The sequence below is a fragment of the Pleurodeles waltl genome, chromosome 1_1 (genome assembly GCF_031143425.1).
Source record: "Pleurodeles waltl isolate 20211129_DDA chromosome 1_1, aPleWal1.hap1.20221129, whole genome shotgun sequence".
NCBI lineage: Eukaryota > Metazoa > Chordata > Amphibia > Caudata > Salamandridae > Pleurodeles > Pleurodeles waltl.
Genome location: NC_090436.1, coordinates 536,052,220 through 536,124,308, shown reverse-complemented (window position 1 = coordinate 536,124,308; position 72,089 = coordinate 536,052,220).

The following is a 72,089-nucleotide window of genomic DNA, read 5'->3' as shown; positions in this document are numbered from 1 at the left end:
GACCAAGCAGTGGACAAACCACCCACTTGAGAGACTTGTGAGACTGCGGCTTTGCACTCCCCAGGACCAAACAGTGGGCTAACCACCCACTTGAGAGACTTGTGAGACTGCAGCTTTGCACTCCCCAGGACCAAACAGTGGGCAAACCACCCACTTGAGAGACTTGTGAGACTGTGGCTTTGCACTCCCCAGGACCAATCAGTGGGCATGGAGCCCCCTCGTGGAGCAGTAGCGTCGTCCCATCATCTGGCTGAGGTGTCCCCCCTCCCCTTTCCCCTGAGGTGCCTGTTTTTTTTCGACCTGATGCCCCAGTAGTGTTCTCTCCATTTAGAGGCAGGTATCAGGTGTGGGCTTCGCACATGTATATTGGAACCACTGGTCAATGGACAAAGAATGGAACACTATCCGCACTTGTGTAGTTGCTGTACATATTTGTATATACTGATCTGTTACAGACCTGTTTCCATATCTGAATTTTAGATGATTACACTTATTACAATCATTTCCTTTTGTCCTTGCGTTCTTCCAGAGGGTTACGGGGTGTATATGTAATGTTGCTGCATGTATTTGTGTGAATGGTGTTGTGGGTGAGGGTGGGGGTGGGGGTGTTGCATGTATGTGTCACTCTCTTTTTCCTCCCCCCGTGTGCTAGGTGCAGTACTCACTGTGGTCTTCACCGCTGTCTTTGCTGCTCCTGGTAGAAGAAGAGGTAAACCAACATTGGTTGCACCTTTAACTCGGGCTCCATGGCGTCCTGGTTCCTCGTTGGGTGTCGAGAGGTGAGTGGTTTCTGTTCCAAGTACTGTTTCCGCCGTGCTTTTGATGGCGTTGGTACCACCCCGGAAAAGCTGGAGGATTGGTGCCTTGTAATACAGTGGGCGGTACATTGTCTTCCGTCTGTCTGTTGGCGGTTACCGCCACGTGTTTGTTTCTACCGCTGTGGTGGTCGTAGAGTTGAAGTGGCTGTCTGTGTTGGCGGTTTCCGCCATGGTCGTGATTCAATTTTTTGTCTGTTGACGGTATTACCGCCGCTTTAGCACTGACAGCCAGGGTTGCAATGAGGGCCTAAGTCTCCATGAATCAATAAGTGCTCTATGTGTAATAGCTGAAGTAAACAATTTGTGCATAGATGTGGGAATAAAATTCGTTTTAGAAGAACGATCTAAAAAAGGATCCAAAGCAAGGGTACAATCACCTCCAAAAATTAAGTAATCATCTGTAATAGACATCAATTTATTTGGCAATATTAGGTCAAAACGTGTTTTCTAGATGAGTAGGTGCATATACATTCAACATTGTTATTGGTGTTTTTATTGATAATACATTTTAAAAATAGCTAACGGCGTTCTGTGTCATTTTTTGTGATACTAATTTAACATGTATATTTTTGCCAGGAGATGTAAAAACATAGTCTACCCAATTAAGTTTAAGTTTACTAACTTTTGTATCAATAACATGTGTTTCTTGCAACAATGCTATATCTGTGTTCAATCTGGCTAGATGTGTGAAAACTCTTTGGCCCTCATTACGACCCTGGCGGTTTGTAACCGCCAGGGCCGCGGGACGCGGTGGCACCGCCGACAGGCCGGCGGTGCCCCGCGGGGCATTCTGACCGCGGCGGCTTAGCCGCGGTCAGAGAAGGGAAACCGGCGGTCTCCCGCCGGTTTCCCGCTGCCCCCAAGGAATCCTCCAAGCCGGCGCAGCTTGCTGCGCCGGCTTGGGGATTCCGACTCCCCCTCCCGCCATCCAGTTCCTGGCGGTTCTCCCGCCGGGAACCGGATGGCGGGAGGGGGAGTCGCGGGGCCCCTGGGGGCCCCTGCAGTGCCCATGCCAATGGCACGGGCACTGCAGGGGCCCCCGTAGGAGGGCCCCGCTTGTATTTCACTGTCTGCATAGCAGACAGTGAAATACGCGACGGGTGCAGTAGCACCCGTCGCACCTTCCCACTTCGCCGGCTCGATTACGAGCCGGCTTCATGGTGGGAAGGTCGTTTTCCCCTGGGCTGGCGGGCGGCCTTTCGGCGGCCGCCCGCCAGCCCAGGGGAAAACTTGGAATGCCGGCCGCGGTCTTCAGACCGCGGTGCGGTATTCCTGCGGCGCAACTTTGGCGGGCGGCCTCCGCCGCCCGTCAAAGTTGTAATGAGGGCCTTTGTCTCTTAATAGGTAGACCTACCCCCTTAACTTTGCATGTAGTAATTCGAAGAGACATAAGAAATAAATTATATCAAACTTAAGAAATTCTACAAAAGTAACAGTACATCTATGATTGATAGACACATAAGCAACTATTATAATATCTAGAAAAGAACCCTTAGAATAAAAAGAAAGAACCTGTAAACATAGAGGCATATAAATTGACCTTTGAAATAAGGTAGCAACAAGGTAACAGATAAACATAATATGAAAAGAATTAGTAATATATAACAGTTGAAAAAATATTGAAAGATTAAGGAAAGCGATATCAGTAAAAACAAAGAGAAAAAGATTACAAAATATATAGATATAGCTATGAAGAAGGAATTTAAATAGGGGAATGGAGAAAAGAAAGAAGGAAAAAATGTACAAGAAAAGTTGAAATGTCAAATAGATAAAAAACATAAGGTATAAACGAACAAAAAGAACATACCTACACAACACATAAGGAATTGAGGGTGATGACTCCACAGAAGGACGATGGCATGACTGGAACTTCGTCCAGGCCAACAGGAGAGGAATCGGACCAAGTAGAGAGACAATGATGTAATGGTAATATTATCTACAACCAATACCTGATAAAAGAGACAAAAAAGAAATAAGATACAGAAGGAAAAGAACATAAAATATGACATATTAATAATAACGAATAACAAAACATGAAAATGAAGAACAATATCTAGAAGTGAAAAGGGATTGAATGAAATTCAAGTTGCAGATTGGTTTGGAATGTCCATGTCTTCTCCTCAACATGAGTCAATGAAGCGTTGCAAAATCTTGGGGTCTACATATACTGTTGTTTTATTTTGATATGTTACTTTAAAAGAGTATGGATGAAAAATTCCAAATCTTGCGTTTAAATTACAAAGAGCTGGTCTCATATCCAAAATTTGTTCTCTTCCGTCAGCCATAGGTTTAGCATAGTCCTGTGAAAAGAACAAATATGAACGCGACCACAAAATGTTTCCTTTAGATTTAGCAGCTCTAAGTATTTGAAGCAGTTCAACATATTTGAGAGAGTATATAATAACACCTCTCGGCTTTCGTGACGAAGATGCTTGGTGAAACGAATGACCTAATCTGTGGGCTTGTTGTATATTCAGTAAAGATGTAGAAGGAAGGTCTAAAAGCTTGGGAAGAAAAGATTGGAAAAATTTAACAGGATCTGAACCTTCCTTTCCTTTTGGCAAGCCATAAGTACGTAGATTATTTCTTCTACTTTGATTTCCTAAGTCTTCAGCATGCTTGCTGAGGTGAAGTACTTCAGATTTAAGCAATTGCAAACAGTGAACTGTATCTTCAAAATTCTTTGCACAAAATATGTTCAGGTATAATTAAAATTATTCATTGGGAAGGTTGAGAAAATATTATTTCCACATATAGAAGATATTGTGAGAAATTCAGACTGAATCCAATCAGCGCAAAAAATATATGCGTTAAAATATAAAGGTCATGGAGCCAGAAATACTGGAATAGATAATAAAGACAGTCTTGTTGAAAACACGAAGGATATTAAAGCAAAGCGTTAGTATTTATGAAGAGAATGAAGAGTTGTGTGAATACAAAATGTCGGCCGCAGTACTCTCCTGAGAGTATTCACTCCATTAAATAAATATAGAGAAGGGCATAATCGTAGAAGAAAAACGACCTGCAGGTAGCAGAAACATTATTAGTGGTTTCCCTTACATTCCAGTGAAGTTTTGCCTCGTCTGACAAAAAAAACAGCTGATTTTCACTCGTGACCAAGCCAGAGCTCACTGCAATGCAGCCATCTTGAACCAGCACCAAGCCACGCCCTCCCACGTTTTTATTTTGACAGTTTAATTGATATTTAAAATACAACACACTGCCTCTAATGAATCACCTGTATCTCAAACATGAAGGAAAATATAAGCGGGTTTGGAAGGAACGTGCGTGTTGTTATAAGAAAAATTTCTTGATTTTAAAATTGTCCTGCAATCAGAAAATGATAATTGCAAGTGAATTGATTTCCCTCTAAATCTGTATTTGCAGGCTGATGCCTATTATTTGGTAATATTTCAGAGCTAAACCATTCTGCTCCAAGAGATCCATGAAGAAAGGCGCGCTCTGCTCGTCGGTGCAGGCATCGGGGAAGGACCTGTTCCCATAAATCATTTGCCAGCTTAACATTTAAGTTAAAGATGCCGCACAACTAACACCAACGCGTTTCGACCTTCTCGGTCTTGATCACGGTAACTTGTTACTCCAATCCATGTTCTATTTATACTTTTCCACTAAGCTATGGTGTTAGTAGGTGGGGTTGCTTTTTCGTTAAATAAAATAGGATCAATCACAATTCTGTGAGTGCGGCATCTTTAACTTAAATGTTAAGCTGGCAAATTATATATATATAGAGAGAGAGAGAGAGAGAGAGCGAGAGAGAAAGCTACAAATTTGCGGTGCCGCCAAACTTGTGACAAATTCGAACAATATTGGGTGTGATCCAGTTATAACCCATGGAAAAGGAATCAATTTAAAGCACACATAACAATGACTCCACACTGGCCATAAGTTAGACAGTAATTTGTTGAATAGAACTCGTGGTTTATATGATTTATGCCTTAATATTTTGTTTATTATGTGTATGTTATTTCTTATAGTAGCACAATAACATTCAAACACTTACATTACCTAGACTACAACCCCGACATACACAAATATATGATGCATTTTTAACATAGTTATGCACAAAAATAATTCAACACTGTGAAAGAGTCCTGGTCTTAGATAATTACATTCAAACACCATTTAAAATAGATTATTGTAAACACAGTTTATAAGGTCCCATTATGAGTGCTTGAATCTTTTGGGAAAAACAAAGGTTCCTAAGTCTTTCAAAATAATGAAGGTTCTAGAAATGGATGCACACTCCTCAGTATTCTAAGACGTGGCATGCCTATATTAGTGTTTTAATCGAGTGACATACGTGAAGCCTCTCATAGATCCTGATTATTGGCCTACAGTTAGCTCATGTAATTTTCTGCTTTTCCTATATTTACGTCTTTGCCTGCTTTTTTTTCTTGTAACCTATGAATATTTCATCGCAAGTGTTAGATGAAACTCAAAACGGATTTACCATTTTCTTCCAGGAAAATTTTAAACAGATGTTCAATTACCTATATGGGCGATCTCCCTTTTCTCAGAACAATTTGAAGGGGGGGGCCTCTCTCCCCCATATTACAACCAAAATGTAAATCATTGGAAGTATTCTTAAGAATCATAGGAAGTCTGTGGAGAAAAACTTTTCAATTCCACACAACCATAAAAACAAATTTGATCTTGACCCTAAACTTAGTTTCACAATTCTATAATTGACTCACTAAACATATGTAGACACAGGTCACCAGAAACATAAAAACAAACTCCACTTGCTAAAAAAAACTATATCATTAGCTATTTTGGAAATAGACGGATAGATGATTGTTCAGCCCCTGGTACTCAGAGTGGGCTAAAGACTCTACTGAACCCACTGTTAAAAACCTTCACAAAACTGTATAAATAAAAAAAAGGTTATTTGCCCTTAGAACTGGGGGCACACTATATAACTGCTTCAAATTAAAAATATGTGTATCCCTAGTTAACTCTTTCCCATGTTTGCTTGACATGGAAAAGGTATGTGTACTGCACCCTGCTGCATTCTAGATGAAGCCACACTTGATACATCCCATACATCCCATACTCAGGGTTCATACTATCAATATGACTAATTAGCAAAGGCTATTGTGCCCTGAGTTGAATGAAGGTTCACAAAAATAGCAATTTATTAACTTAATTTTACTTTTGCAGGTACACCTATGAATGCAGACTTTCCACCAGTATTACTGAATTGCTCCATTCATACGTTTTGGGTTAGGGCAGTGAACACTCACAAAGGTGTACATTTGTGTATTCATTTACCACTTGTACTTTGTTTTCTACCCTGGAACCAAACACAAAGGAGTTCCTTCTGAAGAAAAAACAGGCGCCTTTTCATGTTAGGACATTTAAAGAACATCCCCAAATTTCATGCGGTGGAAGGATTTCGCCAATGAGAATCGTAATATCCTCGCAGAGAACAAAAGTATACATGCTCCAATATATCTCAATGTATAATTTATGCATGCAGAATTTCAAACCGCATGGCAAATCTGCACACATCAATTATTTTGAGCAGTTATTCTGCAGAACTCATGGATTTCTTTCTGAATTCCTAAAACTATATCAGCTCAAACACACAAGTAATGTTGCTGGACTAGGTTTGATGTGGGACCAGATTTCAAGACTTTCTACTGCAGGATTTGTAAAACATGTGAAATGTATTAATTTTCAGAGATCCCTGGAAAAGAGCCACCAGACAGGATATTTTTTCAATTTTCAATCTGTCAAAATGATTAAAGATTGAGAGCTGTACTGTGGTTTTACAGTTGGTATCTTTATGTGATCCATGCATGCTCGTTTATATGGTCTGAATGTTCAGTTGCATGCAGTGCCACACAATTTTGAAAGCACCAGTACAAACAGTAATACATAGTCCAAAAGGCACAAGTGCGCCCTGTGGCTTACAGGCCACTGGGGATCATGAGCATGGATGCCCTTTGACCCATTTGTATTATTTTAGTTCTACTATCTAAAATAATGGTTTTTACAATAACACTAATAACATCGTAAATTATATGATGTCTGAGAACACAGTGCATTTCAGAGTGGCGAGTGATGGGTAATGTAGTGTTGCTACCAAGTTAAATACACTGTGTATGGAGGAGCGCAAGTTATAATAATTTGAAGGTGTTGCATAAATTATCAATTCAAGATATAAGTATAAGTTTAGAAATGTGTGTGTAGTTTAATTTATGGTTTGTAGTTAAAGAATAAATGAAGTTATGCTTTTTAAAAGATGGTGAGTAATTTATATATTTAAGTTATAACTATAACTTTAGAATTTGTAATGTTTGTGTGTTTTGAAATTTGATTTGTATGCAAAGAATAGCTAAGGTTCTCCTAGCTATAACAAACGTTTAACCTTTAGTTTTTTAATTAAATTGAAATGTTTTATTTTTATTTTTAAGCAACAGATATTTCAAATTGTTGAGTTTACTGTTGTTTAGTGGAGTGCCATTAAGTGGAGTGTGGTACAGTAGAGTGAAGGAGAGGGCCTTACTGTGTACTGTCATGGAGTGTAGTGCCATAGAATGGAGTGGAGTACAGTGAAGTGTAGTCCAGTGGAGTGGTATACAGTGGACTAGCGTACAGAGTAGTGGTGTAGAGTAGGGTGGGGTACAGTGGAGTACGGTAGAATGGAGTGATGTAAAGTGGAGTGGAGTAGAGTGGAATGTTGTAGAGTAGAGTAGGGTAGAGTAGAGTGGAGTGGCATATGTACAGTGGTGTCAATTGTTATATAGTGCAGTTGCATGTTGTATAGTACAGTGGCGTGGAGCGCACTAGAGTGGACAGGCATAGTGCAGAGTCAAGTAAAGCGTTATAAATTGGAATGGCGTCTTGTACAGTACAGTTGCGTGGTGTGTCGCAGAGTGTTCAAAAGTGTCACAGAGTAGATAAGAGTATTGTACACTGTGGTGTAGGAGCATAGAGTGAGGGGTTGTAATGAGTACAGTGTTGTACAGTGGCACAGAGGGTAAAAGGGTCTTGCAGCGTAGGTTCCATAGAGGGGGTAGAGAGTGATAGAGTGAAGTGGTGTAGAGTGGAATGTTTTACAGTGCCATAAAGTGGGATAAAGTATTGTGCAGTGGAATAAAGTGGAACGGAGTCCAGTAGAGTGGTGTAGCACAGAGTGGAGTCGAATAGATTGGAGTGGCATAATATACAGTGGAGTAAAGTGATGTAGAGTGGAGTGGTATGTGGTATAGTACAATGGAATAGTGTGTCGTGGAGTGCTGGAAAGCATCGTAGAATGTAGTAGAGTAGTAAAGTAGACACACTCCATGCCAGCATCCCCAAGAAACTTCAATCAAGACTACTGCAGCAGCCAGACTCATCCTGGACATCTCCCAACACAGCCACATCTCCTCCCACCTCAGAGACTTACACTGGCTCCCAGTCAACAAATGCATCACATACAAACTCCTGATCCACAACTACAAAGCACTGCACCACAATGGACCAGCATACCTCAACAACCGCCTTATCTTCTACGTAACCAACAGACACCTCCGTTCTTTCCAGCTCGTCCTTGCAGCCATCCCCAAGATCCAGAAAAACACAGAAGGAGGACAATCCTTCTCCTTCCTAGCAGCCCGGACATGGAACACGCTACTTCTCAAGCTCAGGTAGACCACAACACTGAAGCCGTTCAAGAAGGGCCTCAAGACCTGGATCTTTGACTGGGCAGCACACCCACAAACAGCGCCTTGAGACCCTATGGGTGATTAGCTGCGCTCTACAAATCTCCAATTGATTGACTGAGAGTGTCACAAAGTGCAGTAGAGCGTTGTACAGCGGAGTTTTGTGGAATAGAGTAAAGTGCAATACAGTGAGTTACAGTGATGTGTGATAGACTGTTGTACAGTTCAGTCTTATAGAGTAGCATACAGTGGAGTGGCATAATGTACAGTAGAAGAGTACAGTGGCATAGTGTTTCATAGTGTAGACTATACTAACTTGAGGCAGGAGCGCACAGAGGGAATTGTGTAGAGTGTCATAGAAAGGAGAAGAGTGTTGTAAAGTGTTCCAGAGTGAAGTATAGTGTTGTACACTGGTACTGACAGGATTAAATTGTTGTACAGTGCAGTACTATGCAATGGAGTATAATTTGGTACAGTGGAGGTGCGTAGAGTGTTGAGTGGAGTTTGGTGTTGTTGAGTGGAGTGGCGCAGAGTGGAGCTGGGTAGAATGGAGTGGTATGGAATGGCATAGAGTGGACTGATGTATCCTGGAGTGTCATAGAGTGGAGTGATATGGAGAGGAATACCATGGAGTTCTAGAGTGGATAGAGTGTAGTGGGGTAGACTGTTGTGGTGAACAGTGTAATAGCATACCATGGAGGTAGAGTGGAGTGACGTACAGTGGAACATCAGAGTGTAGTGGCATAGAGTGGTAAGGAGTAGAGTGGAGTAGCACACTGTGGAGTAGCATACAATGGAGTAATGCAGATTGGACTAATGTTGAGTGTAGTGGCATTCAGTGCAGTGACATAGAGTGGAGTGTCATATAGTGGTATAACAGAGAGTTCAGTGATATAGAGGGGAGTGTTGTACAGTGGAATAGTGTGGAGTGGAATAGCATAGAGAGGAGTGGAGTAGAGTGGAGTGGCATAGACTGGAGTGGCATAGACTGGAGTGTTGTACAGTGTAATATTGTACAGTGGATTGTCATTGAGTGGAGTGGCATATAGGGGAGTGGCATACAGTGCAATGGCATACAGTGACTAGCAGTGGTGTACACTGAAGTAGCATACAGTGGAGTTGCAAAGAGTAGAATTGTGCATTGTGTAGTGTTATATAGTGGAGTTGCATACACTAGAATAGTGAACAGTGGAGTAGCATAGAGGGAAGTGTTGTATAGTGGAATGGCATAGCCTGGTGTGTCATAGAATAGGGTAGCATAGAGTGTAATAGCATGCAAGGTAATGGTATAGAGTGGAGTGGCATAGAGTTGGGTGGGGTAGATTGAATTGGCATACAGTGCATTAGCGTAGAGCGGAGTGGGGTATTGTGAAGTGATGGACAGTCAAGTTGCATAGAGTGTAATAGTGTAGAGTGGAGTTGAATAGAGTGAAGTGGTGTAAAGTGTATTGTGGTAATTGAAACAGACTTAGGGCCTGATTCTAACTTTGGAGGACGGTGTTAAACCGCCCCAAAAGTGGCGGATATACCACCTACCGTATTACGAGTTCCATAGGATATAATGGACTCGTAATACGGTAGGTGGTATATCCGCCACTTTTGGGACGGTTTAACACCGTCCTCCAAAGTTAGAATCAGGCCCTTAGTATTAAAAAGAGTGAAAGCATGTAGATGTAATGTGTCAGGGAAATATATAATGATGTGAAAATGATACTTTTTGGGAGTATGTGTAAATAGTGTAAGTAGTGTTAAAGATATAAGTTTGAAAATATTTAGTTATATATTGTGCTGCAGTATACTATGGAAAGTTTGCAGTATACTGCAGTACATGTGGAGAAGAAGGCAGTATCTGCTTGGTTAATGGCCATGCTTACCAAACATAAAAGGCAGCCATGTCGTTTTAAGCACATTTTTTGTGTGTTCTGCTTTTCGCCGTATTCTGGGTTAGGGCCTTAGATATAGGTAAGTGGTAGGTTTTCACTTTTTTAAGTGGTAATAGGTAAATAAATATATTTATATTTTTCTATATATTTTCACAGTAGCTTACAGAGAATCACACTTTTTTCTTTAGTTTTTGTAAGTAGAGTGGTCATTTTTAGGTATTACTGTGGTACTCCATAGAAGTGTTGGTAAAGATTGAATATATACAAAAATGAAAATACACTTTAGTGTACTATATTTGTAAAGTATACAGGGAGTGCAGAATTATTAGGGAAATGAGTATTTTGACCACATCATCCTCTTTATGCATGTTGTCTTACTCCAAGCTGTATAGGCTCGAAAGCCTACTACCAATTAAGCATATTAGGTGATGTGCATCTCTGTAATGAGAAGGGGTGTGGTCTAATGACATCAACACCCTATATCAGGTGTGCATAATTATTAGGCAACTTCCTTTCCTTTGGCAAAATGGGTCAAAAGAAGGACTTGACAGGCTCAGAAAAGTCAAAAATAGTGAGATATCTTGCAGAGGGATGCAGCACTCTTAAAATTGCAAAGCTTCTGAAGCGTGATCGAACAATCAAGTGTTTCATTCAAAATAGTCAACAGGGTCGCAAGAAGCGTGTGGAAAAACCAAGGCGCAAAAAACCTGCCCATGAACTGAGAAAAGTCAAGCGTGCAGCTGCCACGATGCCACTTGCCACCAGTTTGGCCATATTTCAGAGCTGCAACATCACTGGAGTGCCCAAAAGCACAAGGTGTGCAATACTCAGAGACATGGCCAAGGTAAGAAAGGCTGAAAGACGACCACCACTGAACAAGACACACAAGCTGAAACGTCAAGACTGGGCCAAGAAATATCTCAAGACTGATTTTTCTAAGGTTTTATGGACTGATGAAATGAGAGTGAGTCTTGATGGGCCAGATGGATGGGCCCGTGGCTGGATTGGTAAAGGGCAGAGAGCTCCAGTCCGACTCAGACGCCAGCAAGGTGGAGGTGGAGTACTGGTTTGGGCTGGTATCATCAAAGATGAGCTTGTGGGGCCTTTTCGGGTTGAGGATGGAGTCAAGCTCAACTCCCAGTCCTACTGCCAGTTCCTGGAAGACACCTTCTTCAAGCAGTGGTACAGGAAGAAGTCTGCATCCTTCAAGAAAAACATGATTTTCATGCAGGACAATGCTCCATCACACGCGTCCAAGTACTCCACAGCATGGCTGGCAAGAAAGGGTATAAAAGAAGGAAATCTAATGACATGGCCTCCTTGTTCACCTGATCTGAACCCCATTGAGAACCTGTGGTCCATCATCAAATGTGAGATTTACAAGGAGGGAAAACAGTACACCTCTCTGAACAGTGTCTGGGATGCTGTGGTTGCTGCTGCACGCAATGTTGATGGTGAACAGATCAAAACACTGACAGAATCCATGGATGGCAGGCTTTTGAGTGTCTTTGCAAAGAAAGGTGGCTATATTGGTCACTGATTTGTTTTTGTTTTGTTTTTGAATGTCAGAAATTTATATTTGTGAATGTTGAGATGTTATATTGGTTTCACTGGTAATAATAAATAATTGAAATGGGTATATATTTGTTTTTGTTAAGTTGCCTAATAATTATGCACAGTAATAGTCACCTGCACACACAGATATCCCCCTAACATAGCTAAAACTAAAAACAAACTAAAAACTACTTCCAAAAATATTCAGCTTTGATATTGATGAGTTTTTTGGGTTCATTGAGAACATGGTTGTTGTTCAATAATAAAATTAATCCTCAAAAATACAACTTGCCTAATAATTCTGCACTCCCTGTAGTACAATACAGTGTATTTTTTAATCTTTAATATATTTATTTATTTAATTGATTTTATGTCCTGCAGTACTTCCATGGAAGATCATGGGTACTCATTACATATTTGTTAAAATATATAGAAACGTATAAATAATTGTCCCTACTTATTACCACTTAAATAAAGTAGCAATAGGTAGGGCAAAAATAGCAAAGCTAATACCTATCTATACCAAAGGGATTAACACAGGACAGAGCCAAAGTGTACTTTAAAACAACATGGCTGCTTCTAACATTTGCAGTCATTAGCCAATCACATAATGCATTGTCATCACTATGTACCGTGGTGTTTCCACAATATAGCACGCAATTTCACAAAAGTACATCAATAACAGATATCACTAACTTAAAATGCCTTATAGCTTAATAAATACTTAACCTACTTACATGTACCCAAAGAGATCATCTGCACACCATAATCTCTAATCATGCCAAATTTCCTGTAAATGTGATCATTCTTTTGCGTGCTACATGTGATACAAAAGTCTATGGAACATGTATTGGTGAAAACATACTTTTTGGGCCCCCGCCCTTTTATCTCTGCACTCCCTTGATCAATCACAATGAAACTTTCCATCCTCTCCCAATGTAGAAAAAACTATGAGTCTGGCAAGTTGTCTGGAGAATTGTCAAACTGGGGCAGAGTAGATGGCGAACCAAATTCTGAGGAATTCCTATACCTGGAAATCCTAACTATAATTACAGAGTGGCTACCACTAAGCTGTAATATAACAGCTCCTGTGGCAACACAATAGTCTTAAGGAGTGCCTCACTTTTGTCTTCAATACAAAATGTTTACACTCTAGTTCTTTTGAACTCTGTGATGATGCAGATGTTGATTTAACTGGCAAACTGGCAAACTGCTGCTGGTGTTGGAAGAACATGTTTGACTCATCATTTCAGAATGTTTTAACAAAATGGATTACGGAATTATTCGGGACCTCTCAGAATATGTGCCTTCATTTAACTTTCTAGAGCGCTATCTAAAATTTCAATGACAAAAAAGAAACTTCTCATTTCTTAATTTGCTGCAGTATCCTCTCTAGGAAACATTTTCAGTTTTACAACTTTGATTCCATCAAGATGATGTTCAGGTGTGCCACATGTTTGTCATACATTCACTCAAAGTGCTCATAAGAACTTTGTGGTAAAGCTGCAGATCACTAGGAAGTTAACAGTCAAACTGCTGCCAGCATTGAGGTACATGTTTCAATTTGCATGTCAGAATGTTTTTCTGAAATGGATGAGAAAGATATAGGGAATTCATACGAATGGCACTCATTTTAGTTTGCTAGAGCAATAGCCTATAATATCTCTGACAAATAGAGCCTCCTCATTTTGTTTATTTTAAAACAAAATGCTTTAGGTTTTATAGGTTTGATTCCATCAAAATAGCTTCAGGTATGCCACAGATTTATCACCAGATTAAGAATAATAGTTCTCTAGTTGTTCATTAGAATACTATGGAAAACTTCAGTTGTAGACGAGAAATCAACTAACAGTTTGCTGCTGCTGTTGAAAGTACATGTTTTACTCAAAATATCAAACTTCATTCTCACATGTCTAAGGAAGATAGTGTGAACTTATAGCAATTGTGCCCTCATTTGAGCTTCTGACGCATCTTCCATACCTTTTATGATAGAACAATGGCCGAAAACAGTTTATTTAAAGCATGGTTCATGGTTCATGAAATCACAGCAGAGGATCAGCTTTTTTTCACAGGGTTAAAGCACCTTGGAACATATCACAGTTCCTCAACGTAGTATGTCACCACCAACAACGGATTTATATTGTGTCTGAAATCTGTTATTGACCTTTAAATGTGTTCCTGTTTTGATATGCATTTTAATGAAGACCATGGTGGTCATTCTGACCCTGGCGGTCTTTGACCGCCAGGGCGGAGGACCGCGGGAGCACCGCCGACAGGCCGGCGGTGCTCCAATGGGGATTCCGACCGCGGCGGTAAAGCCGCGGTCGGACCGGCACCACTGGCGGGGTCCCGCCAGTGTACCGCCGCCCCATTGAATCCTCCGCGGCGGCGCAGCTTGCTTCACCGCCGCGGGGATTCCGACCCCCCCTACCGCCATCCAGATCCCGGCGGTCGGACCGCCGGGATCCGGATGGCGGTAGGGGGGGTCGCGGGCCCCTGGGGGCCCCTGCAGTGCCCATGCCACTGGCATGGGCATTGCAGGGGCCCCCGTAAGAGGGCCCCTACAAGTATTTCACTGTCTGCTGCGCAGACAGTGAAATACGCGACGGGTGCAACTGCACCCGTCGCACAGCTTCCACTCCGCCGGCTCGATTCCGAGCCGGCTTCATCGTGGAAGCCTCTTTCCCGCTGGGCTGGCGGGCGGTCTGAAGGCGACCGCCCGCCAGCCCAGCGGGAAAGTCAGAATTACCGCCGCGGTCTTTCGACCGCGGAACGGTAATCTGACGGCGGGACTTTGGCGGGCGGCCTCCGCCGCCCGCCAAGGTCAGAATGAGGGCCTATGTCTTTAAGTTCTGTAATGGCTGCCATAACTTGTTTTCCATGTTGTGGCCAGTGGCCAGCCAGTCAAGGGGGTCCTTTTGGTCCACACCACATGCCCCTTGGGACTAGGGTGTGCTCACCCTGCCCACTTATATTTTTTGATTAGTTTTCAGGATACAGAGATCATGTACCTGAGTCCTGTAATTGCTGCCACAACCTTGTTCAAGAGATGGCCAGCCAATCAGCATTGATGAGTCCCCCTTACAATGGCCAATGGGAATGTATCTTGACAACAAGAGTACAAATGGACCTATTTTCTAACCCATTCATGACCACACTAAGCACATCTTTCAATGCAAATGTTGTGTAAACCTCAGAAGAGAATTATACCAAATCACAAAATGCATTAGTTGTGAGTAAAGTAACTTTTTGTCAAATTTGGTTTAATTCTGTTCAGTTGTTTTTTTCTGTGGTTGTGACAAACATTTCCCTTGGGAATTATAGGGGAAATCAGGGTTTTGGTACCCACCCTTTTTCCTGGGCCATGTTTGGTCTATCATCCTGAAACTTTCTAGCAAGCAGCCAAGGTGGAGGAACTTTCTTTCTGAAAGGTTTGTGAATTTTAATCAAACACTGCCAAAGTTATTAGCAAAGCAATAAATGTTCTTTATGGAAACTCTGACCCAACTCCAATGATTAGTGGTGGCCGACAGTAGTAAATATTGATATATATGAAAATATCATTAATATATTTGAAAACATGGAAAACTTAATATTGATATTGCAAAACTGTCTCTGATTTTTTTTAAATAGTTTTTATCACAAAAATGCAACTATAAAAACAATCAAAAGCGCACCATGTGCTCCCGCTGAAGAGCATAGAACTCCATGCAGGAGTCCTTTAAAAATATGTTAGGTAGTCCTCAGGTTATGGATTTAATGACCCAGAGATTTACTATTTATTTTATGGTGCCGGGGGTCTGTTGGACTCCCTGCATCCCCTAATAATATTAGGAAAATGGCTTGGTGGTGCTCCCTCCTACTCTAAAAGCATCACCAAGCTCAAAAAAATATGAAAAAAATAAAACTCTTGCAGGGCATTACTGGGCACTCCTTCCTAGGAGTAGTGAATAATAAATGAGCGGTTCCTTATGCTCATTCATTATTCACTTTAAAAAAAATCTTTACTGTAGGTGTTCGGGGACTCACCTAGGATACTGTAGATTATCGAGCCCCAAGGGAATGGAGTCCCTGGTGCTGATATAGGCACAGAGAAAGGGGAGGGCAGTGCCCTCCCTTTCAATGAGTATTTTGGCCCTGGGAGAAGGGGGACCCGGGGCCAAAAAGAAGATTGAGGAAGGGGGCTTTGCATCCCTCTCCCCATTTTTACCACTTTGGGCTTGAGAGATGAGGTCCCCAGGGCCCCTTTGCAGCTGAGGGAGGAGGGCTAAATGACCCCTCCCCTCAAATTAACATTTGGCCCCAGAGGATGGGGTTGCCAAGGCCATCACTGGCTCAAAGAGGGGAGCCCCACTCGCCTCCTCCATATTCAATAACTATATTTATAGAAAACACCAGCTGGTGTTTTTCATTTTCTAAGAATTAGTCATGATTCCATGGGAGTCCCTCGGGAACCCTTTTGGATCATAGCTTTACTTATGTTTGGCCTGTGGAATGGGGTCCATGGGGTCAATAAAAATGATAAGACCCTTGGGCCCTGGCCATCCCCGGGGGTCTTTTTTATTTATAATTAAATAATTTAAAAACTAAATATTATGGCCCCAGGGGAGGTCCCTCTGGGATTCCCCACATGGCTTAGGGTTCATTGTATCCAAATCTGCCCCCTTATATTTTTTTTAAATAGACACAGGAGAGTAAGCCCCAAGTACTGTATTGACTGCCTTTAACAGTTTTTCTCATGTTGCAGGCAGCAAATCAGAGCACTCTCACCCTCTGTTTGATGGATTACCCCAAAACTTTCCATGCACAAACTAAGCAAAAAAGAGAGGCTTTTTGGGTTGTTGGAGATTTGTCAAACAGCATCAACAAAAAACGCTGACCTAACTATAACCTCTCAGGAGTTTATAGTTATGGTTATCTCAAGTAACTAAAACTTGTGCCCTAAGGTAATTATAACTCACGCCCCGCATTTGCGGATTTGAATAAGATGTTTAACTTCTGTATTTTTCCTTCCATACTGATGTTTTTAACAGTACATTTTATCCTTTGTTGTTTGTGCACAGATGTCTTTTGGGTGACTGTAGAGTGGACACACATCTTGTTGAGCTAAGATTGATTATTTTGTTTATCATTTTCCATGCTCTTAGATTGTAAATTGATGGGTTTCCATGAGAGAGAGCAGGACATCTGTGGCTGGTGACTTGGGAATTTATCTTCCTATAAGATTGGGTTTTGCACAGTTTAATTGGCCACTTGCGCTTTATGTGGGTGTTTGGTTTTGACTATCGGTTTTAAATTGAGCAGTTTACATATAATCATTTATCATTTGTACTCACAATGTTTCATCTCTAATGTGTGGAGTACATCAGAGGTAAGTGACGATCTCTCTTCCAAGCAGGATTATTCTGCTTTGTGCACACAGGCTCCACCTATATGTTGAATTTACTGTCAATATTATGCAACACTTGCTTAGTTGTATACAATTTTCTGGAGCATTTGATGGTACAGCAGGTTAGGTTTTCACCAACTCTCTGAGTTGGATTGAATGTATAGCCTGACCTAAGATGAAACCAACTGAGACCAGGATACTTACCACAGTTTGACATGCTTAGATTTTGATCTGATTTGATCATGATGGGGTATTATCATCACTTTCCCAACTCATTACTTGCTATTTTATTTCCGGTAGATCAAAAATTTTACTTTTCTATGCAAGTGTGTTGCTTGGACAGGCAATTTATTGATCTTTGATCATTTTTGCAATGATCAGATTGTATAGCCTGACCTAAGGTGGCACCCTTCCAGACTATGCTATTAATAGAAGCATGACATACTTATTTTGAGGCTTTGACTACATTCACAATGATCAAAACGTTTTCTAAAATGGCAAATGCTGTGTTCTTAATAGGATAATTAGGCTGCGTATGTATTGGCTCCACAAATATGTGGTATTTAGTGTGAACATTGTGCAACACTTGTTCATTTGCATACATTCTTCATGAAGCTTATGTTGGTACAGCACATCAAGTTTCTTCAAACTCAATGAGTCTGACATATTTTATAGCCTGACCTAAGATGGCGCCCTGTGATATTCACCGCAGTATGAGATACTTATTTTCGATTTGTTGTGGTCATGATTGGAAATTAATGTTACTGTACCAATTCACCACTTGCCATTTAATTTTGTTTAAGTTTGTTGCTTGGATAAAATTTATAAAGCTTTGAGTGCATTTATATATGACTAAAATATTTTTCTAACATGAAGGTCGCTGTGTATTAGGTGGTTTGCACTTGCTTGCAGGTCTTCATTTGTGTTGTTTATGTGCATACTATGGCCCTCATTATGACATTGTCAGTAAACCCCACTTACCGCCATGCTGACTGCCGGCAACATACCACCGCCGTGGAGGATATCCGTTCACCATATTATGATACACACACACTAATCCATTACTATTCAGCCACAGACACAATTCCGCCACACCAAAGGTCAGTGATTAACTGGCGGTATCAAGACCCACACCGTTACGCCAACAGAACAATGTCCACAACATTATGACCCACGAATCACCACGGCGGACATTCAACAGCGGTAAACCATTGGTGGTAGATACCGCCGCGCTCAAAATACACACACACATACAAAACAACACCACATTGGACAATTCAAACTACACACTCCTGACACCCATATACACACCACACACACCCAACTATAAAACACACCCCCACAGTACCCACAACCCTTTATGACTGCAAACCATTGCCAACAGAGACCGACAGCAAGAGCACTCACACAACCAGAGGCACATACCACCATCACCTATACACCAACCCACGCACCTTACATCACACACCCCAACACATCACCCTACACACCCTCACCCACACCACTCACACTACACCCATGGCACCACAACAACACCCCAGATTCTCTGAGGAGTAGCTAAGGGTCATGGTGGGGGAAATCATCCGGGTAGAGCCACAGCTATTTGGATCACAGGTGCAGCAGATATCCATTGCTAGGAAGATGAAGCTATGGTGGAGGATAGTGGACAGGGTCAATGCCGTGGTACAGCACCCCAGAACAAGGGATGACATCAGGAAGAGGTGAAACGAGCTACAGGGGAAGGCGCGTTCCATTGCAGCAAGACACCAGCTTGCAGTACAGAGGACTGGTGGTGGACCCCCACCTCCTCCCTGACAACTAACAACATGGGATGAGCAAGTCTTGGCAATCATGCATCCTGAGGGCCTGGCAGGAGTAGCAGAAGGACTGGACTCTGGTAAGTCAACTCTCTATCACTATCACCCCCTACCTGCATGCCATCTCATACCCCGACCCCAGCCTCACTCCCATCACTCCACCACCTCCGACACACCCCACCATAACAACCCACTCATCCCAATGCCAAGCCCAGCATGCACCACCAATGCATGGACACCACTCACGGGCCTGCATGGACACCTATCACTAAAGCATGCACACTAGAGAATCACCTAGCCCACCACATAACAACTCACACAAGGAAAAGCTGCAGGGCAATAACAGCCATAGTGGACAACCCACCCACGCACAATATGTCACACACAGAAATAATAACACTGCATATACATCCCCACACGTATCCCTGCCAAAGTCACCAGGGAAGAAGTGCCAGCAACATACAGTCCCCCCACAGAAGTGACCCACAGTGATGACAGTGACTCTGCTCGCCTGGATCTGGATGACCATCCTGGCCCATCAGGGACCTCCGGACAGTCGGTTACCCAGACACAGTCCCACACCACCACAGAGCCTCCCTCCTCAGGAAACACTGCCACAGCACCCACCCAGCGTGCCCATACCTCTGTCCCCAGAAAACGTCAATCAGCAGTGTATCAACCACAACAGGGACCCGAGGGCACACCACAAACCCAAGACAATCAAGGACCTGGGGTTAGTGCCAGTTGGCACACGATTTAGTTGACAGAGGCACAGGGCAACATGGAAGCTGGGAGGACTGCTGTGCACCAGGGGGAGGACAGGCCCAGGGAACCGATTCTCCAGGAGGCACTCACCGCGATCCTGGGAGCATACCAACATTCCCAGGATACGCTAGGCCCGATCCTGGACAACATGAAGGAGAACAGGTGGCTGTAGGAGGTATAATACCAGGGGATCAGGGAGGACTTGAAGTCCATTAACACCACCCTGGCCTCCATTGCAGGGGTGCTGGCAGACATGGCCACCATTATGAGGGAGGCAGTGTCACGCCAGCGGGCCCCTGCCACTAGCCAGACTACTGAATAGCCCTCCACCTCCGCTGCCACTAGTGGACAGGAGGCTCCGCCAAAGGACCAACAGGCCACCAGCACCCCTCCCCCTGCAGAAGGAGAACCACCCCACAAACGTTCCCTGCGATCCAGGCAGAAGCCAGAGACTATTGCCAAGACCTCTACCAGGAAAAAAGGCTCCCCTGATTGTCACCCTTGTGTCCCACTCTGTCACCCTGTCCACCTTGAACTGCCATTACTCCCCTTCCTATGCCCCCTTGGACAATGAACCTGTGCTACCAATAGACTGGACTCTACCCTGGACTTTCCTCCACCATCAACACAGCCCATTGCACTTCCCACTTTTTTTCAGAGCACTGCAATAAACACACTTTGAAAAAATACATGTATGGAGTATGTCAAATGATTTAAGTATGTATTTGTTTAACAAGGTTTAAACATTGCAATTCAACTGAACAGTAATGTATACATAGGAAAGACCTGTAGTTTGCTGCTGTGAACACACCAGGAGCGATAGTGGGGCACCAATATCTGCAAAAAGAGTTGCCAAAAGGTACAGTGAGTGGGCATAGAAGTGGGAATTCACAGCCTGCCAGTGACAATATCAAACACAAAACTGTCAATGAAATATTGAGTTACACTGTCTTACCTGCATGTCATTGGAAGTATTGTCTAATCACTTCAGTTCTATTGCCCTCATCTTCATCCCCTGCCTCCTCATCTTCACTGTCCACAGGGTCCACAGCTGCCACACGGCCATCTCCAGCCTCCTCCTCCTGCAGAAAAGGCACATGGCAAGGTTGTGGAACATACAGCATGCCACAATTATCTGGCAGACCTTCTTGGATGAGTAGCACAGGGATCCACCTGTGAGATGGAGGCACCAAAACCTGCCCTTTAGGAGGCCAAAGGTATGTTCTATTATCCTTCTTGTTCGCCCATGTGCCTCATTGTAACGTTCCTCTGCCCTTGTCCTGGGATTCCTCAAAGGGGTCTGGAGCCATGAGAGGGTGAGGTAACCAGAGTCACCTGCAAATATCGAGGGACAACTGTTAGCCACACACTATGCCATATGACCCACACCATACCCATACACCAACATCCACTGGGTGGGAACCAGGCATCACCTATTAGCCACACCCTGTGCCTCTGTAGTTGAGCCATCACATTTGGGATGCTGCTATTCCTCAGGATGAAAACATCATGCACCGAGCCAGGATACTGAGCATTGGCATGGGAGATGTACTGGTCCGCCAAACATACCATCTGCACATTAATCGAGTGAAAACTTTTTTGATTTCTGAAGACCTGCTCATTTTCCCGGGGGGGACAAATGCAATATGTGTTCCATCAGTCGCCACAGTTATGTTGGGGATATGTCCCATTGCATAGAAGTCAGCCTTCAATGTGGCCAAATCCTATACTTGGGAGAAAACAATGTAGAGAACATTGGCTGTGACATTCCTGCTGCCAAGCCCATTGTCACTTGGAAAGAACCTGTTGCCAAGAAATGGAGCACTGATGGCAGAAAAAGGGGGATCCCAGTGGGGTGATGGATAACAGATATCAGGTCAGGCTCCAATTGGGCACACAGCTCCTTGATTGTGGCCCTCTCAGGTCTGTAGGTGAGGATAATGTGCCTGTACTCCATTGTTGCCAAGTCCACCAGGGTTCTGTAAACGGGTGGATGTCTCCATCTCCTATTCATCCACAGCAGTTGCAATCTATGGGGAAAAGAGTGATGAGCTGGTCATAATCTGTACATTGTAGCCACTGCAGTTCAATGAATGATGTGTTTTTTTTAAAATGTATTAGTGGCATATGTCTTGAATGTTCAATTGTATCTGTGATGCAGTTATAATTTCATGGTCTAACCCACCCCCTAAAATGGCATCTGCTTGTCCTTTATGGAGGGACAGATGGAAGTGAGGTAATTCCGCTGATGTTTGCGCCGTTGTGGGAGGCGGTCGGGAACCGCCGTGCAACTCCTCATTGGTTATTATTGGGCCCTATGGGGTACAGTGGCCAATGGTGATGTATGCCGGCGGTGACGGTATTCACTGACGCGGACATCACTGCCATTTTCTATCTGTTCACTCTCTTGCTACCTGACCTTCAACAGGAGAGGACCTACACTGCATGAGCTGCTGTGACCTAGGTCTGGAACCTACCATGGCCCGTGTGACTGGGGAAAGGGCCCCTGCCTTCACCTCGGCTTAGTTGGAGAGACTAGTAGATGGGGTCCTACCCCAGTACAGAGTGCTGTATGGGCCTGCAGACCAACAGGTGAGTAAACTGTGAGCACGGGGGAGTTGGTGGATGGGCACTGGGCAGTGTGCAGCATGTATGCTGGGCCATGTCTGTGCGTACGGGGATGGGAGGGCTATGGTGGGCCATGAGTGTAACAGGCAGGACGGTCTAAATAATACCTTTCCCTGTGTATATTTCTTCTGCAGGTCAGCGCCCATCAAAAGAAGGGCATTTGGCATGCCATCGCCAAGGACGTGCGGACCCTGGGGGTCTACGCAGGCGGAGCACCCACTGTCAGAAACGGTGGAAGGACCTGAGACACCGGGCATGGAAGATGGCTTCTCGGAGGAGGAGCTCAGAGTCATGGTGGAGGAAATCGTATGGGTAGAGCCACAGCTATTTGGAGCACAGGTGCAGCACACCTCCATAGCTAGGAAGATGGATCTATGGCGAAGAATAGTCGACAGGGTCAACGCAGTGGGACAGCACACAAGAAATCTGGACGACATCAGGAAGAGGTGGAACGACCTACAGGGGAAGGTGCGTTCCGTGGTCTCAAGACACAACATCGCGGTACAGCGGACTGGCGGCGGACCCCCACCTCCTCCCCCACAACTAACAACATGGGAGGAGCAGGTCTTGACTATTCTGCATCCTGAGGGCCTGGAAGGAGTCGGGGGAGGAATGGACTCTGGTAAGTCAAATCTTAACTATCATATCCCCCACCCTACCTGCATGCTATCACAGACCCCCACCCTCGCCCCTCCCCTATTACTCCAACTTCTCACAAATGTACTAATAACACAAACCACCCATCCCAACACCAAGCCCTGCATGACACAACAAAGCATGGACACCCATCACTAAAGCATGTCCACTGCACATACCCATAACACCCCCCTCAACCATCATCACACAAGCCCACACACAGGAATACTAGCACTGGGGTACACGCTCACCCACCCATTGCCCACCATGACACACACAGATGCAATAATCATGCTTTTATACCCCTGCAGGACCACTACCCAACGTCACCAGACAGGAGGGTCCAGACATCTCCACCCCACCCACAGAAGAGGCCCACAGTGATGACAGCAGCTCTGTCCAACTGGATCCAGATGACCAGCCCGGACCATCGTGGGCCTCGGGACAGTCGGTTCCCCACACCCAGTCACAGGCCACCACAGACCTTCCACCCTCTGGTAACACCAGCACAGCACCCACCCAGCGGGCCCATACCTCCGTCCCCAGGACACGTCAATCAGCTGTGTGTCCACCACTACAGGGAACCCAGGATATCCTACCACCCCAACAACAACAGGGACCTGGGGGCAGTGGCAGTGGGCACACGGTCCAGGGGATGGAGACACAGGAACACAGGGGAACTGGGAGGGCTGCTGTGCGACATGGGGCGGACAGGCCTAGGGAACCCACTCTCCACGAGGCCCTCTCCTCCATCATGGGGCATACCACCACTCCCAGGAGACGATGGCAACGGTCCTGGCCAATTTTCAGGAGACCCAGCGCATGCAGGAGGAACAGTATTTGGGCTTCAGGGAGGAACTCAGAACCATCAGCTCCGCCCTGGGCACCATCGTAGGGGTGCTGAGGGAGATACTTAACACCAGGAGGGACACTGTGGCACTGCAAGGGGCCCCTGACACTAGCATGGACGATGAACTGCCCACCACCTCCGCCGGCGCTAGTGGACAGGACGCCCCGCCACAGGACCACCACACTAGCACCCCACCCCCTGCAGATGGAGAACCACCCCACAAACGGTCCCTGAGATCCAGGAACAAGACAGAGCACATGCCAAGACCCCGCTAAGAAATGAGACCACCCTGATTGTCATCCTACTGTCCCACTTTGTAACCCTGTCCATCTTGGAACTGCCCCAGCTCCACTTCCTATGCCCATATGGGCAATGCACCTGTGAGACTAATAGACTGGACTCTGCCATGGACATTCCTCCACCATCACCCCTCACCATTTTACAACCCCCCTCCAATATTGAGCACTTCAATAAACACCCTTGAACCACAAAACAATCAGGAGTCAGTCTGTGATTTTGAAAATGTGTATTAGCAATGACAGTGACAAAATGCGTTTTCAAATGTAATGTCAACATACCTATGTCACACATCTCAAGTCCATGAGGAATCTAAGAAGATGACACACGTTGTAAACCACACCTGTGAAACCGTAAGGGAAATGTACAACTCAGTTACCATATACTGGGTGAAATCGACAGACAGGATAGAGGTAGAAGTGTGAAAGTACTTGTAGTAGGCAGGAATGTGTTCTCACCTGTGTGGCACTGGTAATATTGCTGGATAACTGAGTCCCTGTTGTCAATGTCTTCTTCCTCTGCTTCCTCCTCATCACTGTCCACAGGCTCCACAGCTGCTACAACACCGTCATCTGGACCATCCTCCTGCAGAAAAGGCACCTGTCGTCGCAAAGCCAATTTGTGAAGCATACAGCAGGTCACGATGATCTGGCACACCTTCCTTGGTGAGTAGAATAGGGAACCACCTGTCATATGGAGGCACCTGAACCTGGCCTTCAGAAGGCCGAAGGTGCGTTCGATCACCCTCCTAGTCCGCCCATGAGCCTCATTGTAGCGTTCCTCTGCCCTGGTCCTGGGATTCCTCACTGGGGTCAGTAGCCATGACAGCTTGGGGTAACCAGACTCCCCTAATAGCCACACTCGGTGCCTCTGGAGTTGACCCATCACATAAGGGATGCTGCTATTCCGCAGGATGTAGGCGTCATGCACAGAGCCAGGGAACATAGCATTTACCTGGGAGATGTACTGGTCTGCCAAACATACCATCTGTACATTCATCGAATGATAACTCTTCCGGTTCCTGTACACCTGTTCACTCCTGTTGGGGGGGACCAGAGCTACATGGGTCCCATCAATGGCACCTATGATGTTGGGGATATGTCCAAGGGCATAGAAGTCACCTTTCACTGTAGGCAAATCCTCCACCTGAGGGAAAACGATGTAGCTCAGCATGTGTTTCAGCAGGGCAGACAACACTCTGGACAACACGTTGGAAAACATAGGCTGGGACATCCCTGATGCTATGGCCACTGTTGTTTGAAATGACCCACTTGCAAGGAAATGGAGCACTGATAGCACCTGCACTTGAGGGGGGATCCCTGTGGGATAGCGGATTGCTGACATCAGGTCTGGCTCCAACTGGGCACACAGTTCCTGGATTGTGGCACGGTCAAATCTGTAGTTGATGATCAAATGTCTTTCCTCCATTGTCGACAGGTCCACCAGCGGTCGGTACACCAGAGGATTCCGCCATCTCCTCACATGTCCCAGCGTACGGTGCCTAGGAATGACAACAGCGACCACAGAGTCAAACAACTCAGAGGTATGTACCCACAGTCTACACAGAACACCATTCATACACAAAATCTGGCCTGTATGTGTGTTGCGCGACAAGGCCTAGGACTGTGTGACACAGTTGGTAATGAGGGCAGGTGGGCCCCTGAAATGGCGGCTGCCTGACCTCTAAAGTGGGACAATGGGATGTGAGGTAACTGCGCTGGCGTTGGACACCGTCGCGGTAGGCGGTCGAAGACCGCGGCGCAATGCTGCATTGGTTAACATTGGACCCTATGGGTCCCAGGAGCTAATGACGATGTACGCCGGCGGTGATGGTACGCACCGCCGTGGACGTGACAGCCGCGGACGTGACTGCCATTTTCTATCTGTTGAATCACTCGATACCTGATCTTCGACAGGAGAGGACCTACACTGCAAGTGCTGCTGTGACCTCGGTCTGAGAGAGACAATGGCTCGTGCGTCTGGGGAAAGGGCCCCTGTCTTCACTGCAGAGGAGTTGGAGACGCTCGTGGACGGGGTCCTCCCCCAGTACACGCTACTCTACGGTCCTCCAGACCAACAGGTAAGTACACAGGGAGCACGTTGTATGGGCTATGCCTGTGTGGAGAGGGCTGGTTGTAAGAATGAAGGGGGCACAGTTCTGCGTGCATGAAGGGCTGTGAATGCATGTGCCACATGGCAAGGGTAGGGATGTGGGCCACTCACTTCGACGGTGCAGTTGCTAATTACTTCTCTTCTTCCCCTGTACATGTCATGTAGGTCAGCGCCCACCAGAAGAAGGATATTTGGCATGCCATCGCCAAGGACGTCCGGACCCTGGGGGTCCACCACAGACAGAGCACCCACTGCCGTAAAAGATGGGAGGACATTCGCCGCTGGAGCAAGAAGACGGCAGAGGCTCAGCTGGGGATGGCCTCCCAACGTGGGAGGGGTGCCCGTTGAACCATGACCCCCTTGATGTTCCTGATCCTGGCGGTGGCATACCCTGAGTTGGATGGGCGCTTGAGGGCATCACAGCAGACACAAGGGGGTGAGTACAACATCATTCAGTGGACTTTGCGCGCAGTGAAGGTGTCTGGGTGGGGGAGGAGGGCTGTGGGTTTCCCTAGGCCAGGGCAAGTTCCGTAGGCTAGGCCCCTCCATAATGCAGGCCATGTGGCACCCCACCCCACCTCTGTAGAGTGCCAAGTACAGGTATACATGCCCCTATGTCATCTATGTGTGCAGATGTCGACCATAGCCATGTAGGACATATCCCAGGAATTGCATCTGTAGAGCCCAACAGCACGGTAGCGGTAAGCCATGCACTCAACCTGTCTTTCTTCTGTCGTCCCCCCCCTTTTTGTGGTCTCCCTGTTCTTGTGTGCATCAGCATCATCAGGCGGAGGTACAGTGGCACCGGAGCACGAGGGAGCTGCATCCCACATGGCCATGGAGGGCCACACCACGGACCCGGAATACCCCAGTGGGACAGAGGGCGAGGGGAGCTTCACGGCGGGGACAGGAGCAGCAAACAGTGACACGGACTCGTCCTCCGATGGGAGCTCCCTTGTGGTGGCGGCAAAATCTGTGCCCCCCACTTCTACAGGTACAGCCGCCACCCCCCCTTACCAGCACCGCCCTCCCAGCAGCCCCTCAGCCTTCGCCCCGTGCCCGCTCACCCAGGAGGGTGGGCATCACCTTCACCCCAGGCACCTCAGCCCCTGTCACCTCTGCTGCCCGCAGTGAGGAGGCCATTGACCTCCTCAGGTCCCTCACTGTTGGGCAGTCTACCATTTTGAATGCCATCCAGGGTGTAGAAAGGGAATTGCAACACACAAATGCATTCCTGGAGGGCATTAATTCTGGTCAGGCTGCCCTTCATCGAACCCTGCAATCTCTGGCCTCAGCACTGATGGCAGCCATTGTCCCTGTCTCTAGCCTCCCCCCTCCAACTTCCTCCACCCAGACCCAATCCCCTGTACCCCAACCTATACCAAGCACACCATCAGACCAGCCTGCACACACCTCACCACACAAGGGAAGCTCAGGCAAACATAAGCACCACACATCCCACAGGCACTCACGCAAGCATCACACACATACAGACACACCAACATCCACTGCCTCCACTGTGTCCCCCTCCTCATCGTCTCCCTCCTCCCTCCCAGTCTCGTCTACACTCTCACCTACATGCACTACTTCTACAGTCACTACGTCCCGCACCAGCACACCCACCACCACACCCCGCTCATGTGCACTCACCACCCCCACTCCCATTTACACGTCCGCTGTGTCCTCTCCCAGTGGGTGTGAGACGCCCCTCCCAAGATACACAAACGCAGGCACACACCCACCCAACAGCCATCCACCTCACGAAAGCCTCCAGCGCATGCACCTTCACCCAAAATCACCAAATGTACACCTCCTACAACCACTACCTCTTCCTCCACTCACAAACCCCCTCCAGCTACCCATCCCAGTGTTCCTAAGAAACTTTTCCTGGCCAACCTTGAGCTCTTTCCCATCCCCCCTCCAACTCAGAGGTCCCGGACTAGCACCTCAGACACAAAATCGCCGGGACCAGTGGTGCCTGTTACAGGTATGTGGAGTGCACCGGCCACCAGGCCAGCCAGTGTGGCACGGAGCCACAGCACAGCCAGTCCCCCCCGTGAAGCACCAGAAGTTGGACAGTGCCCGGCGGGAGAGGGGAAAGACTCCAGCCAGCAAAGCCGCTCACAAGGGTCCCGGGGGTAGTGTCGACTCAGCTATGACTCCTCCCAAGGTGGGGAAGGGGCAGAAGAAATCTCCAAAGTCTGTGAGGGGCAGCACAGCGGAGAAGACTGCCATCATCCCCGTTGCCCAGGAGGCCACCGCCAGCCCAATCATCACTGGCCAGGAGGCCACCGCCGGAGTCACTGACCAGGAGGCCAGCCCCAGAGTCACTGGCCAAGAGGCCACCGCCGGAGTCACTGCCCAGAAGGCCAGCCCCAGAGTCACTGGCCAGGAGGCCACCGCCAGAGTCACTGCCCAGGAGGCCAGCCTAATCGTCACTGGCCAGGAGGTCACCGCTGGAGTCACTGCCCAGGAGGCCAACCCAATCGTCACTGGCCAGGAGGCCACCGCCGGAGTCACTGCCCAGGAGGCCAGCCCAACCGTCACTGGCCAGGAGGCCACCGCCGGAGTCACTGCCCAGGAGGCCATCCCCAGAGTCACTGGCCAGGAGGCCACCGCCGGAGTCATTGCCCAGGAGGCCAGCCCCAGAGTCACTGGCCAGGAGGCCACCGCCAGAGTCACTGGCCAGGAGGCCAGCCTAATCGTCACTGGCCAGGAGGCCACCGCCGGAGTCACTGCCCAGGAGGCCAGCCCCAGAGTCACTGGCCAGGAGGCCACCACCAGAGTCACTGCCCAGGAGGCCAGCCCAATCGTCACTGGCCAGGAGGGCCCCGCAAGCCACAGCCCAGCTGACCCATGAAGGACCGCCAGCCAAAGGCCTGCTGGGCAATGAAGGACCACCTTGGCAAGCACAGCTGAACAGGCCAGGGACCGCTGAACAAGGCAAAGACTGCCATGGAAAGCACCGCTGAACAGGGCAAGCACCGCTGAACAGGTCAGAAACTGCCAACTCAAGCACCGCTGAAGAGGGCAAAGACCGCCATGGAAAGCACCGCTGAACAGGGCAAGCACCGCTGAACAGGGCAAGCACCGCTGAACAGGTCAGAAACTGCCAACTCAAGCACCGCTGAACAAGGCAAAGACCGCCATGGAAAGCACCGCTGAACAGGGCAAGCACCGCTGAACAGATCAGAAAGTGCCAACTCAAGCACCGCTGAACAAGGCAAAGACCTCCATGGAAAGCACTGCTGAACAGGTCAGAAACTGTCAACTCAAACACTGCTGAATAGGGCAAAGACCACCATGGAATACACCGCTAGCCCATTAGCGGCAGGGGCAGTGACGCAATAGGGACCGTCACGGGGTGAATGCTGCACTCTGGGCACTAGTCCCCCTCCAGAACCAGTGGAGACATGCATCCACTCCGTCTGTCCTGCACAGGATGAAGCACTCTGGGCACCAGTCCCCCTCGAAAACCAGTGGAGACATGCATCCACTCCGTCTATCCTGCACAGGATGAAGCACTCTGGGCACCAGTCCCCCTCCAGAACCAGTGGAGACATGCATCCACTCCGTCTGTCCTTCCCAGGATGAAGCACTCTGGGCACCAGTCCCCCTCCAGAACCAGTGGAGACATGCATCCACTCCGTCTGTCCTGCACAGGATGAAGCACTCTGGGCACCAGTCCCCCTCCAGAACCAGTGGAGCCTGTAATCCACTTGAGAGACTGTGGCTTTGAACTCCCCAGGATGGTACAGTGGGCAAGCCACCCACTGTAGAGATTTGAGAGACTGTGGCTTTGCACTCCCCAGGATGGTACAGTGGACAACCCACCCACTGTAGAGACTTGAGAGACTGTGGCTTTGCACTCCCCAGGATGGTACAGTGGGCAAGCCACCCACTGTAGAGACTTGAGAGACTGTGGCTTTGCACTCCCCAGGATGGTACAGTGGGCAACCCACCCACTGTAGAGACTTGAGAGACTGTGGCTTTGCACTCCCCAGGATGGTACAGTGGGCAACCCACCCACTGTAGAGACTTGAGAGACTGTGGCTTTGCACTCCCCAGGATACATGAATGGGCATGGAGCCCCCTCGTGGATCTAGTGTGGTGCACTCATTCGGCTGAGGTGCCCCCGCTTCCCTTCCCCCTGAGGTGCCTGTTGTATTTCTATCTGATGCCCCTGTAGTGTTCTCTCCGTTTTAATCAGGTATCTAGTGTAGGCCTCGCCCATGCATTTTGGGCCCAGTGGTCCACGGACAATGAATGGTGCATTACCTGCACTACTGATCGTGGTGTATATTTTGTTTGATGTGTATATATATATATGTATATATTTGGTTACTGTATTTTGATATATTACAATGGTTAAACTCATTTCCTTTTGTCTTTGCATTCTTCCGGGGGGGTTAGGGGTTGTTACTGTAATGTTTGGTTATGCATTGGTGTGTGTGTTGTAGTGGGTGAGGGTCGGGGTGGGGGTTGTGATGTTGGTTGTGTGTGTCCCTGTGTTTTTCCCTCCCTTTCCCCTATGTCGTAGGTGCAGTACTCACCGTGGTCTTCGCTGACGGAGTTGTTGATCCTTGTATAGGAGCAGGAAGACTATCGCAGGGAGTATATGGAGTTCCGGCTCCTTGGCTTCCGGATTCCTCGTGGGGTGTGTAAAGGTGAGCGTTTTCCCTTTGAAAAGGCTGTTTCCGCCGTGTTTTTATCTGCGGTGAATCTGCCCCGGAAAAGGTGGCAGATTAGTAGGTTGTGATACTGTGGGCGGTACATTGTCCTCCGTCTGTCTGTTGGCGGTGACCGCCGCGCTGTTTGTCTGCACCGCCGTGGCGGTCGGAGTGTTAAATTGGCTGTCTTTGTTGGCGGTTTCCGCCACGGTCATAATTCCAATATTTTTTCCGCCGGCCTGTTGGAGGTTTTACTGCCGCTTTAACACCGACCGCCAGGGTTGTAATGACCACCATAATGTTAACAAACCATTTAAAAGCTTTAACTTATTTTAAAAAGTATAAGAAGTATTTCAGTTAATATAAGTACATAACTTTTAACCAAAATTAATTCAAATGAAATAAAAATTAAATTGTTAGTAAGGCTGTTATTTTTTGCAATTATTTCTTAGAAATTTATCTTCATATACTAAAATTATTTCATTATTTAATAGAGATTTAGGGCCTCATTTCGACTTTGGCGGTCCATCATGGTAGCGCCAAAACTGCGTGGAGCATGCCACCATGGCGCTGGCATCCCCGCCCTATTACAATGTTCCCGCCGATCTGACCAGCGGGAACATTGCAATAGAGCATTCCCCTGGTCAGACCGGCAGGAACAGGTCTACAAGATAGCACTCAGCTTCCTTAAAGGAGCCAAGTGCTATCTCGTAGCACAGAGTGGGCTGACGCACCCTTGAAATGTGCACTGTCTGCATAGCGCACATTCTGATGGTGCTGAGCAGGAGAGACATGGAAAGGCTGGTGGTGATAGGAGTTGTAATCAGTCAGGCAGCGCTGAGTTCAGAGCTGCCATGGCTGAGTACTACTCTGACCACCATCATGCCATCAGAAACTATGTTCCAGACGGGGAAGGCAGTGCCCTTGTGGGTCCACTCGTCAGTTGTTGTAATTGGGCGGTTGGACCTCCCAGACTGTGGTGGTCTGACCGTCAATGCGAGTGAGCCGGTCTGAGGCGCTAATTGGGTGTAACTTTATTTACTAGTTACTGGTAAGTTTTAATTTGTATTTTTTTATTTTAGATCTTAGATTAAAGCATGTTGAGATATATATTAAATAACTAAAGTTTACTAAATTTCCCTATACTTTCCAATAGGAAGATCTCCACCCTACTGGTCAAGACCACCACCAGCAGGTGGATTGTTGTTTGTAGTAACATTGCACGTGCAAATTAATTCATAGGAGTCTCCACCTCATCACTAGAAGTGATAGAGGCAGACAAATCTACACCTAGTTTTAAATATCCACTCAGAAGTTGTGAATAGCAAATAAGTGGTGTGTTACACCTAGGTGTAGGGTGAGATCTGCGCATGAGTAAATCTACACTTGTAAATTTACCCTTGTTAATTAGGTCTATGTTTTAAGTAACGTAACTAAGTTAACTTGAAGGTATTACATAAAAGCAGGGCCACTGAAATTATGGGATTGTGCGGCCACAGAAATTTTTGCATATTCATATATTATCTGCATTTGCCACATAATCCAAATTCTATTGCATAATCTGCATATTTTAACAAAAAGATATTTTGTTTCTAGCTCAAACAGTTCAAAAGTTATTAAAAATGAAGCAACACGTTTGCTGCGCAGTGGAAGGCCCTTTACATAGTTTGACTGGTTACGTTTCTGTTGGTTATTTCTATACTAGGGTGTTAAACTGGTACTATGTAGGTTCAACCAATGCCCATACAGTGCTACCAAGTTTAAAATCATAAAAATAATGAAGTAATACTCTTAAGAAATGTGCCTGCATTATGCAGCATAATTTGCCTTTTCTTGCTGCATAATTTACTTAATCCTGCTGCATAATTTGGCCCTTTCCTGACGCATAATTCCAGTGGCCCAGCATAAAAATAAAGAATATATTAAGAAGCACTTTGGACAATGCATAAGCTTGAGTCTTCTTTTATTCCAATAACATATAATGCACAGCATTGGTCAGCTCTTCTCTATTCAACAGTCAACTCACAACTCCCAACATACAGTTCTTTTGTTACCATGGTGTACTCAAGGCATCACATGGAACCTTTATGTGCTATCATTTTACATTGCAGTAGTTTACAACACATTTCCCTTTTCAACTGAATATACAGAAATAATAACTGTACTTAAGAATGACCAGAACATTTTTTACAATTAGAATATTAATTATGTCAAGAAAAACCAATAAACATAAGATTTAATTTGTAAGAGACAAAGCACCTAAGTTCAATATAACAACAATGGAAAAGATAATTTTTGATGAAGGATAAACATAGTGAAAAAGAACATTTCAAATCCAAAAGCATGTAATTCTCTACAAGCATTCTGGACTAAAACACCATATTAATTATAAACAATCCTACACATTATGAAATGCAAGAAGGTAAAACTTTATGCCTGTTATAATCTTTCAGGTGGATAGGCTTCTTGCTGGGATGGTGACCACGGCACATTCCACTTTGACATGGTCTACTGTCTTCCTTTATCACCTGCTTATTATTTGTGAATCTCCTACTGGTGGAAACACCTTGGTGCTTATCATCACTTGCACTCGTATGCCCATCGTCACTTGCATTCATATGCACTTTATTACTTGGACTCTTAGCTAAATGGGACATACACCATACCCCTCTATCATCTGCAACCACCACATTTTTATTTTATTAGGATTATGCATTGTGGTCCCAGAAATGTAGATCTGCGCTTTGGTGACCAAGCAGGCTTCTTTATGAAACCTACATCCCTTACCTTTCATTCACAATCTTGCACATTTATGTCATCAAATTGTCACTTGTATTTTTGTTGGTAGATTTTGACAACCTGTGGTTCAACTCTTCGTGCATGTTTCTTAAATTCCAACCAGAATGGATTCACTTTACTCCCAGACAACCTCAAGTTCAAACCCGAAAAGGAGATACCTTGGTTATAAATATTAGCAGTGTTCCGATGCGCCAAGAGTTTCTCCATACGTTCTCAACGATATATTTCTCCATCCAGGATACATAATTCATCTATAACTCCCCAAAATGGTTTGACTTCTTCATGGTTGGTCCTTAGTTCAGGGCACTCCGCAACAACAAAATGTATGACCAGTTTTCTCACTTCATCTCTCTCTGCCTCCGACTCCAATTCAGACTTATTTATAGCTGTCTTCTTGACGCACATAATCTGATGGTGAACTCCATCCTCCCCAGCCTCTCTTTCCATCGGTAACTTGGACAAACAATCTGCCGGCACATTTCTAGCTCCCGACAAATACTGTACCGGGTAGTTGTACTCAATTAAATTTTCCACCCACCTTTTGAAATGCAGTGAGGTATTGTCAATATTTATGCATCCCAACAATTGAATCAAGGGTTTTTGGTCATTTCTTAAACAAAAGGCAATCCTCATAGGAAAAATTTAAACCAAATATCTTTCCTCTGCAACTCTTAGGGAGCGAGCAGCAAAGGCAACAACCCTTTCTTCTCCTTCCATCACCTGAGACAACACAGCACTCAAATTGTTCATGCTTGCATCGGGTGTGAGAGAAGTCTTCTTGAATGTGTTGAAATGTCCCAAGGTAGACATCTTGGCTATATTTTCTTTGACCATACAAAACCCTTCACGCAATCTTCTGTCCAATCAAAACTAGCCCCCTTCTTAAGAAGTGATTTTTTATCACTCTAACAAAATTAGGGATGAACTTTGCATATTATTCTGTGAGGTCCATGAATGATCTAACCTGGTCCTTATTGGCAGGAATGGGTACTTCCACAATTGATTTGACCAACTCTAACTTGGGGCTTATCCCATTCTCAGAAATCATATGTCCCAAGTAAGAGACAGCATCAACTCCATATTTAAAATTTCTCCCTCAAAAGGGACAGACCGCTGTCCCTGAGTCTCACTAATACTTGCCACAAAACATGATCATGACTCTGTGTAACCTTTCCATCTACCAATAAGTCATTTTGGAAAAACATCACAGATTCAATCTGCCTGAGTACCATCTTCTGAAAACATGCTGTGGCTGACGATAGCCCAAAAGGCAGCCTCATAAATCTAAATGCCCCTAGTGGTGTCACAAAAGATATCAATGCTCTAGTATCCACGCGCAACTGCACTTGATGGTATGTGCCAGACAAGTCCATCATGCTAAACACCCATGCATCCTTAAATAGAGCCAATGCTTTTGCTATTTTAGGCTGGGGTTTGCGATCCACCCAAATGTTTTTATTAAGCTCCTCATGTCCACACACACTCTGATCTTGTTACCATTGTTCTTGGTGGCCAGAACAATCAGAGCCAACCACTTCAAGGACTCAGTTTCCTCAATCACTCCAGGCAAAACATATTATCGATTTCCTCCTGTAGAGGTTTTAGAATTAAGTTACGCACTTCCTCATTTTGTGGACTACCAGTTTTGCATGTTTTTCTCAAGGTAATTGTGTGCAGAAAGTCCTTCAGAAAGCCTAATTTGTCCATGAAAACAACATGGGAGTCTTGAATCACATTTAAACCCTCACCCTTGATGGCAACCAAAAGGACCTGTTCCTTTGAGTTAGGATTGAGAACAATACCTAGGATTCCTTGGTGTCTCCACCCCAAAAGATTGTCGATAGGCTTGGCCACATAAACTTCGCCAAGTATCTCTCTTCTCTGAAAGTTAATGTTCATGACAGCATATCCGATTAAGTCAATGCTTGCCCCCATCAGCCTTTTGGTTAATATCTGGAGGCAACAACTTTATGTCTTCTTTCCCATAGACTCTTTCCCAATTCTTCTCTCCATTGAGTGTAAATGGAGATTCTGAATAAGCAAGTACAACCAATTCCCTCCCACCAATGGTGACCTCACACTCCGGCATTCTAACTTGCCCTCATCAGCATCCCTGTCCACAGTATTAACACTTTATGTGACAAGAGACACTTCTGGCATTCTAACCTCCCCCTTTGACATCTCCATCTACAATATTAACACTCTGTGTGGGAAGAGACACTTGTAAAATGACTTTTTGATCAACCTTTTGTGCTTCAAAAACTTCCTGTATTTTGTTGTTTTTGCATGCACAGGCATAATGTCCCTTTTTTCAACAGTTTCAACCGGCCACATTGAGCGCAAAAGAAATCGGGGCTATTCGGAAGATGGTTAGAGCTACCACACTTAAAGCACTTAAATTTAGGGTCTTTCTCTCAGACCGACCCCTTTTCCCAAGCAGTTTTCTGAGTGTTTTTTTTTTACTGTCTTCATTAAACTCTTTGCCAGCACTAGTGCTTGTTATTCTTTCCATCGTGATGGGAAGTGTGCTCTACATCTCCTTAACCCAGCCAGAAGTGTGCACCATCCCCTCCAGAGTGCATATTGCCTCTTTCAATGTAGGATTTTTAGTCAAGAGTTTTTCCTGTACTCAGGTGTTATTGTTGCAACGCACACGTTGGTCTCTTATAAGTGAATCTGATAGGTCACCAAAATCGCAAGCATGTACCAAACTCTTCAACAAGGCCACATAGTTGGCTACCTTTTAAGTTTTTGCTTGCACTCTGGAAAAAAAAAACACATGAGGCTCTCCTCATACCGAAGCATGATCTCATCAAGAATCTTGTATATATTCCAAAATTTCCCCCCACCATGGCAATTAAATATGAGTCAAAATGCTTCCCATATTTTTCCGAGGGGAATAGAGATTCCCCACAGGCAGAATAGAATTGAGGAGGCTGAGACATAGTTGTTGCTGCCATAGTGACCTGCAAAGCAAGGAAAAATAACAGACCAAAAAAAACAGGATAGAACAACAAGTCACAATAACAACCGCACAATAAACAACCTAAAACAACAGCTCCATAAATAATAGGCTAAAATAACAATCCAAAATAATAACACTGGATTTAGGCACTGCTCAAAAATCTGGAAATCTGGTTTCAAAAATATCCGTTGGGAACTGCACTTACATTACTGTATAAGCAGTCTTTATTATGCACTCTACGCTCAGTCGATTTTTTACTTTAACATGCCCACTGAATTAGTTCTTCCAGACACCATAGAACACACTACCTATGGCAGTAAGCAGTCTAGATTTGCTTTACAACTCTCAAGATAGCACAAACATGGGCTAATTCCCCAGATGGACTCCAATTGGTTGCAACGATTTTGGCATGCCCTTCTTTGCCTCACACCAATAGCTTTGTAGATATGGTGATGAAACATGCACAATTGGACACTGGATTGCCAGGGTATGATCACACACTCTCAGCTGGAGCACCTGGCAGCTACAGCATCCACAGAAATGCAGACTCTCCCGAACACACGCAGACTGATCAGTTGTGCAACTGCGAGACACGGCCGGCTGCATGAGCCCCTTAGTAACACATCCTTCTCACACAAGGTAGGTTGCCCCTAGCAATACTGCTTCAAATGTGGCCAAACTGTCAAACGGAGTGCTGTCAAAACAAGGAAAAACAGTCACTATGGCTTAAAAGCTTAATATTTGCTCATAGGCAGCTTGTTACTCATAGTACAAGGGCAGAAAATACATGTTGTGCTACAGATGTTGAATTAATGATGGCCAGATGTTAGAAATTGGGTCTCTAGTTGCAGAGATATACACCCTTGTCCAAGTAGGCACCACAATCCTAGTCAAGGTAAGTCACAACACAACCCAAATTATCCTGTGCTCACCCTCCTATAGCTTGGCACAGTGCAGGCAGGCTTAACTTACAAGGCATTGTGTAAAGTATTTGTGTAAGAACTCACACAGTTACACAGAAAACAGGACAAACATTTACCACACAGGTTTAGAAGGGTAGATAACATTTATCTGAATAAAATAAAGTCAAAACGACGAATATCCAATGTACACAAGGAAAGTTATGAATTTTTGAAGATTAAATCCCACTAAAATGCTCAGAAACACAACTGCAACTGAGGCTATCACGGCATTGTTGATGGAGGCATTCCCAATAGTCCGATGTCAGTGGCGCCAGTCACTGAGTCGCACGAACCCCCAGGCACAGTACCTTTAAAAATGAAGAAATAAAGACATTGCATGGAGTCATGGAGGTAATGCGTCGCTGGAGCCAACGTGGTGTCAGTCCCTTACGGTGTTGGTGGAGGTGAGGAGTCGGTGCTGCACTGTGAGGCAGGGGAGGTGAGGGATTAGTTCCATCTGGTTGTAGGAGGAGCTGTTGCGGTGTCGGTGATGAGGAGTCGTTCCTTGTGACCTGGCGGGGTTGATGGATCCAGTCGGTCAAGACGTGATGAATTGACTTCACAGTGTCACGTTCACAATGCGGGATATCAGTGGCATTGCGGCAATGTCGGATTTGCGTTGCAGGCAGCAGTCGTTGCTTGCAGCAAGGTCCACGGAGCAGGAGCAGCTGCAGCGTGGGTGCTGGCGTCGCTGAAGTCAGAAAACAAGCTAAAAGCTAGCTGGTGAAGTCTTTGTTGGAACTGAGACTTCAGAACAAGAGACAGGCTCAATCGAAGCCCTTGGAGGGCACTTTTTGGGAAGGCAGAGTCCTTCCAGCAAAGTCAGAGGCCAGCAATCAGAAGGGAAACAACAGGACATCAGTCCTTCTCAGCAAAGCAGTCCAGATGAGTCCCTTGGGCAGCTAGGCAGTTCACCTGAGAGTTCAGGTGTCGATCCAGAAGTATCTGATTTGGTGGGGCCAGAGACCCAGTTTATCTACCAAAAATGCCTTTCAAGTGGGGGAAACTTCAAAGAGTGGTTTTGACGTGCACAAGTTCCCCTTTCAGCCCAGTCCTGTCTGCCAGGATCCCTGTGGGGTTGTGGGGGGGTTATCAGTCCTCTGAGTGAGGGCAGACAACAGGCCTTTGAAATATAAGAGAGAGCCCCTCCAACCTCCCTGTCCAGAGACACCCATTCAGTATGCAGTAGAATGCAGATATAACTGAGTGTCCTGTGTTTATGGCTGTCTGTGTGGAATGCACAGGGGGAGCTGTTAACCAGCATGGACCAGACCTGGATTGTAGACAGGGCTGTACGGCACAAAGGGCATTACGTGCAGAGAAATGCCCACTTTCTAAAAGTGTCATTTCTAAAATAGTAATATTAAATCCAACTTCAGGATTTTCTATTACGATTCCGGCAATAGTAAACATGACAGGGCTACTCCTTACAGAACATAATCTACCACTTAAAAGTATACGGGGGCAGTTCTAATGCAAGTCTATGAGAGGAACAGGCCTCACAGTAGTGGAAAATTAATTTGTGAGTTTTTCACTACCAGGACATGTAAAACACACAGGTACATGTCCTGCCTTTTACTTACATAGCACCATGCCCTTTGGGTTTTCTAGGGCCTACCTTAGAGGTGACTTATATGTAGAAAAGGGGGAGCTTAAGGCTGGGCAAATATTTTTAAATGCCAACTTGAAATTAAAGTGAAACTGCACACACATGCCTTGCACTGGCAGGCCTGAGACATGGTTAAGGGGCTACTTATAGAGGTGGCACAATCAGTGCTGCAGGTCCACTAATAGCATTTAATTTACAGGCCATGGACACATGTAGTGTACTGTGCTAGGGACTTACAGGTAAAGTAAATATGCCAATTGGGTAGGAACTAATGTTACCATCTTTAGGGGAGAGAGCACATGCACTTTAGCACTGGTTAGCAGTGGTAAAGTGTCCAGAGTCCTAAAGGCAACACAAATGAGGTCAGAAAAAGAGAAGGAGGAGGGCAAAATGTTTGATGTGGCCCTTCAGAGAGGGCCATTTCCAACACCAGATAAATGAGTTCACGCATTTCCTCATTGAGGGTTGTTGGTGGATGTCCTGTTCCTCACAGCAACTTGTTGCTAATGCTAAAAAGCACTCTGGACACTACATAATCTTGAGTCTTCTTTTATTCCACACACATATAATGCACAGCCTGGCTGAGGTTTTCTCGCTTCAAGAGTCAACTCACAACTCCCCACATACAGTTCTATTGCTAACATGGTGGACTAATGGCATCACATGGAAAATGTGAGTGTCATGGTTCTACACTGCAGTAGATTACAACACTAAGGCCCTCATTATGAACATGGCAGTTTTCACTGCCGTGTTCAGGCCGGCGGTCATTCTACTGACAGCCAGCCCCCCTGGGATCCTGCCGGCCGCATAATAAACATTTTGCTGGGCTGGTGGGCAGAAACATTGTTTCCGCCCACCGGCCCAGCAGAATGCTTGGCCGGGATATTGCCGGCGGCTCCACATGGAGCCGCTGTCAATGCCTCTGTGTGGCGGGTGCAGCTGCACCCATCGCGCAGATCACTGCCCGTAAATCGGGCAGTGACCTGCGCAATGGGGCACTGAACAGGGGCCCCTGCACTTGCCATGCCAAGTGCATGGGCAGTGCAGGGGCCCACAGGGGGGCCCCGGAGCACCCCTTCCGGCAGGCTTTTCCTGGTGGGGGGACCCACCAGGGAAAGGCTGGGGGCAGTAGGGATCATTATCCGAAGGGCAACAGCGCTGCCCTGTTGGATAATGATGCCTTCCACCGCCAGGCTGCCTGTCGGAGGCAGCCTAGCGATGGGTGACGGCCGCCTATGGCGGTCCTCACGCTGTTCATCATAAGCGGTTCAGCCCGCCATGACGGTGGCTGGCTTTTCAGCCGCCGCTGGCATGGCGGGCTGAACTGCTGGGGTTCATAATGACCCCCTAAAACAATGAATGCCCTTGCGGGGGATGAGTACGTGGGTTGAAAGATATCTTTTTCAAAAACACTAGATGACCTTACATGGGATGAGTGTATGGGTTAAAAGATATCTGTTGCTAAAACACCGTATGCTTTTACAGGGGCCTCAGTGTGTACGGTGAAAGATTCCCAATGCTAAAACACAGTATTCCCTTAGACGGGATCAGTGTCTGGTTTCAAATATATCACATACCTGCTTTTATGTTTTTGCAGTTTTTTTTTATTGTTTTGTGTCTACCATATGGCCAACTAGTGTGTTTGGTGCTGGTCACATCAGCCGCATTTTTTTGTGGTGTCTTTTTTGCATGCACCATTTGATGATGTTGTGAAATGTTACAGCCTGATGTTTTTGTAATCTGGGGAGAGTATAAAGCTGTACGATAATGTTTAATGGTGAGGTCATCCAGAAAGTCTCTAATTTCAAATGAGGCAAACTGTACACCATTGTCATTTATGATTGTCTTGGGTACACCCTCACATGCGAACACCTCATGCAAAAACTCAATCACATGCCTGATTGTTACAGGTTGCTGTAACCTACTTTGAGGTATAGTCCTTATACTCTCAACTGCAGTATTTCTTTCTTTTATGTAATGCATTAATAATAACTTAGTGACGTTACTAATTAACAAAGGTACATTTACAAGTGTCACTGGTTTGGTGGAGAGCAGAAACCTTTTGGCTAAAACTTGTGCTCAAACTGCGGTGATGAATGGAGTCTCGGAGAGGACGGTGCTCCAAGAGAAACTCTTGGTGCAACAGAACACTGCTAATTTGAAAACCAAGGCATCTCCGTTTCAGTGTTGGAAAGGGAGGTTGGGTGGGAGTAAACTGATTCCATCCTGGTTGGACTGAAAGAATCATTCACAAAGAATAGATCCACAGGTTGTCAAACTCCACCACCTGGGAAAAGTTATGTCTCTCCATGACAACATTATTCTGAGGACCAAAATGGTATTCCAAATCATGAGTGATACCTCAAAAAAATCTCTAGCTTGGCCCTCCCCATCACATCAAGACTCTTGTAGATATTGTTTTAAGAACTGAGTATAAACCCTTGATTCAATTGTTGGGATGCAGAAGTATAGACAATACCTTACCACATATCAGGAGGATTGAGTACAACTACTGGGTAGATTATTTGTCGGGAGCTAGGAATGTGCTGGCAGATTGTTTGTCCAAGTTATCAATGGAAAGAGCAGCTGGGCAGGATGAAGTTGACCATCAGATTACGTGAGTCAAGGAGACAGCTACGAATGTCTGAATGTGAGTTGGAATCTGTGAATGATTAAGTGAGAAAACTGATCATGCATTTTGTGGTTGTGGGATGGACTGAAGTAAGGAGCAACCATGAAGAAGTCAAACCAGGATGGATTCAGCTCACTCCTAGCCAAAGTCCCTGTCAAACCCAGAAAAGGAGATACCTTAGCTATCAAATTAGGATAGATAGATAGATAGATAGATAGATAGATAGATAGATAGACAGATTTACTGCTAAAAAGTGATTTTAATTCACATTTAATGTTATATTAATTAATGTAATAATACACATAAAGATAATAAACAATTTAAAATCTTTAAATTATTTTTTTAAATATAAGAAGTATTTCAGTTTATTAAGTACATTATTTTTAACCATGTTTAATAAAAAATAAATACAAACAAAATTGTTAGTGAGGCTGCATATTTTTTGCAATTATTTCTTAGAAATGTTTCTTCATATATTAAAGTAGTATATTTAAATTATTGTATTATTTAATGGAAAGTTAGGGCCTCATTACTAATCTGAAGGTTGAAGGACCGCCACACTCGCGGTGGCAGTCAGACCACCGCACTCCAGGCAGTGCGACAGCCACATTACGACCCTGTTGGTCAGACCACAAGGGGACCACCATCCCTGCCAGAAGCATGGTTCTGGATGGGCTGACGGTGGGCTGACTCATGCTCAGCCACGGTGGTTCTGAGTTTAGCACCGTCATGCTGAGCACAAGTCCCCTTTCTGCCAGATGGCTGAAAGGCTGTGCGGGGGGCACTGCACTGCCCATGACTGTGGCATGGGCAGTGCAGGGAACCCCCTGCCAGCACCCTCTGAATGCGCACTGTCTGCTTTGCAGACAGTGCGCATTCCAAGGGTGCTGTAGTGCTACAAGGTTGTATGTTGGAACAATGCAGGCATTTACCACACCTGCCTTAAGAATGCAGCCTGAACCATGAATAAGTCTGTACAACGCATACCTTTACCACGCAAGTCATTACAATGACTTGCCTTGGGGAAGCGTTGGACGTTGGAATAGTATAAATTACTATTCCAACTCCAGTCTGTGCCACAGTGGGGAAAGTCTTCGACTTGAAGTCCAACATCAGTCCAACAACACTTTCCCTAAGGCTAGTCTTTGTAATGACTTACGTGGTAAAGGAATGCAGAGTAAAGATGAATTTGTGATTTGGACCGCATTGTTAAGGTACAGCTTGGTCCAAGCCGCAATGTTAAGGCTGTTTCCCGTGCTACGGTACTGGCCTCAGCTTCCTTAAGGGAGCTGAGGCCAATACCTGTTCCTGCTGGGCTGACCAGCGGGATGTCGTAATAGGATGTTCCCGCCAGTCTGCCCAATGGGAACACCGTAGTTTGGCAGGGGGTGAGGCAGCCGGGTTGACAGCTACCTCATCCCCGCGAGTTTGGCAGTCGGCTTGTCTGACTGAAAAAATCATAATGAACCCTTTAGTATGAGGAGCTAATGCGGTGGAACTTTATTTTACTAGTTACTGGTAAGTTTTAATTATATTTTTTTATTTTAGATTTTAGATTAGAGCACATACAATTTATTTTAAATAAGTAAAGTTTACAAAATGTCCCTATACTTACCTATAGGGAAATTTCCACCCTGCTGGCCAAGATCTCCACCAGCAATTGATTGTCACTTGTAGTGACTTTACACATGCAAGTTAATTTATAAGAGTCTCCACCTCATCGCTTTAGCGGACAGAGGCAGGCAGGTATTCACCTAGTTGTAAATGTCTACTCTGTAGTTGTGAATACCAAATAAATAGCGGGTTACACCTGGGTGTAGGGAGAGACCTACATATGAGTACATCTACACTAGTAAATTTATCTTTATTATTTAGGCCCTATTATTTAACTAACATCACTAAGTTAGCTTGAATGTATTACATGAAAGAAAGAAATACTTCAATTTAGGTTATATAGGTACAACATTATCGACCTGGCATGCCGCAATCCTTTCTTACTGTCAAATGTCAATTGAAATACCATTTTCACCAGGGATGAAAAACAGTGATTGATTTGGTCGATGGTTTCCTGGTTACAAATGAAAAAGGCTGCCACTCACACAAACTCTGCTCCACAGCGAGTTTTGATTCCTCGGGTGGACAAAGGGAACATTACTGCTGTGATGCCGCCACCACAGCGGCTGGCCGTCACAGAGGTATTTTCAGCACTGTCTGAAGGAAAGCCTAAGAAAAGATCAAACCTATCACTAGTATCACCAACGTGAAAGTCACGCAGAGAACACGGTATTTGGTCAGGGAATAGGCTAGCAGTCTGGGCGCGCATTTATCAGCCCTTCAATAAACTCAATGACGTGAGCAAGGGAGCCTTAAAATACAGCAGCAGAGGCATTTTAATATTATATAGCAGGTGAGTCAGAAGATTGAGCGCGGCCTGGCCGTGATGCATTTTGATGAAGGGAGGAAAAACACAGGACAACAAGCTGCCTAGAGATAGAAGCAGCTAGGCCCACGGTTTTCCATCACGTATTAGTTTCTCAATACAAGGTAAAACGGTTCTCTGAACCCAAATGAAACTGCTGCTATTGTTTGCTTCAAAAACGAGTGCAACGCTCTTTGCTATGGTTTGAGGATATGGCGTAGATGTCAGAAGTGCCTGGTGTCAGAGCTTTGCTTTAGACAACTAGTGAATAGGTGCGACAAAGGCAAGATACTTTATACTGAATATAGTAACTTTGCACATTAAAAACTCACACACAAACTTTAGTGTAGAGGCAAATAAGCATTTTTTTAATGCAGCAATGCTGTTTCCTCATGTTGAAATAGACATGTATAGCAAATTAATAGAGATCATAATAATAATAATAATAGCAATAATAATAATAATAACAACCACATTGATGATGATGATGATAATGCTTTGGTACATTAATTTCTTTCTGCCTGGTTAGGAGTTTGATAGGCTTCCATACCCTGGCTTACAAGGTGTGTGAGAACCAGCCTTGATTTTTCGGACCCGTAATTTCAGCGAGAAAAATTAGCAAGAGACATTAAGTGCAAATGATGCAAACCTCATTCTGCATTCGTTTCTGTAACCCGGGAGCATACAAAAATATTCCCCTGAGAAAAAAGCTTTCTATTCCCTCCACTACTCCCTCCAAGCCCCCCTCCCGCCCTCCACCCCACCCAGAGAGCAGGTGGTAAATGCATACAGTAAAACATCATGCATTGGCAAATTCTGTATGGTTTTATGATGGAGACAATTTCAGTGGATGAGAATGGTAAAACCGCTTGGAATTTTACCCTGGCCCCCGTAATAAGTGGCTCTTGCAATATGGTACTGAATTGTAATAACAAAGAGGACTTTTTAAATTGGTTTCCATAGTATTCTTGTGAGTTCTAGTTAATGAGACACAGCTGACTACTGTAACTCAGGGTTACAGAATGGCAGGATATTTCGAATTTCATAGGCAAGTATTTTTAAGCAATTAATGTGCCAGTGGACCCACACCCGGCAGTCTGCTTCAGCGGTACCTTCTCCCAGATCAATGACCTGATTCCCTATTTGTATGTGCAGGAGTGCACATTTTCTAATGTCTTTTTAATAATTTCTAATGTACTAATCATTGGTGAACTAACATGTGAAAACAAGCGACTTTTGTAAATGGTCACCATAATTCATTTTTGTTCTCTGTCTAAGCAAAACTTTAGTTAAAATCATAGTTATTTTCCATTGGTCAATGCATACATAAAAGAGTGTGATTATTAGCTTATAAATGTGTAAATAGCTACCCTTAATGGATTGCTGCGTTATGTCTTACAAGGTCAGATTTATTAAGTCAAACACCAGTTTGAAAATTCTATTGTTTGAAATTGTCACTAATACGTGGTTTCTTCCTCGAGAATGGAAGTAGATGTTGCAAGTGGAGACATTTCTTCCTGAAAAGAGAAGTTTAGACGAGATGGAACAATGGAGTCACAGACAAGACCGAAGAGGAAAAGTTACTGTTATGATTGTGCCCTATCAATGTTGATGTCAACGTATTTTAGGTTATCTAATAAAATGACCATTGGTCAAATCGTAAACCATCCCATGTACTGACCAATCATAGACTTTTCAAAAATTAATATAGCGATCTGAGTAGGATTTTCTTTAGGTCATTCTTATTCTTGCTCTTCGAAATGGTGGTTCGAGTCATACTAGTGGTGAGGGTTTAGCTGTCGATAGGCCCGATTCTCTGAAGACCTACCTGATGGTGTCCCTTTGCTTAAGTAGACTGCATGTTGTTGTTCTATGGGTAATGTATGAAATTGTATTGATATATGTGTCTCTTTTGCTTTGCAGGTACCAGCTGCAACTTATAATTTAACTGCTGAATAATAATAATAATAATAATAATAATAATAATAATAATAATAATAATAGTTAGAAATGGGGTCTTTGGTTGGCAGTCAGGTTACCCTCTGTCCAAGAAAGCACCTTCACTCTAGTCAGGGTAAGTCACACACAATCCAAATTATCCTGGGCCCACCCTCTGGTAGCTTTGCACTGAGCAGTCAGGCTTAACTTAGAAAGCAATGTGTAAAGTATTTGTGCAATAAATCATACAATAACACAATATAGCACACAAACATACACCACACAGTGTTTAGAAAAATATGTAATATTTATCTGGATATTTTCAGGTCCAAACATTCAAAGATGTAACAACTAAATGTAGAGATATCACTGAAAAGTGATCTAAAGTGTCCTAAGTCTTTTTAAAGCAAACAAAGTCTCTTTTTAGCAAAAAGTACCTGGCTTGCGTGAAAAATCTCCTCAAGGGGCCGCAGAGGAGGAGAAGCGTGGAAACAAAGGGTTAATTTTAGCAAGCTGTGCGTCGAATTTTCGCCGCACACGGAGTCCAGTTGCAAGAGAGAAGTCTTTTTGGACTTGAGACTTCAGGGAACAGGTGGCAAGCTCTATCCAAGCCCTTGGAGAGCACTTCTTCACCACAGCCAGGGAGCAGCAAGGCAGAAAGGCAGCAAGGCAACAGCAAGGAGGCAGTCCTTCACAGAAAGCAGTCAGGTGAGTCCTTTGGGCAGCCAGGCAGTTCTTGGCAGGATGCAGGTTCTGGTTCCAGTTATCTTCTCAAAGAAGTGTCTGAGTTGGAAGGGGCAGAGGCCCTGTTTATACTGTATATCCAAATGTGCCTTTGAAGTGGGGGAGACTTCAAAGAGTGGCTTAGAAGTGCACAGGGTCCCCTTTCAGTTCAATCCTCTCTGCCAGGGTCCAAGTAGGGGGTGTGGCATTCCTTTGTATGAGAGCCGGCCCTCCATCTTCCCAGCCCAGGAAGACCCATTCAAAATGCAGATGTATGCAAGTGAGGCTGAGTATCCTGTGTTTGAGGTGTGTCTGAGAGAATGCACAAGGAGCTGTCAACTAAACCCAGCCAGGCGTGGATTGTAAGGCACAGAAAGATTTAAGTACAGAGAAATGCTCACTTTCTAAAAGTGACATTTCTAAAATAGTAATATTAAATCCAACTTCACCAGTCAGCAGGATTTTACATCACCATTCTGGCCATACTAAATATGACCTTCCTTCTCCTTTCAGATCAGCAGCTACCACTCAAGCAATATATGAGGACAGTCCCAATGTTAGCCTATGAAGGGAGCAGGCCTCACAGCAGTGTAAAAATGAATTTGAGAGTTTTACACTACCAGGACATGTAAACTACATAGGTACATGTCCTGCCTTTTGCATACACAGCACCCTGCCCTATGGGTTACCTAGGGCATACTTTATATATATTTGTTATATGTAGAAAAAGGGGAGTTTTAGGCTTGGCAAGTACATTTAAATGCCAAGTCGAATTGGCAGTGAAACTGCACACACAGGCCTTGCAATGGCAGGCCTGAGACAAGGTTAAGGGGATACTTAAGTGGGTGGCACAAGCAGTGCTGCAGGCTCACTAGTAGCATTTAATCTACAGGCCCTGGGCACATATAGTGCACAGTACTGGGGACTTATAAGTAAATTAAATAGTCCAATTGGGTATGATCCAATGTTACCATGTTTAAAGGGAGAGAGCATGGGCACTTTAGCATTGGTTAGCAGTGGACAGGTGAGCAGAGTCTAAAAACCAGCAAAAACAGTGTCCAAAAAGTGGAAGGAGCCAGGCAAAAAGTTAGGGGTGACCACCCTAAGGCTGTCAGGTCTAACAATAATAATAATAATAATAATAATGTTTTTTTTTTATAATAACCTGAGTTAGCGTGATTTTTTTAAATTTGTGTTTCTAAATTCTTTTTACATGAAGTCCAACATGTTAATGCGTGAGGGAATCTACCTTCCCATGCTCATGATTCAGATTGACATTCTTTGATTATTGTACTGATGCATACTTTACCTTTGTTGTCAATTCTAGTGTTATTAATAAGTTTTATGGCACTTGAGATTATTTGCTTGATTACTTTGATTAAACTAAGATATATCAGACGTTCTAATCAGTCATTATTGATTTTATATGCTTATCATTTTGTTTGAGAGGTATTTTCATGACATTAGCATTGTTAATATAGGGTAAAAAACTCACAATTCTTCTTAATAAACTAGTGTGTTATTTTTTTAGGTTTAAATCTTTGAATATATTGATTATTGTTGATGACTATATTATCCATTATTGACATCCCCTCAAGCCTATGTCACGTCACTCCATTGGCCTCTAGGGCAAAATCCACTATTTAGTTTGAAGTAATAGTTAGGATTTCTTGGCGCTGCAGAATATGTCACAATACTCCTAATCAGCCCTCTTTGTCGCAGTCCTCATCAAGTGAGGCCACACTCCCGGCAACAGACAATGTTTTACCTAACCTAGATAACTTTTCACTAAGGCAAGAACAGTAATTTATCTGTAGTTCCCAATCTTAGTTCCCCTTCAATGAAAAAAAAAAATCGTCATCCCAAATCTACTTTTTTTTGTCATCTACGGATAGATTTACAGACTTAGCCCAAATAGAGGAAGTTTTACATTCTATCGGTATCAACATCTTTCCATATCTTGATAACTGGTTAATCTTTTCTTCTTCTGTTTCAAATGTCCTCCAGGCTGTCCAAAACATTTGCCGAATGGTCCAGTCATTGGGATGACCTATCAACTGTAAAAGGCTCCCATGCTCAAACAGTACAGTATCTTTAAGGTCTTAAGAATCCGTCCTAAGTAATCTGTGACAGGTGTTCCTTCCCCAAGCAAGTAAAGACAGACTAACTTGGTCATGATCTCGGTGGACCAATAGTCAGCCAACAGCCAGTGAATGGTGAACAGTGCAAGTGGAGATGGTAGCATCCTTCGCGGTAGTGCCCTGACCTCAGAGCCAGCTTCATCCCTTCCCATCTGTAACACCGGTGCCTTGTATGGGGACTACAAGACTCTAACTCCTATTTCGCCTCAAATTCAATAGGAGTTTGATTGGTGACTTCTTCCAAGAAGTTTATTCAGAGGCATGATCTATTCCTTCCACCGCCTGTGCATTATAAAACAAATGTCCATCTCCAGGATTGGTGAGGGATTTTGTGGAACTGCACCATCCATGGGTTATAGTAACCAGAGAAGAGAGAGATGTCTTCTAATCGGAAAGAAGTAGCTGTGATTCTTTTTCACACTTTTCATTTTCAGGATCAGATACAGGGCAAAATCATTTGTGTTCAAACAGACAACTAGGTTGCTTGGTCTTAGGTCAACTGTCAGGGCTGTTCAAGATACTCAGCTTTGACAGCACTAGCCCTCATCATAATTTGGTTGGCAGGTTCCAACTCTAGGGTTTTCCCTGTACTAAGCAGAATCTTGATGGTTTGAATTACCTTAATGCTTATCAAAACTGAGCAATGCTTATTTAATGGTCATCTGATAACTTTGCTCATGTTTTATATCGTATTTGTACAGTGCCTAGTTCTGCTAATGTTAGTTTGCCTGAATTTATTTCATTGCCTTGGTCGACCCTTGGTGATACTTTATCTTTATAACTTTGAGCCGGATTTAGAGTTTGGGAGTTGAATTTCTCTGTCAAGAACATGACAGATATTCTGTCCTCCCTATTACAATTCCCATAGGATATAATTGTATTGTATTTTGGCAGACATAATCTCTGTCATGTTTGTAATGGAGTAACCCCATCTGCCAAACTCTAAATCAGGTCCTTTGTCTTGAGAATTGTCTACATGACTTTGAACTTAACTTTGTAATAAAAAAACCTTAACTGTATTCCTGATTGGAGTTTTCTTTGTGTGGCCACATTGGTCATACTGTGTGATTCAATTGGTTTGTATTGAAAATTGTAACAAACTGAGGATGAAGCCTCTGGAGACTGTATGAACCATCAGTGACCCTGGAATCAAGGAAGGCACAGCAGCCTAGTCCTCTTGCACCCCACTATCCTGTTGCCTCTGGTGACACCAAATGTGGTGAGCTCAACAACAATGGGATGGAACTAGAGGCAATGCTTAAATGGGTCATATAAAACTAAAGAGAACTCATCTAAATGATAGCACTTTAATGTCTATTTGTGCAAACAAACCCAGCATTGATAAAGTCACTAGATCTCAGCTCTAAAAGGCTAAGCTATCGGCTTTTGCAATTTTTTTTGCATTGGCATTAACTAATGTCTAACTTGTGACAGCACATGCACGTTCATGCATCAAGGTGCAGATGGTCACAAGCAGATGCCTGACCGGCCATCTTGGAATGGATTATCTATAAAGATTAGTTTGCTCGTTCATTTTTGCCTGCCTCATTGCAGACCTCGAGTATAGGATCTGTCTCTTCCCCAGTGGGGACTGGCTAATGATGGCCTGGGTATCTAGTTGCTGCTGCCTCTGCTTTTGGTATTGCTGCTTTTGGTGTCACAAGACATTCAGAGAAGCTCTAAATGTACATATCTTTCATTTAATGAAAGCCGGATTTTATTTTTTCTTGCTTTCAGCCATGCTGCACAACAGCTGCACAGCGAGAGGAGTACAGAGGGAAGAGAGCAACGGGAATATGTGTGGGGGTTGAAGGTGTTTGGGAGAGGGAAGCAGCACACGAGAAAGAGAGCTAAAACATGTCAACTATTATGAAATGTCGAAAGAAAATGTAGTTCCCTAAATGTGAGCAGTGAAAGAAAACAAGACATCCAATCAAAAGCATAGTAAAGAGGCTATGCTGCAGGGGAGGGACAAACAGAAGAGGCGGAAGGCAAGCTGTTGAGTAGAAACCAAACCAATGAAAGTGATAATGAAACCAATAATTTTAAGGAACAGGCAGACTCTAGGCCCATTGTAAGTTTTTGGTAAGCCCACAACAGGTCTTTCACAACTAGACAGATTGCTGTGGCTGGTAGACAAAACCTAAAACATAGTTCCCTGATGTAGACCTGCAGAAGGATACAAGTCATCCAATCGAAAGGATGGTAAAGAATCTATTTTCCAGGGCAAATGAAAAGCAAGCAAATGAGGTTGATAAAAAAGCCAACTGATTGTAAGCAATGGATTGATTCTAAACTCACTGTAAGCATTAGTATTGTCACAATAGGTGTAAGATTAGACAACACAAAGCTAAACCTGCCTGCAGACAAGAACTCACAATAGGTCTATATAACTGTGTGGTAGGAAAGGAAAATGTGGTTAAAGGTGGGTACATGCCAAATGCCTATAGATTAAAATGAAGAGAGCTCCACGGGAGGATTCAGAAAGGATGGGGAGAAAAAATACAGGGATGGATTTAGAATCTTAATTAAAACAAGCTTTGTCAAAGCCAATTGTTCTTCCTCAACAAGTGTGCAATTTTTGTGAATATATGCAGTAGGCATTAAAATTGTAAAAGACAAAGTAAGAAAGTACCACAGCCTGAAGGTGGTGTTCTTTTTTTAAAGTACAAAATGACTCTACATAGAATAAATTAATAAAGGCAAAGTTTAGAATACTATCTCTAACATTAGGAGTGGACTCATTTTTAGATGGATGTGTATATGTTGCACAAGCAAAAAGCTGCCACACACAGAGAAAAGAGCCAATCTCTGAAGTGGGCAGATGTGTTACAAAGTGCTGTATATTGTAGTGGGAGGAAGCAAAATGTGAAAGCCAGAGCTGATTAAACAAAACAATGGATGAAGAGGGCCAAACATAAGCCATGTGTGAGTGTGTGTCTGTATATATATATATATATATATATATATATATATATATATATATATATATATATATATATATATATATATATGTGTGTGTGTGTGTAAGGAAATTCCTTCCTTGGCATGGTTATCCCCTGACTTTTTGCCTTTTGTTGATGCTAGTTATGATTGAAAGTGTGCTGGGACACTGCTAACCAGGCCCCAGCACCAGTGATATTTCCCTAAACTGTACCTTTGTTCCCACAATTGGCACAGCCCTGGCACACAGATATGTCCCTTGTAAATGATACCCTTGGAACCAAGGCCCCTGTTACCAGGGAAGGTCTCTAAGGGCTGAAGCATGTCTTATGCCACCCTGGGGACCCCTCACTCAGCACATGCACACTGCCTCACAGATTGTGTGTGCTGGTGGGGAGTAAATGACTAAGTCGACATGGAACTCCACTCAGAGTGCCATGCCCACCTCACACTGCCTGTGGCATAGGTAAGTCACCCCTCTAGCAGGCCATACAGCACTAAGGCAGGGTGCACTATACCACAGGTGAGGGCATGTGTGCATGAGCACAATGCCCCTACAGTGTCTAAGCAAAACCTTAGACATTGTAAGTGCAAGGTAGCCATAAAGAGTATATGGTCTGGGACTTTGTCAAACAGGAACTCCACGGTTCCATAATGGCTACACTGACATTTGGGAAGTTTGGTATCAAACTTCTCAGTACAATACATGCACACTGATGCCAGTGTGGGATTTATTGTAAAATACACCCAGAGGGCATCTTAGAGATGCCCCCTGAATACCAGTCCGACCCCTAGTGCTAGGCTGACCAGTTTCTGCCAGCCTGCCACAACCAGACGAGTTTCTGGCCACAAGGGGCTGGTGCCTTTGTCACTCTGTGGCCAGGAACAAAGCCTGTACTGGGTGGAGGTGCTTCTCACCTCCCCCTGCAGGAACTGTAACACCTGGTGGTCAGCCTCAAAGGCTCATGCCTTTTGTTACACACCCCAGGGCATCCCAGCTAGAGGAGATGCCTGCCCCTCCAGCCAATGCCCCCACTTTTGGTGGCAAGGCAGGAGAGGATAATGAGAAAAAGAAGGAGGAATCACCCACCAGTCAGGACAGCCTCTAAGGTGAGGTGACCTCTGCCTTTAGAAATCCTCCATCTTGAGATTGGAGGACTCCCCCAATAGGATTAGGGATTTTCCCCCCTCCCCTGCTGGAGGAGGCACAAAGAGGGTGTAGCCACCCTCCAGGACAGTAGTCATTGTCCACTGCCCTCCTGACCTAAACACACACCTAAATTTAGTATTTAGGGGTGACCCAGAACCCAGGAAATCAGATTCCTGCAACCTACACAAAGAAGGACTGCTGACCTGAAAGCCCTGCAGAGACGACAGAGACGACAACTGACATGGCCCCAGCCTACCGGCGTGTCTCCAGACTCAAAGAACCTGCACAGCGATGCATCCGACAGGGACCAGTCACCTCTGAGGACTCAGAGGGCTGCCCTGAACCCAAAGGATCAAGAAACTCCTGAGAACAGTGGCACTGTTCACCAACAGCAACATCTTTGCAACAAAGAAGCAACTTTTAAAGAACTCACTCTTCCCGCCAGAAGCGTGAGACTTCACACTCTGTACCTGATGCCCCGCCTCGAGCTCCAGAGAACGAACACTGCAGCGAGGACTCCCAGGTGACTGCGATGACATGAGTAACCCGAGTCGACCCCCCTGCACCCCACAGCGACGCCTGCAGAGAGGATCCAGAGGCTCCCCCTGACGGTGACTGCCTGGTAACAAGGATCTCGACGCCTGGGCCAAGCACTGCACCCACAGCCCCCAGGACCAAGAGGAACCGACCTCCAGTGCAGGAGTGACCAGCAGGCTGTCCTCTTCCTAGCCCAGTTGGTGGCTGGGCCGAGAAGCCCCCCTGTGCCCTGCCTGCTTCGCCTACGTGACTCCCGGGTCCCTCCTTTGCTTTCTATAGCAAACCCGATGCAAACTTTGCACACTGCACATGGCCGCCCCTGTGCCGCTGAGGGTGTGTATTTGTGTGCCTGTTTGTATCCCCCCTAGTGCTCTACAAAACCTCCCTGGTCTGCTCCCCAAAGGACACAGGTATGTACCTGCCAGCAGACCGGAACCGGAGCACCCCGGTTCTCCATAGGCGCCTATGTGTTTTGGGCCCTCCTTTGACGGGGCGGGGCGGTGACTTTTGCCTTGAACCCCCAACAGTTGACTGCCTATGCCCAGGGGACTGACTGTGTAAGTGCTTTTCTTTCCTGAGAAACTTAACAATACTTACCTCCCCCAGGAACTGTTGATTTTTGCACTGTGTCCACTTTTAAAATAGCTTATTGCCATTTTAACCTATACTGTGTATATTACTGCTTTAATTCAAAGTTCCCTACTTACCTGTGTGGAGTACCTTGCATTTTATGCATTTACTTCAAATCTTGAATCTTGTGGTTCTAAAATAAATTAAGAAAATATATTTTTCAGTATAAAAACTATTGGCCTGGAGTTAAGTCTTTGAGTGTCTGTTCCTCATTTATTGCCTGTGTGTGTACAACAAATGCTTAACACTACCCTCTGATAAGCCTACTGACTGACCAGACTACCACAAAATAGAGCATTAGAATTATCTAATTTTGCCACTATCAACTTCTAAGGGAACCCTTGGACTCTGTGCACACTCTCTCACTTTGAGATAGTATATAGAGAGCCAATTTCCTACAGTGTGTGTGTGTGTGTTATGAAAATATTTGGGTATCACAACAATATATAAAGATGTTTTGCATGTCAGATCTAAAAATAGGGTGTGCCTTTTGCTTTACAAAAGCTATTTTAAGATTACGGAGATGTTCACAGCGTAAGCGCAATTGTTAATTTAAGCACACATCCCAAATATTCACTTTAGTATTGAAAGAGTCTATCAGCTTCATACTATGAGTATCCTTCCTGCACTAAAACAATCCTACCTGTAATGCAGACACCCTTATTCCAAGACTCAAGGGTGCCTGGGTTGGTGCTTGGCACACTTCTGTTTTCCCCTTTTCACACAATGCAGCACAGCAATTTCCCTTTGCTGCTTTGCGTTGCATACGAATAGTAAATCTATCTCACTGTTTACTCAAAAATAGATGAAACAATCCAAGAAAAATTAAAAATATAATTTACATATTCGAAGGAAAATAGTTTTAAGAATAAAAAAGTGAATCTCCAATGTGAAATCTGGTTAGAGGCATAGTTTAAATAATAATGGAGAAAGGAGGTAAAAAGATAAAGGTAGCAGGAGGAACGGTAGGGGAAGTGCTAAGAGGAGGAATGAAGCTTCAGAAGGTGGCCCCCACAAAAACGCTGATAATAGGAAGCAGAAGGGGGGGGAGTACACTAATTTAAAAAATGGGTGAAAGAGGGAATCCGGGTGATGTTGCCAACAGAAAGAAACAAAGGAAGAAGGGAGGAAAAAGGTGCACGAGGAAGGTGAGGGAAAAGACAGGGGAGAAAGCAACAAAGGGAAGGGAAGAGGGTTGAATGGAAACAGGATCTAGGCAAATCCTGGTTAAAAACCAACCCAGGGAATCCATGCTAAAGAGTACTGTATTGCATCTTAACAATGGAACACGTTTAAAGGTTTCTATTTAAAGTATATACTATGATTTGGTTTCTATTAATATGTAAATGGTATTCACCTTTACAATTGCTATTAAACACAAAGTATGGAGACAAAGGTAGAAGGGGGATGGGTCGGGGAATTTTTAATAGGAAGAATGATGGCATCTAAGGTGGCACACACAATAAAAGGGAAAAGGTAAGGAAAGGAGGGGAGGGCGTATACACTATTTTTAGGTTAAGGATCTAGGGATGCCACTCTTAAAAGAAAACAAGGGGGTTAAAAGGAAAAAGAGGAGGGAAAAGTAGAGAGAATGATTTAGTGATGTAGAAGCAAAGGATGTGGGATGAAAAAACGTGGAAAGAAGAAGTATGTGTTTGGGGCTGGGACACCACTCCTCCCCATCAGTGATTAAAAAGTGAATAGCAACCAATCACAGGAAGTTGGAAGGGATGGGGGTTTAACGGTAGCAAGATCTATGCATGCGTTAAGAAAAGCCAACAGAGTAAATAAATGGTAAAGATTAATAGCATTTACATAATCACAATAACACATTTAAAAGGCAATTTTAAATAAAGGATATCCAAACACTTGTTTCTATACACTGCTAAATGCCATTCATCTTGAAACAAAATTGTAAACAATTAAGGTGAAATCGTTTTTTTTTTTATGAAATTGTATACAAGTATTTCTCTTAGAGATACTGAAGCCCAGAAGATGTTATCAGAAGATTGGCTGGTTTAATAAAAAAAGTAGTTAGAGTGGCTGTATGTGATTTCATAGTAAAACTATTTCACAGAATGCCATTACTGAGAAGCCATTTCATCTAAACTGCTTACTGGAAATGTTCAGAAAAAATGGCATTTACCATGTCATAGAAACCAATTCATAGAATACATTTTTGGTCGAAATATGCTTTACAATGTTTTTTTTTAAGTGTAAATGCATTATTTGTTGATTTTACTATCAGGAACAGTTTTGTTGGAAACATATATTTCAGCGCTTTAATTTAGGGATCATTACTTCATATTTAGATCTATGACATGGTAAAACAAATTATTTGCATGCTTTTAATTTGCTGATCCCTCACCATTTAAAAACACCATCCATTAATGACCTTTCACAGCCTCTAAACACTATCAATCCCTGCCCCTTAAGCCCACCACCACACCTAAACTACACTCATCCCTGAAGCCTAAAAGCCCTTTCTACCCACAAAGCCATCCATGAAACATAAATTCACTTATTACTCCGAACTCCATCCATTCCTGAACCCTAAAAAACCCTTTTTATGCCTAACCCCACCCATCCAAAACCCTTTTAAACACCTTGGCACACCCAACCTCCACCTATCCTTGAACCCTAAAAAACTCCCACTACCCCTAAACACCAGCCATCCATGACCCTTAAGAACTCCTCATCAATCTAAACTACTCATCTGTGAACCTAACACCCCTTTCTACATCTAAATTTCACCCATCCCAGAATCCTTAAAATCCCTCATCACCCTAAATATCACCCCATCCTGAACATCAAACCTTTTCACCTCCCCAGCCGCTACCCATAATTGAACTTTAAAAACTTTTGCAAGCCCTAGGATCCAATCATCAATGAACCCTAAAACTCCTCAACACCCTTACAAGCCACCCATCCCTGAAATCTAAAAACACTTCACACACCTCAACTCCACCCATGCAGGAACCCTAAAAACTCCTTAACACCCCTACACACCACCCATCTCAGAACACCAAAATCCCCTTTCAATGCTAGAAATCCAGTTATTCCTGACCCTTAAAAACCCATCATCATCCTAAATATTACCCATCCTGGAACCACAAAACCCCCACAGTAGTCCTAAACTCCACCCAAGTTTAGTGTAGTTAGGGATTTTTCCTTAAAATTGTCTTTCATTAAAATTATTTTTTCATGATTTGGTTTTGTCCAATGTGGTTTCTCAGTTTTTATTTTCCATTAATTCACACACATCAGTTAGAGGGAGAGTGATGCTATGTGGATATTAAGGGATCCAGTAGGTAAGCACTGACTTTCTATGGCTTAAGTGTTCTTAGAGTGAATTAAATCATGCTTTGAACTAAAATGGCCAATGTAGTAATTTTATGCACTGTACCATCTGTTTCTGTAGCAGTGGACATTGTAACTTGATTTCAGCCTGATATGCAGGTGAAGTTTCAGTGAGCAACCCAACAACCCTAAGTAGGATTTGTTGTATATTTGAAAGGGTCAGAAACTGGGGTTTTGTTCAACATGGGATTCCTATGGTGAGGGAATGGAGAAGAAGATAGCCTAGGCAGTGCCTATACTCTATAAGGGATGTAGGTGAAGGAGGACCCTGAGGAAAAAAGGGTCACAGCATTTGTCTTTCTGTACGTTCTTTATTGTATAACAGACAAAATCCACCTTGTTAGAAGGTGCTGTGCTTATTCATCTTAAGAAGAGTTGAGGCAGTCTGCAAGGGATGAACAACTGCTGAGCATTCTCTGGGGGTGACCACACTGAGATATCAGGGGGAGCACCAGGCCCATGTAACACTATGAAAGGGGGTATGTTCTGTATGAGTTCTAAGGGAAATGTTAGTAAAGCATCAGAGGTTTGCATACTCTTGAATGGCCAAATCTTCTCACTCTGAGAGGGGAAGATAACAATGAATCAGCATACATCAGGGATTTAATCTTCTGACTGACCATTTGGGCATTGATGGGGACTGATGTTTATTACTATGTCAACAAGTAAGCATTTTATCCATTATATCAGGTCCACCATAAAGTTGTACCAAAGCCAAACGTTCTGGAGATATTGTGCTACTGAAGATGACACAATGACAGATATGGGGGTAGATCAGCACCAATTCAGTGTAGGAGTGGATTCCAGAGCTGTGCATGAAAGGAACACGTTCCAGTCTCTAGATTAGCCCAGTGTTTCCCAAACTTTTGACTCCTGAGGACCCCCACTGAATCACTACTGGAAGCCGGGGACCCCCAATAAATTTGTGCGATTTAAATTTCAAACATTAAAACAGTAATTCGCAAAAAATACACAACCAAGTACATGCCAAACAAATACTCATATTAGTAAAGATATCATTATTTTATATTGGAAAAAATTGCAAGAAATTGAAAACTTTAATGGGAAGGTTGGCGCTGCATCTCTGCGATTAACTTTTCAATGTTTGGTTTTATTTAGTAAAGCTGAATCCTCAAGTCAGATTCTACATTTCCCAAGCGATTTTTGTTCTTATTTTTAAGATACATAAACTTTTGCATTTAATGTGTGGTGGGCAAAGGAAGTAAAACTATAAAGACCTCTCATCTCTCCATAGCCTCTCTGTCACATGTATTTAGTTTGATTATAGCACCTCTCATACCAGGGAAGGGTGTTGAAACACTTTACAGGGGACTACAAGGTGTAGGATTCACCTCATCCATACTGTTAGGCATTTTCTAAGAGAGCTGGGTCTGGAAAAACACAAACTCAGGATTCAGAACATAATACAGTGGCTAGCCTTGACTTTAATAATAGAGTACTCCTATGCAAGCAAACTTTTTTTTAGCAGTATTGAAAGAATTGGAAAAAATATAATTTTCTTATTTGTTCCATTTAATTCTTTATTGGCAGTTCATAACTCACTGTGCCAAATTATGATTGTGACTTATGAACTGCACAATAGCAAAATAATCTCTATGACAAAAGCGGTAACCCACTGTGCTATGCACATAAAGGCCCATATTTATACTTTTTTATGCAAAAACTGCGCAAATTTGCAAAATACAATTGTAATTTGCAAGTTTACGCCACTTTTGCTAAAAAAGTATAAATATGGGCCAAAATGTGGTTCTCTTTGCATGATACAAGTTCTTTGCATCTGGCATATTAACCATCTGCACTACCTCCAATGAGTCAAAACTGCCACTACTAGACAAACTCCCATCTCTCCAGCAGGTACATTAATCACAAGAGTTGTCTAGACACTTTTATTTATGTGGAACTTTCCAGTGCTTTTGAAGCTGCTGCACAAATGAATAAACTGATAAAAAAAGCACGCACATGTTTCTGTAGAGGCCCCAGCTGGAGAAGTGCCTTCAGGCCGGTCAGGCATGCGGACCCCCTGGGAATGTCTCACGGACCCCTGGAGGTCCGCGGACCACAGGTTGGGAAACGCTGGATTAGACCATTGACCCTAGTTTCAATTTCCAGAAATGCTGAACTTTAGTTATATGTGAAATATAGAGTTCTGAGTGCTGTAACCAGGAAAGATGTTCACCAATCCCAATATCAGATAAAGTTGTAGAGAAACAAAGATGGAGGCTTAAAGCATACTTTTGGACCTCACCACTTGGTACGGGAAGATCTACTGAACAAATAGAGCATAGAGAACGCTAGAATTGTTCACTACAGGGTGACACTATCAGCTTAAAGTGATGTCCACTGAAACTAAGAGTACTCTAGACAATGTTCACAGGTATGTGCCTATGGTGTTTTCTGCCACATGGATAAATACTGTTGGCAAGATTCACTCAAAAGGTCAGCTTTTTCCACCAGGTTTCCTGATACGTTTGAGGTCAACATTTAACTTTTTTGAAGTTGAGTTTAGGCAGTGCACATGTGCTGTCTGCAAGACCAGCTACACTCACGAAAAGGACCTTGATCCAGCCTGCTGCTTACCATAGATTGACTCCAGTCTCTTCTTTGCTGCCTCCTAATTGGTTTGCGCAGCCGATACGTCACTTCCTTTGTCAGCTGAGGAGCACTGGCCAAGTACATATTAATTCTTCTTGATTAGTGCCCATCCACTATGATGCAGATACTATTTCTTCTACTCCCTCCATTCAACAACGTTTAGGTTTAAATTGCTTAATTTTTTGTGTTTGCAGTTGTTCTGCAGTCCTGCGCTCTTTATTGCTTGCTTAATTTTGTTCTGCCTGTGTTTTCGACTCCTGCACTCATTCACCCAATCCAGCACGCGCTCACCCATTGGATCAGCATTTGTAATTCCCCATTGTGTAATCTTATTTATTCTGATCAGCACTGTTTAGTTTTATTTCTTCCCATAGCCATCTTTTTTGATAGGTACAGGAAGAGCAGAGACTCTAACCCGGTTCCATATTCCCAAAATCAGCAACTCTGTAAGATATGCCACACCCCCTTCTCAGATGCTAACTTGTTTGTTGTACAATGTGCTTATTTAGTTCGACTGGTGAATCAAATAAATACACATATACACAAATGTGTTTGAGGACATCAGGCTTATGAAAAAAATATACATTATTACCCCCACGAAGGCAGTAATTATTTTGCAAGCATTTTTTGCACGTTTTTAGAAAAGTCTTTTGCTTAAATTCAAGCTGCATGCGAACTATAACTCCTCTGCTGCCAGCAAGAGATAATTTAACTTGTAGCGCTAGTACGCCGAGCATGCCCGGCTGCACATGGACTGGAGTGCACACCACTGCACATCTTGGCTCGGCGCGGGGTTGGAAACAGATGGTGCTCGTTGCTGGCTTCCCATTCGAGCCTGCGCAGCCCCAACCTCTGGTCGTCAGCTAGTTGCTGCTGGCACCATGTGACTTGAACAGGCTAGGAGAGCAGCAAGTGAAATCAAGTGTCCCTCACCATGTAGCACACGCTAAAACCGAGCGACACGCCTGACATTACATACCCCATTCCTATATAGAATACATTAACTTTTCGGATTCCTTTAAGTCTTCTTTGGCAGTGTGTAAAAGTGTTTTTTTTTTTTACAGCGTGGCGTGCGTAGTAACAGCTGAAGCAGAGCTGGTACTTCCTTGTCATAATACCTAGTTATAATTAAAGATAACACTATGGACTGCTGGTAGTTAAATATATAGAACAATGACTATGTAATATGCATAAGTCCAGGCAGACAGAATGTCAGGCACTTTGCATTCTGTAATCAGTGTACAAAAGGGAATGAGCATTTTCCACAGATTTAGTTTAGCAAATAAACTATTAAAAGCTGCATGACAAAACTGAAAAGATTATGTTCAATTTATTTGAAACTTTAGTAGCTAGAAATGTGATTGTTATAGTTTGGTATTTCTATTTATTGGTGTTTTCATGTTGTTATTTTGCCACCAGTTTTATACAATCCATCTATGACAAGAGAGTATTCAGGTGAGACAAAAAAGGTCCAGAACTGTTTGAGAGGATCCATTCAAGCAAGTTTTGGTCAGAATCATAAGGCACAGACAGGTTCGCTACTTAATGTCTGCAACTGACATTTCCAATACTTTAACCCCTTCGCTGCCAAACCTTTTCCCCCTCTTGTGCTCAGCCTTTTTGGCTATTTGGGGTAGTTCGCGCTTACGCTACCCATACTGTTTAGTCCACATAAGGAATCCATGCCAAATTTGCATCCTTTTGAGTGACTGAAATATATCAACTCAGTATTTTGCTACCCCAGGTGGTAGAACACTCCGTCAGGTGTGCAACAGGGCCAGCATTCAGTCATCGCTTTGACTTCTCTTAGCTAACCCTTCTGTGGTGTCATAGCCTGTACAAAATGTATAACTTATAAGCCTGGATGGTGCCTGTTATTGTAGGAGACTCCTTGGTAAGAGAGCAACAGTACACTCATTGCTCCACTGTGATTGATGTGTGACCTGATTGATTTTGCTTTGCATGTGCTGGAGGTGTGGATGCCTATGCTTCAAACCCTGCCATGTATTTGGATCTTTAAATGAAGCTGCCCGCCCGTTACACTGCAGTGGATCAGTTTCCAATTTAATGTAAAGAGTGTTAGAAAGGTTAAACAATAGTGTTATCTTTTCCATTAAGCAAAAATATGTTATTTTGTCATGTGCATGTTAGTGAATTAGTAACAGGACACTTTCATTACTTTTTAATTGTGCATCTCATGTGTTAATCTTTACTTTATTATTTATGCTTGCCATGCACTACCCTAGTACAATTTAGTATGTGCCTGTACGCGCATTACTCTCTATGCGCCAAGTAACTATATTATGGTGTAGCAGGGCTTCACGCCTTTCTGTTTGTATTTTTTAAAATGCATAAGTTATTTCCGTTGTTCATTTATTTGCAGTGGTTGTTGTTGCTCTTCACCGGAAAGACTCCATTCAAAGTAATTACACAACTAGCAATTCAAATTCAACTGAATAATTTCACTCCAAACCAAAGACATTGGCCCTCATTATGATTGGCGGTAAAAACCACCTATCGCCTCGGCGACTGCCGGCAAAACACCGTTGCCGTGGCTACCAGCTGACTGCCATATTATGACCGTAGCCGGAACTCCTCTAGAAGGATGGTGGAATTCCGCCCACGGCCATGGCGGCAGGTGGCGGAAAGGTGGCGCTGCTGCCAACAGCAGCGCCACGCCAGTAGACCACCGCAGACCGTATCATGACCCATGATACGGCCTGGGGATGTTCTGTTAGCAGATGCTGCTGCTAGCAGCAGCGCCCCGTCCTGTCTCCTGCCCGAGGACCCCCTGAAATCAGGTAAGTTGGGTGCTCCGACAGGGGAGGGGGGTGGGTGGTGGTGTGTGTGGGGGTGTGCGTGTATGTTTGTGTGTGCGTGAATGTGGGTGTGTGTTGCATGTGTATGTGTGTGCATGTGTAGATGTGAGTGTGTGTATGTTGTGTTGTGTGAATGCGTAGGTGCTTGTATGAATGTAAGTGTGTGTGGATGTGTGTGTGCATGGATGTATGCATGCGTGGATGAATGTGGTTATGAGTGTGTGTATGCATGTGTATGATGGTGCGTGCAAGTGAGTGTATGTCAGGGGGGACAAGAGGGGAGGGGTATGGTGGGAGAGGACATTGGGGAGGGTCAGGGGGTGGAGAAGACCCCTTTCAGTGACAGGGAAGGAGTTCCCTGTCACTGATAGTGCCTACCGCCATGGTTTTCGTGGCGGTACGGAAGCCACGAAATCCATGGCGGTAAGCGGGGTCATAATCCCACGGGTGGGACAGTGATGGCCGCCTGGCTGGAGTCTCCAGCCCGGTGGCTGTTACCACCCTGGCGGACTGAGTGGTACAAAAGCCAAACCGCCAATGTCATATTTTGGGAAAAGGTACCTTCAGCCTGTTAGCATTACCTTTCTCCAAAATACCGCCGTCCGCCAGGGTCATAATGAGGGCCATTGTAATTTACAACGCCAATAACTCTAACCCTTGCAGATGTGAGACCTATTACATTGAAAATGCTGGTTTTATTTGTAAAGGTTTTTTGTGAACCTGCAAATGTCTCAGTACTCATTGAAGCGCACCTGGACTTCTTTTGTGAATTTAATTTTCACAGAAGCAAATATACACTACAAATGCACTAGTAATTTATTCACTTATATTTTCTCCATAAGGAAACCATTTTTAAAACCCCTTTCCTACCCAACGCCGCTAATTTTGTGGGTTTTTCCTGATAATTCCTGCCTTGGAACTGTATTCAATTCTGTACTTACAGTAATTCCCAAACCTACAGACGTTTGGTTTTGGATGTTCGAAAATTTTCAAGAGTATTCCTGCCCTTGATACCATAGCCCCATACCACCCTCTAGCTGTGGGGATTATTGATTTCGAAGTGTAAATTTATGTTTTGTGAACACAAAAACTGAATTCACACTTGAAAAATTAAGGCATTTATATATGTAATCAGAACTTCTGTGCAAAAAATGGCTTTGCGAATTGGGCCCTGTTGCTTCTTACATTAATGATATGAATGACTGAGGCTCTCTGCACAACCCATGCAGGTCTAGATGTTGATTTTATTATGGAGTCTGTTGTTAAGAGAAAGACATGTAACCCGGGCACAGGATGGAGGCTGAGCTCCTTCAATTGAATGAACATGGAACCGTCAGGCGATTGCTTTCATCATCTGAGCACTACTTCCCTTGAAGAGAATTGGACAAAACTTAAACATGATTGATTTGCAATTCTTCATGTGCTGAAGAGGAGTAAGCTTTATATTCTTGGCAGCCATCTCTCTGACCATACACATCCTATCCTTTGATGTGGCTTATTAACATGAGAAGAGAGAACGGAAATCTTTTGAGAGGGTCTCTTTTATCTTGTTTCGGGGCTTGAATATCATAGTGATATGAAGTATGAAAAGGATCAAAAGTATGGTTGGTTGTTCTTCATAAATTATGTTTCTACCTTCCAAAACACCGCTTTAAGATTTCCAGCCTGATGTATTACAATGCATTACAGTACCAGAAATCTAATTTCCTCATTACTGCGGATACTGTTACCTCTGGGTGCGATTATAATCCGGCCTATTATAAACTGATCATTGAGGGTTCACTAAAATATGACTTACCCAACAAATCAGTAAGTTCAGGTCCGATGCCCCATCATTTATTCCATACTTTGGCCCTAACTTTCACTCAACCATCGAAATTTTCCCCTTCTAGCATGTAAAGATCGGAGGCATTTAACAGGGATGTAGGCACTTGACGCTTCACTTCTTTTAGAAGTCAAAATCGGATGGTGAAAGTAACTTACTCTGGTGGGCTGGCAACTGCTTTGTATTTTTTTATTTGTTTGTGTATCTATTTATTTATTTTATTAGAGCCACACATTACGGAAAAAAAAATCTGGCTTTGTGCCACTAAAACATGCAAGTAAAATACATAATTATCAGAGCACAAGATTACATAACAAGTCTACATATATAGGAGATAACAATATAATTAATTAATAACGTACATTACAACAGATTTGGGAAAACAACTTTGGAGAACACAATAATTACTTGTGATGCCGCAGACATATTCCACACATCAGTTTGTTTCTTTTTAAAACTGAAAAAAATTGGTGAAATGCCACAAGGTGAGGGGGTTGAAATTCCACAGTCTGGCATCAATTGGGGTCGGTAGTAGAGTAGAAAGATCTGGTACGATGATGGAACTAAAAGACACTTTTAAAAATGAAGAAGCTATACAAAGGATATTATGGAATCGTAATAGGGCAGACAAGGTATACATCATGTTTGGGACAGAGTAACATCACCTGCCTAACTCTAAATCAGGTCCTCTAGTTCTCTTAACCACATAAGCTGGTAAAACATGGGTAATGGCCTGAGGGTCCTAACTGTTAAAAGATAAAAAACTTAAATTATGACTTACTTTGTGAGATGGGATTTGAACTCTTCTCAGTCAATATGATTTCTAACTCGTGTTAAAGCTCTACCAGAAATAAGTGGCCACTCATAATGAGGACCTAGATGAAGATACCTGGTCGGTTGACTGGATAGCTACTCAATACATCACCAGTGTAGCTGGCAACCAATAGAAAAGGCAGTAGGTGGATGCATGCCTACTACCCTTCATGTTTGCTGATTGCAAAATGAGTAAAGGCACCAATAAAATAGCATTAAACAGAGGATAGTAATAGGATTAGGCAGCCTTGAAATGGGAAGAAAGTCCCTGAAGTGGGCATAATTAGGTCTATCATAATTATGAACAATAGAAAATAGCAAATTAGGTGGCAGGTTGACTAAAAAAGACCGCAGAGGAAAGGCAAATTATTCTGCGTATTCTTCGATGTATGGTAGTCTTTCCATTCATTTTGTGACATCGTCTACCTATTTTTACATTTTAACTGACATACCAACGGCATGCCAATACTAAACAGAATAAATAGAACGACATTTGTACACATTCAGCAGAGGCTAGTTGGTGTTTCGCTCACCAACAAGTAGTTTACCTTGGCTTGAAGCAACCCGTAATTTTTACCTCCTACAGTGAAATAGTTTGTGTTATACATGTAACAAGTTGCATTAAGCAACAAAGAGGTTTATGTGTGCACACTTCTTGGCGTCTACTGGTAATAAAAGATCTGTCTCTTTTATTCTGAGCATGTTCTGACATGTTTTCACTATGATTCAACGCATTAGTCCTTAAAGACATGCAATCAGTTCGAGATTGCTATTGGTTAAATTTGTCCGCTTAAAATTACCACGGTCAACAAGACCGGGCCATTTTCACTTGCTTCGCTGGATTTCACTTTGCTGCTAATACACATGCTCTAGACTTTACTGCTGAAAGCAAACGTATGTCTGGCATTCTCCAAGCATGTGCAGTAGCAGTATGCCCACCACACCCAGGGGGTGAGCCATGGACTTGCCTTAAACATGATTGTAGATAACAGCGGAGCACTGTGCCGAGGTGTAGGAAAGTACCATCTTGCCTGGCATGTTACCCCCATTTTTCACTGTATATATGTTGTTTTAGTAGTATGTGTCGCTGGGACCCTGCCAGCCAGGGCCCCAGTGCTCATAAGTGTGCCTGAATGTGTTACCTGTGTAGTGACTAACTGTCTCACTGAGGCTCTGCTAATCAGAACCTCAGTGGTTATGCTCTCTCATTTATTTCAAATTGTCACTAACAGGCTAGTGACCAATTTTACCAATTTACATTGGCTTACTGGAACACCCTTATAATTCCCTAGTATATGGTACAGAGGTACCCAGGGTATTGGGGTTCCAGGAGATCCCTATGGGCTGCAGCATTTCTTTTGCCACCCATAGGGAGCTCTGACAATTCTTACACAGGCCTGCCACTGCAGCCTGAGTGAAATAACGTCCACGTTATTTCACAGCCATTTTACACTGCACTTAAGTAACTTATAAGTCACCTATATGTCTAACCTTTACCTGGTAAAGGTTAGGTGCAAAGTTACTTAGTGTGAGGGCACCCTGGCACTAGCCAAGGTGCCCCCACATTGTTCAGGGCCAATTCCCCGGACTTTGTGAGTGCGGGGACACAATTACACGCGTGCACTACATATAGGTCACTACCTATATGTAGCTTCACAATGGTAACTCCGAATATGGCCATGTAACATGTCTATGATCATGGAATTGACCCCTCTATGCCATCCTGGCATAGTTGGCACAATCCCATGATCCTAGTGGTCTGTAGCACAGACCCTGGTACTGCCAAACTGCCTTTCCTGGGGTTTCACTGCAGCTGCTGCCAACCCCTCAGACAGGTTTCTGCCCTCCTGGGGTCCAGCCAGGCTTGGCCCAGGATGGCAGAACAAAGGACTTCCTCTGAGAGAGGGTGTTACACCCTCTCCCTTTGGAAAATGGTGTGAAGGCAGGGGAGGAGTAGCCTCCCCCAGCCTCTGGAAATGCTTTCATGGGCACACATGGTGCCCATTTCTGCATAAGCCAGTCTACACCGGTTCAGGGACCCCTTAGCCCTGCTCTGGCGCGGAACTGGACAAAGGAAAGGGGAGTGACCACTCCCCTGACCTGTACCTCCCCTGGGAGGTGCCCAGAGCCCCTCCAGTGTGCTCCAGACCTCTGCCATCTTGGAAACAGAGGTGCTGCTGGCACACTGGACTGCTCTGAGTGGCCAGTGCCATCAGGTGACGTCAGAGACTCCTTCTGATAGGCTCCTTCAGGTGTTGCTAGCCTATCCTCTCTCCTAGGTAGCCAAACCCTCTTTTCTGGCTATTTAGGGTCTCTGTCTCTTGGGATTCCTGAGATAACGAATGCAAGAGCTCATCCGAATTTCTCTGCATCTCTCTCTTCACCTTCTGCCAAGGAATCGACTGCTGACCGCGCTGGAAGCCTGCAAAACTGCAACATAGTAGCGAAGACGACTACTGCAACTCTGTAACGCTGATCCTGCCGCCTTCTCGACTGTTTTCCTGGTGGTGCATGCTGTGGGGGTAGTCTGCCTCCTCTCTGCACTAGAAGCTCCGAAGAAATCTCCCGTGGGTCGACAGAATCGTCCCCCTGCAACCGCAGGCACCAAAGAACTGCATCACCAGTCCCCTGGGTCTCCTCTCAGCACGACGAGCGAGGTCCCTTGAATCCAGCAACTCTGTCCAAGTGACTCCCACATTCCAGTGACTCTTCAGTCCAAGTTTGGTGGAGGTAAGTCCTTGCCTCCCCACGCCAGACTGCATTACTGGGAACCGCGACTTTTGCAGCTACTCCGGCCTCCGTGCACTTCCGGCGGAAATCCTTTGTGCACAGTCCAGCCTGGGTCCACGGCACTCTAACCTGCATTGCACGACCTCCTAAGTTGTTCTCCGGCGACGTGGGACTCCTTTGTGCGACTTTGGGTGAGCACCATTTCATGCATCCTTGTAGTGCCTGTTTCTGGCACTTTTGTGGGTGCTGCCTGCTGCTGAGAGGGCTTCTTGTATTGCTCGACACCCCCTCTGTCCCCTGACGCAATTGGCGACATCCTGGTCCCTCCTGGGCCACAGCAGCATCCAAAAACCCTTACCGCATGATTTGCAGCTAGCAAGGCTTGTTGGCAGTCTTTCGGTGAGAAAACACTTCTGCACGACTCTCCACGGCGTGAGGGATCCATCCTCCAAAGGGAAAGTCTCTAGTCTTTGTTGTTCCTGCAGAAACCTAAGCTTCTACTGTCCAGTAGCAGCTTCTTTTCACCCACAGCTGGCATTTCCTGGGCATCTGCCCATCTCCGACTTGCTTGTGACTTCTGGACTTGGTCCCCTTGTTCCACAGGTTCCCCTGGACTGGAAATCCATTGTTGTTGCATTGCTGGTTTGTGTCTTTCCTGCAGAATTCCCCTATCACGACTTCTATGTCCTTTGGGGAACTTTAGTGCACTTTGCACTCACTTTTCAGGGACTTGGGGTGGGCTATTTTTCTAACCCTTACTATTTTCTAATAGTCCCAGCGACCCTCTACAAGGTCACATAGGTTTGGGGTCCATTCGTGGTTCGCATTCCACTTTTGGAGTATATGGTTTGTGTTGCCCCTATCCCTATGTGTCTCCATTGCATCCTATTGTAACTATACATTGTTTGCACTGTTTTCTAATACTATTACTGCATATTTTGGTATTGTGTACATATATCTTGTGTATATTTGCTATCCTTATACTGAGGGTACACTCTGAGATACTTTGGCATATTGTCATAAAAATAAAGTACCTTTATTTTTAGTATATCTGTGTATTGTGTTTTCTTATGATATTGTGCATATGACACTAGTGGTACTGTAGGAGCTTCACTCGTCTCCTAGGTCAGCCTAAGCTGCTCTGCTAAGCTACCATTATCTATCAGCCTATGCTGCTAGACACCCTATACACTAATAAGGGATAACTGGGCCTGGTGCAAGGTGCAAGTACCCCTTGGTACTCACTACAAGCCAGTCCAGCCTCCTACATTGGTTGTGCAGCGGTGGGATAAGTGCTTTGAGACTACTTACCACTCTTGTCATTGTACTTTTCATAAGAGAAAAATATACAAAACAAGTTCAGTGTATGTACACCTAACCAAAAAGTTTTGCATTTCCTCTTTTCACTCTTTTCTAAGTGCTGAAAAATACTTCTAAACTTTCTAAAAAGTTCTAAAAAGTTTTAAAAGGTTTTTTTCTGTCTTTCTAAAAGTTCTGAAAAACTTTTTCCCACTTTTTCTGTCACTTAAACTCTTTCTAAAATGTCTGGCACAGGCCAAAATGTTGATCTGTCCAAACTTGCATATGACCACCTTAGCTGGAAAGGAGCAAGGAGTCTCTGTGTAGAAAGAGGTTTGAGTGTAGGGATGAATCCTTCCTTGGAATTATTGCTTAACATGCTTAAAGAACAACATAAGGCCAAAAGGGCCCCATCTGTTGAAAAAGTAGCTAATGGTTCCCAATCTGATCCAGGGACACCCCTAGGAAAAGATTCAGGAAAGAAACTTCAGAGCCTGCCCATTACTAGACAGTCTAGCATAGTTGGTACTGATGTAGAGTCACACCATACAGATAGTGTTGTCTCACATCATAGCAAGAGCATTCATTCTCACCACAGTAGAAGTGATGTTTCTGTTAACCAAGCTGTTAGGGTGCCTTCTGTAAGGGACAGGTCTTCCTCTGTCCATTCTCACCATACTTCTGTTTCAAGACATGTCCCTCCCACCCACCCTGATGACAGATTGTTAGAAAGGGAGCTCAATAGATTGAGAGTGGAACAAACCAGACTGAAGCTCAAGAAGTAACAGCTGGATTTGGATAGACACACCTTAGAAGTAGAGAAGGAAAGACAGAAACTGGGTTTAGAAACCCATGGTGGCAGCAGCAGTACTCCCCATAGTCATCCTGCAAAAGAGCATGATTCCAGGAATCTGCACAAGATAGTTCCCCCTTATAAGGAGGGGATGACATTAACAAGTGGTTTGCTGCACTTGAGAGGGCCTGTGCTGTACAGGATGTCCCTCAAAGGCAGTGGGCTGCTATCCTATGGCTATCATTTAGTGGAAAAGGTAGGGATAGGCTCCTTACTGTGAAAGAAAGTGAAGCCAATGATTACAAAGTTCTTAAGAATGCACTCCTGGATGGTTATGGCTTAACCACTGAACAATACAGGATAAAGTTCAGAGAGACCAAAAAGGAGTCTTCACAAGACTGGGTTGATTTCATTGACCATTCAGTGAAGGCCTTGGAGGGGTGGTTACATGGCAGTAAAGTTACTGATTATGACAGCCTGTATAACTTGATCCTGAGAGAGCATATTCTTAATAATTGTGTGTCTGATTTGTTGCACCAGTACCTGGTGGACTCTGATCTGACCTCTCCCCAAGAATTGGGAAAGAAGGCAGACAAATGGGTCAGAACAAGGGTGAACAGAAAAGTTCATACAGGGGTGACAAAGATGGCAACAAGAAGAAGGATGGTAAGTCTTCTGACAAGGGTGGGGACAAATCTAAAAATGAGTCTTCATCAGGCCCACAAAAACACTCTGGTGGGGGTGGTGGGCCCAAATCCTCTTCTAATCAAAACAAGGAAAAGAAACCATGGTGCTATTTATGTAAAATAAAAGGCCATTGGACAACAGATCCCAGTTGTCCAAAGAAAAGCACCAAGCCTCCTACCACTACAACCCCTACTGCTACACCTAGTGTCCCTACTAATAGCAGTGGTGGTGTGAGCAAACCTACTAATAGCCAATCCAAGGGAGTATCTGGGCTCACTTTTGGTAACTTAGTTGGGGTTGGTCTTGTTAGGGAGACCACAGAGGCTGTGTTAGTCTCTGAGGGGGCTATTGATCTAGCCACCTTAGTTGCTTGTCCCCTTAATATGGATAAGTACAAGCAGCTACCCCTAATAAATGGTGTTGAGGTTCAGCCCTACATGGACACTGGTGCCAGTGTGACTATGGTCATAGAGAAACTGGTACACCCTGAACAACACCTACTTTGTCACCAGTACCAAGTAACCGATGCTCACAACAACACACTTAGCCACCCCATGGCTGTTGTAAATCTCAACTGTGGGGGGGCGGGGGGGGTTACTGGTCCAAAGAA